This window comes from Papaver somniferum, chromosome 1 (assembly GCF_003573695.1).
Source record: "Papaver somniferum cultivar HN1 chromosome 1, ASM357369v1, whole genome shotgun sequence".
Taxonomy (NCBI): Eukaryota; Viridiplantae; Streptophyta; class Magnoliopsida; order Ranunculales; family Papaveraceae; genus Papaver; species Papaver somniferum.
Genome location: NC_039358.1, coordinates 89,078,997 through 89,151,085, shown reverse-complemented (window position 1 = coordinate 89,151,085; position 72,089 = coordinate 89,078,997). Strand labels below are relative to the sequence as shown.

Here is a 72,089-nt window from a genome sequence, read left to right as displayed (position 1 = left end):
TTTTGCTCAAACGAAGGAGTTTCATGAGATGAAGGAGGAAATAATAATAATAATAAAATAAGGGATTATAGGGTGTGGGACCGGCCACGTTTAGGGCATGACCATCCGTCTATTAGGCCCGGTCCCGTGAAACCCCTCCCTATTTTTTATTATTTTTCATCGTGTGAGGGAAATATGGAGAAACTAGGAGTTTTGCTCAAACGAGGAAGTTTGCTCAAACAAGAGAGTATTCATGAGATGAGGAAAGTAATAAAAAAAAAACGGGGAGAGGCGTGGACCGGCCACGGCGGCATGACTGGCCGACCGGCGGGCCCGGTCCCGCGCGCCTTTCTTTTATTTTTATTTTATTGTTATTTCTCTCTTGTTTCACATATGTTTCCTCGTTCGTCCAAAATTTTGAATGCTCGTTCATGCTTTTGGGTGCTCGTTTGTGCATTATTGTTAAGTACACTTGCACCATTTTCTCAGGAATTACTCGGTGATGGCCTTGATGCCCGAACATTGAATATCTATTACTAATTCATGGAATTCAGCCGGGAATAAGCCATGCAACGGAGTAATAAGATATAATAGATTATTGTTCTAGGAATTCGATTGATGAACGTTGCGCTAGAATTTAATCTATGAGTTGCTCTATAGTAGCATGCAACATGTCTAGGAGCGAGTTTATTTGACAATCGAGGTATGAGATGATAGAAGCATCATACTCGTTCTGAATATTGTAACTATATAGTCAGCGAACAATGTGGCATCCTGAAGACGTTAACGCTCTATACTAGCATTAAATATGTCTAGGAGCCATCCAATCGGTAAGAGATTCTATACATATGCGCTATACATATTCAGGGAACAATGTGGCATTCTGAAGACGTTAATGCTCTATTCTAGCATGCAATATGTCTAGGAGCCGTCCAATCATTTCGATTCTATATAGAGGTGCTGATGAAATATGCGAAGTGTTGAAAGGCTCAACTGAGAGGCTTTACGAATAACATATTCATACAGAACTCTGAGAGGACGAGCTTTCACGAATCCTAAAATATGAGTTTCACATACATTTCTGAAGCTATGTCAGAAACATGCGAGATCATGATATTACGATTTTAGCCTTTATTGAAAATTCACCATCAACAGGGTTGTATGCAGGATACCTAATGGGGTTGTAAAAGGCTTGAAAGTTATGAATATATTTTAATTTCCATATTTGTTGGATATGAAACCTGGTTTCCGGATTGACAGTTTTGACTATATTTTTGAATCTGAAACAATGGGAAAGTTTTCCACTGTTAATGCTACAATCACGATAAGCAGATATGGCCGATTCTTAGAGGAATGATTTTTTGAGTTAACTGGGTGGATTTAAGAGTTAACATAATGAAAGATGACATCTAATGTATATGTTATCATGATAGTTTATCATGATAGTTTATCATGATAGTTCGTCCATGCAGATGCCCAAAGCCAACAGTTTATCATGATAGTTCGTCCATACAGTTTATCATGATAGTTCGTCCATGCAGATGCCCAAAGCCAACAGTTGATGTTATAGGAGGACTTGTGATTGGAGGTGGTTTAGAGTTGGAAATGGTTAGTGATTTCTGCTAACTAGTAGTTATATGGATGTGTAACTAGTAGTTACACAAGATATATGGATATGTAACCAATAGTTACACAAGCTATATGGATGTCTAACTGCTAGTTACACATCCTGCTAGTTACACATCATAGGATATAAAGTTTATGTTCTATATATTGCAGGTTATTATGAAAAGGTATATCATGCATATTGGAATGACTAGATAACATTGGTTGGCAGTTGCTTTATGGCCAGCTTGTTCTCAGTAAAGGACCATCATTCGGTTTGGATGATGATCTAGCTAAAGAAACGAGTAAAGAAGGTCAATTCTTTATCCTAAAAATCTCTCCCTCGACTCTTCCATGAAAAGGAAAAACACTATTCAATGCACTCAAATTCTTTTTGAAGTTTTTCTTTGTGAGTAGCTTAGGCACAAAAGCAAAAGATAACATAAGAGGTTTCTTCGGTGCTTAATATTGGTGTTGATTTTAAAGTTTGTTTATTTTGTTTCAGATCGTAACAAAAGAAATATGAGAGAGTTTGGAATATAATACTTTTGAGTTTCCGTTCAGCTTTGAATAGATGGTAACTACATTGCGCGCTGGGGCAGAGTATGTTGGAGTTCCTGTACAGAACTGCGTGCTTATTGCTGGAGGCCAATCTGGAGTATCTGAATCTTAATGCATAGTCATGCCATGTATCGTTCTGGCATTTCTTTGCTTGCTGGTACACCTTTTTAGGTCCCTCTCTTTTTGTTTTTAGTTTCAAATTCTATGTCTAGACTGCGCATTTATTCACATTACACAAGTAGGATGCATGTGTAATTTCTAGTTACACATGTTATATGCTTGTGTAACTCCTACTTACACAAGTAGGATGCATGTGTAACTCTGAATTACACTAGATAGATGCATGAGTATCTTTTAATTACACATGCTAAATGAACAAACCTTGTAACCAAAAAATTACGCATACCAGTTACACAAGCTAATTGAATGTGTAATTGTGAGTTACACATGCTATGTGGATGTGTATCTGTTGCATATGCTTATACTTTGGTGTGTTTGATGAGCACTTGTTTTGAGTTTGCAAAAAATTTGAATTCTTGCAGCGAAGTTGTTTTTTAAGCTCTGGTTTTTAATTACTTGATTTCACATCTCCCTATGATAGAATGTGATTCGTGTAGATGAAACCACATTGTTGTATGTACTGTTCATTTTAATATTATAAACACTGATTGCTTGTTGTTATATTTCAGGTTTCAGATAATTTCATAACGGCTAATTGCTTAAATGTGATAATAGTCTCGCTGGAATTGGAGTTGACGCTGAATACACAAATCAGATGCATGTGTAACTCTCAATTACACTAGATAGATGCATATGTAACTCTCAATTACAATAGACAGAAGCGTGTGTAACTTCTAGTTACACATGCTAAGAAATTATTATAAATGAATATTAAAGTAATACATGTAATTTTTGTATGCGTTCTTTTTGATGTCTATTTTAATGATGTGTAACTTTGCATTACACATGACATAAGGATGTGTAACTTCTGTATACACATGCCATATGCATGTGTAACTTCTGTTTACACATTCACACTATACTTTAATAATATTGGGCCTATATTTAATAATTTTGGGCTTAAATTTAAATTTTATTTAATTTGGGACTTGACAATATATAAAAGAGCATGGATGTCTTTTAATAACTCGAGGCCTTGATTTAAACTTCTTTTAATTAAGGGCCTCATATTATGGGTTATCCATGGGTCGGGCCTTAACCTAATTTCCCCGACTAGATTTAGGGTTTGTAATTTCTGCATATCCTCACGGTTATTATTAAAGGGAAGGGGTAGGTTTATAAAAAGAAATCAAGTTTTTATCAAATTTTCTACTAACTAATTTTTAACCGTTTTTTCAACTACCTTGGGGTATCAATAGTGCTTTTTAGGGGTATATAAAAGAAGACCCTTAAAGATATACGAGAAATATTTCAAGAATTCACTGGATTAAATAGTGATCCTAACCAATTTAGTCAGACAGCTAAAGGAATAAAGATTTTGATTTTCGGGAAAGAGACATTGTGCATATATATGTACGACAATGAGACTTGCTTTAAAAAATATACAATATCGATCTTTCTTATTTGTACATTTATTACGATTCCATAAATGACAGATTGTTATCTGAACTCTGAAGACTAACATAAATCGTGGTTAAGTACTTTACCAAAGACTTTAAAATTGAAAAAGAATTAGAGAGATTATTATCTGAACTCCGAAGACTAATTTAAATCGTGGTTAAGTACTTTACCAAAAACTTTAAAACTGAAAAAAAATTACAATATTATTTGAGTTGATAAAATGCAAAATCAAGTCACCATTCAGCGTTGACATGAAGTATGAAGCTTTTTTACCCTGCTCAATGTAACCGGCTTATTAACCTAGCCTAGTCAGTTGTCTTCTGCAATTTCGCCAGCACGGCACGGTACCATTTAGCCAGCACGGCACAGTACCAGATGCTCAAGTTTGAATTATCTTAAGTTTGAGACGCGGGATAAAGTTGCACTAATATACAGTGGATAAAGAAATCAAATAATAGGCGGAGCGCAATTGTCTATTCAAAAGTTCGTTATGAACTTGGGCCGCATTATAACGGCTACTTTCAAGGGTTAAATTTTAGAATGCAACATAAATTTCCACTGCTGTTTATTTTCATCTCCTAGCATCTCTTCGAAAAAAATCTTCTCTTTTGTTTACATTATCAATCGTCGTTGCCCGTCGGCGAGGGGTTTGTTTCTATATTGTTCTTTCAAGGTCAGATCTATGTTGGTAACAATTCTTTATTTTTGAGCAAGAAATTGCGGTAAAACTTAGTTTTGGCAATTTTCTTTTGATTTTATCCTAGGTTTCGGAGCCATGACGCTGGATAAGCCCAAACACGCAGAAGGAGAAGAAAATGAAGAACACAAACCGGGGTTTTTAGGTAAAGTGAAGGGTTTCATACACGATGTTGGAGAAAAAATTGAAGAAAAGGTCGGATTTGGTAAGCCAACAGCCGATGTAAAAGCGATACACATCGATTCAATCGATTCAAAAAGAGCGGAGCTCCGTGTTGAAGTCCTCATCACAAACCCAAATCCGATACCTCTAGTTGATATAAACTACCTAATTGAGAGTGAAGGTCGAAAGCTTGTTTCAGGCTTAATCCCTGACAAGGGTACTATTCATTCCCATGGATCAGAAACAATTCAAATCCCATTAACTATAATTTACGACGACATCAAGAGCACCTATGACGACATTAACCCCGGCAGTATAATTCCTTACAAAGTTCATGTTGAGCTCATTGTAGATGTACCCGTTATAGGAAGAATCACACTGCCCATGGAGAAGACTGGAGAAATACCTGTACCTTATAAGCCAGAAGTTGAATTGGCGAAGATTAGGTTTGGCAAGTTTGCATTTGACGAAACAAGTGCAACTTTGCACATCAAATTGGATAACAAGAATGATTTTGATTTGTGCTTAAACGTATTGGAATATGAAGTATGGATCGGCGGCACAAATATTGGAGGTGCTCGTTTATCAAAATCTGCAAAAATAGAAAAGAAAGCGCAGGGGATTGTTGAGGTTCCAATTTTATTTAGACCAAAGGATTTTGGGTCTGCAATGTGGGAGATGATTAGAGGAAGAGGAACTGGATATTCAATCAAGGGAAATATTGATGTTGATACTGTATTTGGACCCATGAAATTACCTTTCGAGAGAGAAGGTGGTCGGACACGCCTTAGGAAGGAACATGATGATAAAGCTGATGACGAGGTATCTGTATATAATCCTTCAATGCTGCTTCATTTCCTAATGCTTATAAATTTCGTTTTCTGATCAAAATATCCAAATATCAAAGCTTCCTGTCTTGGCAACATTTTTATTTTTGTTCCTATGTAATGCAGGATTGAATGAGCTATAAATTTGTGGAACATGGAAGAAGAGAGAAAATACATTTATGTTGCATTTTGACATGCATTAGGTGCAGGTGCAGGTGCAAATGCAACTGGCAGGCTAGCAAGAACCATATTAGCAAGCAAAGAAATGTAAAACTAGAAATATAAATTTTGTGGTGTTTAAGATTGTACAAATATAACCTCCCCATTATAGTTGATCCAAATTCCCTTTTTTTTTTTTTTGAATTTTTGTTCTGTTCTTGATTATCTTCTGGTCCTTTTGTTTTTTCTGCTGTTTCTTTCTTTAGTTTATATGGATTTCACAGAGGACTCTGCCAACAAAAGTTGACTGTACAGTACTGTTCATTTACAGGTGGTAGACTGTGACTGGTGAAGACCATAAGTTTGACTAAACGGCTGGAAGAAAATAACCAACCACAACTCGACACGTATTGGAATCTGAATTAATGCATTTCCCTTGATTCTTAATCTTTAATTGATTCTGTAAACCCACTTCTACTGGTAAGCTGTAACGTAGGTAAAGAAGGTGAAGATCTAACATGAACTCAAAACAGCGTCTTCTCTTCAAATTATGGAGTCGACACACACAAATACACAATCATAATTATATAGTAAGTCTTCTTCACCTACGTTTACAAAGTCCCAAACAAGAATAAATTAAGGAAGGTGAAAAATGCAAAATCTTTTACAGTATTTTTTCCATAAGAAGCTCTTTAATTTCAGAGAGAAAAATACAGAAGAAAGTTACAGTGGTTTTCCCATTGAACAAACTACAGAAATTGAAAGAGAGAAGAAAGATTTCAAATTCTAGCAGAGATAACAGCATAAGAAATCAAAGCAACTATCTGTGCAATCATAACAGCATGAACAACTGCATCACAAGAACAAAACAAACATAAAAATCACATATAATCGTTCAAAGAAAGAAAAGAAGATAAACTTCACAGAGTTATAAGCAAATGGACATGGTATAATCGAAATCAAAAGGGTAATGAGTTATAGTAATACCATTCGTTGATGATCTTGTCTTGTTCATCTTCTCCTGCAGCAGATATATTCATCCCTTGAGTTCTTGGTGGTTCCATTTTCTCTCTTTGAGTGGAAGTAGTGATGGGTTTTGAGTGTTTTTGACCAAATGAGAAACGAGACACAACTAGGGGTCGGTCACTAGCTATATAGAGAAATTTAGTGGCTCAATAGGAAAAGGATAATGAGCACATATTTATAGTAGAAGTTGAAATGAAACGGAAACTTACTCACGTGATCCCTCCCACTTACTCCCACTGAAAAAAGCACCTTAAAGAAAAAAAAAAAAAAGAATTTCTTTTGTTTAATGCGATATCACAAACAAAGAAAAGAAATAGTTTGTTTAATTACCGGATACTTATATAAACCCCAAAAATACGAGCATTAGGCATCCGGAAAATGATAATTGTCCCCCGAACCTGCACCGACTTCAAACATAGGTAGAGGTTTGAGTCAACACTCACTTATCACTTGTATGCGTCTTTGAGATCATGTTTGGCTAAGCGGGATGAGAATTTGTTCACGTGAATCATACTTGCTCACCATCAAAAAAAAAAAAAAAAATCATACTTGCTCGGGTGAAGAATACAGAATATACTACTTAAATTGGTTTTGATTTCTATTATTTTGATTTTGTTTTTTCACAAAATTGGTTAAAAAGACCAAAATCAACAATTTCTGGGTGAAAAGGATATTTAGATTTTGATACTGTTTAAATGGAAAAATATGTAAAAATAGCTAGGATGTAAACACTTTCATCCTACCCATTTTCAAATACTTTTTTTTATTTTTAATTTACATCAGGATGCATCCACTTTCATCCTTGCTATTTTTTAAGTTTAAGTCATGATGAATCCAGTTTCATCCTTGCTATTTTTTTGTGTCAATTTCACCCATAATAATTTTTACTCCTCCATTTGAACCATGTTTTAAAAATATTTGGACAAACGACCCATTTTCCGTTTGTCTTTTCAGAGACATGCTTGTAGATCCGAAAACGGACTCTCTTTAATGTTGGAAAATAGACACTAACACAGGGTGAAGAAAAGAATGTTGTATTAGGGTTCAAGGCTCTAATGAAAGATTCTTTTCGACAATTATTCGACCCTTTCCCAATTGAATTGGCGAGTACAAACAGGTCAATGAATATCGCCGTCAGGATACTTGAAGCCCCACAACAGTTGTTGGATTCAAAGCTTGTACGACCTTGATCCAACCAAGAACACACTGGTTTTGATACTGATGATGCTTGTAAGAAAGAAAACAGAGAAAGTTGAGAGATGTGTTTTGAATGAAAACAAGTCTTCTATTTAAAGAGGAAATCACACCCTTTGGAGATGACTTTTCATCTCCACAGGCATCTTTTCATAGTGAACATGCGCGTCTCTTCCTTCAATGCTTCCATTGGTGAAACGAGTTTTATGTTCAGTTTTCTAACTGACAATAGGAACCCTAGAACAGAAAATTTCCAGCGAGACGCTGTCTCGCACTCTGCAGGGGGCCCCTTGCCCATAGACCCCAGCGACCTGACCGGACAGGTCGAACCCCGAGAGTAGCCTAAATGCCTTCGATTCAAGAATTTGTTGAAAATATCCAACATTTAATACCGACATTGTTTTATGGACTAGAGGTTACTTGATATATGCAATTTGCCAAATTGCTTTTTCTTTTGATTACTACTAATTAAGTTCCATGTTCAGAATTTAAATGTTTACAACAAATGAAAAAATGAAAAATGAAAATGGGAAACTTTAGTAAATGAGTTTGGAAACATTATCAAAAATCAGAAACTACAAAAGAGTAATGACGAACTAATATCTGGCATGACGTGTGAGCAACCAATTTGGGTTAATTTACAATCTTTTGTCAGTTTACATATTTGGAATATTGGGTGATAGCTGGATTTCTAGTTTTAACCACTAAGCAAACATATTCAATGAATCACCTCGACATACCATTTCCATTATTACCAAGTCTATCACCTAACCAAACTCATTGATTACTGGCCAACGCCAATCAATTCATATGAGTTCAGTGCTACGTTTGAACGTATGACTCGCTTGAGACCCTGATGGGCTATTGACATGTCATTTTTCTCGGTGCACACTATTCACTAGTTATTCAGTGGCCCATGACCATTTCAGCGCATGCACTGGCTCAATTCTGAGCGAAACTAAAATAAAGTACCATCATTTGGGACATACAATAAAATTTTGGGGCATACAGACTTATTGTGCCATCCAAAGATTCATGATATGGGGTGTCTAGTGATGCTTAAGTTACTGTAATACTCTTATATAGTTTAAATTACATCATTATCCTTCTTCTAAATTAAATTCTAATCCTAAAATCCTCTCACTAATTAACCATCCTCGAATTAACTGCCCTCCCACTAATTAAACATCCCATAATTAACTACCCTCCCACTAATTAACCGTTACTAATTAACCCATTTAATTCAAAACTTAAAACAAATTTATTCATCTTCTTCTTCTTCCCTCTTTTTCTTCTCCTTCTTCTCTCTTCTTCATTTTCTTCTCAAAAATCAGTAAAAAACGTTGAATCACCAAAAACAAATTCGATTAAACCCATAGACATTATGCCACCTCGTTATAAGCGAGTTGCTAGATCAGGTAAGTTGCTTGATCCAGGAGTTGTTTCTGCAGCAACTCAACCTAGGGTTTTTGATAAAGATGAAGTTGAAGAGGATAATGGATTTATTGGTGTTGGAGAGCGAGAAATAGACCTTGATTCCTTAAAATTGCACATAGAAAGGTATTTCCCACAACCCCATTGCTTGGTTTTTCGTATTTCATTAATTTGATGAATGTAATCGATGATTCATTGTGGTTTCAGTGGTTACAGTGTGTTGTTCGGCTGAACCTGTATTTTTTTTTCTACAGACGAAGAACAGTTCGGCTGATAGGTATGTTGTGTTTTAAATATCGAATCAGCCGAACCTACTTGTTCATCTCATCGTAATTTTGATGATAATCAGCTGAACTTCAGTACGTGTATATGTTATCTTAGATTGTTCGGCTCATTTTAATAAATATCGAATGCGCCGAACTTTACTCTATGTATGGCTAACATGTTTGGTATAAACTTGTGTATTTATAGGTGACTTATCATCTTGTTTAGTAGTAGAAACATATTTATTTTTTTAGGAAAATCAATTAAGGTGTATCATTTGTTTTAGTAACCATCCGGGAAAATTCAAAGAGAAGCCTAAGAGGAGAACAATGGAAGTGACTCCTTCTAATTCGAAAACTCCCAAACCTCGAGCTGGTGGTAGAAAGAACTTGCATGCAGGGAAAAGGGGAACTGACGAAAGTGTCTCATTTCCTGTAGAAGAGCAAGAGCCCGGCAATGATGAAGATAAGGATTGTGATGATGAAGAGGAAGAACCACAAGAAGAACTACAACAAGAAACCCAACAAAAACAAGATAAAGGAAAGAAGAAAGTTGTTACATCAAGGGAGACAGGTAAGCACATTCCTAGTGATGATAATGTCATACGTGCTCGCGAGAATGGTTTGCCCCATGGTCTTCTGAAAGATGGTGGAAGAGTGTTGGCTACAAGAAGTCATGGGCGAAGAGAATCTATGAGACTCCGGATTACAGGGATGCAGTCCGCGTACTTAGACACCAAAGTGCCGCATATTGGGATATTTTCAAAGAGGCACCTGAGGTGGTGGCTTTAGTACAAGGCTCTGTTTTATGGCCTGCTATTTTCTATGCACAAGAGGATTTTGATGCAGTTACAAACTCAGCCTTCAATGAGAGATTTTGTCTGGAGACTTACACATTTCATCTCCTCTTTGGCGAGATGACAGTTACTCCCGATGATGCACAAAAGATTAGTGGTCTTAGAATGAAGGGGGAAAATGTGAAATCTGAGGTTTATGAAATGACTTGGGATGCGTTGTATGTACTTGCCGAGGAAACTCTTGGTTGGCCAAAAGACAAGACAGAATTGGAGTTTGCCTGCGCTGCTAAAGAGGTGAAGTTTGTGGATTCTAGCACAAATAAGTTGAAGAAAATCAAGTTCACCGCTTTGAAAAAGTGTTTTGGAGATACAAATGAGAAAATTTTAAAAAGAGAGATGGTTATGGACGAAGTCACAGTTAGGCGCACTGCTACCGCGTATTTGTTGTATACTCTAGGAAGTGTAATATTTCCTGATAACAGTGGGAACAAGGTGAATGCTCAATATCTTCAATTGTTAAAGGATTTGAAAAGCTTCCACAAGTACTCTTGGGGAACCGCAACCCTTTCTTTCCTTTTCGATCAACTTGGAACCGCCTCTAGGTTATCAAGTACAAATATTGGAGGTTATTTCACTATGCTTCAGGTAAGTTTGCACACTATATTTAAATTTTAATCACTAAAATCGGCTTATAATTATATTTTATGTTTTTGCCGAACCTACTTTAACAAGGTTCGGCTTATGCGATATTTTTGAGCCGAACCTTTTTTGTTCGGCTCTTTGTTGATGTTTTTTATCAGCCGAACTTTACTCTGTTTCCTAAGTTAGCAGTCTCAATGATCCAATTTCATTGATCATGATAAATAGTATTATTTATATATATATATACATTCTTGATGTAGGTATGGATATATGACTATTTCCCGGAATTGAAATTGGGAAAGGAAGATGACAAATGGGTAGATACATTCCCTACCTCGGCGAAATGGATTTTTTATATATTCTTGATGTAGGTATGGATATATGACCATTTCCCGGAATTGAAATTGGCAAAGGAAGATGACAAATGGGTAGATACATTCCCTACCTCGACGAACTGGATTTTCAAGGAAAACAAGAAGAGGAATAAAAAGGAAATATTGATAGCTTTGAGAGAAAAGTTAGACTCTTTGACTGTTCAAGACGTTGTATTTCAACCATACCAGCAGGATGAAGATGAGGATGAAGTTGTTGAAGATGAAGATATGCCATTGGGGATGTACTACGGGCCTTTGTTTTATCCCGAAGGTTTTACATTGTTTGATCCTCGTCGAGTACTCCGTCAATATGGATTTATCCAAACGATTCCGCTACTAGAGGAATCAAAGTTCAAGTTGTTGCCCAAGGGTTCTAAGGGAACTAAGAGTACTGATAGTGCATGGAATGTCGAATATGATCCCGATCCTACCATTGAATGTTGGGATAAATTGGAAGAGAACAAATTAAGTAGGGTAAACTTAGAAGAGTTGCGTGAAGATCCTTGTGAAGTTGACCCCTCTTATATAGATTGGTATAACCAAATTTCACATCCCTTAATCATTAATAGGGAAAGTCAAGATTTGGTATATGCTAGGAGTGGAAATCAAAAACAAAAGGAAGTGGAGACGAAGACGAGGAAGAACTCCAAAGGCATTGAGGATGTTGCAAAGTCTTACCGAACTATGGTATATTGAGTGCATAATTTTAAAGTTGTTTTTAATTTTTTTGTGTATTGTTGCTTATTAGTTTGAACTACATTTTATTAGGTTGCTGGGATTAAAGACGTGTTGAAGATCATGAAGAAGAAACTTGATTGCAATGCAAAGATGGCGGTGGAAGAACAAGAATATCTTTACAACCATTGGGATGGAGTAATCAACAAAGGTGAAGGTGCTAGTGGAAGTGGTGGTAAAAAAGGTCGCGGTGGTGGAAAAAAGGGTGGTGGAGGTAGCAAACACGGTCGTGCTCAATGAATGAATATGTTCAAATTGAAGTACACTTGGTTTTTATTGTTTGGTTTTTAAGTAATGTTTGAATTTGGCACAATGTTATTTGCTTGGAAAAAACAATTTTATGCTTTCGATGTTTAAGTACAATGTTATGCTTTTATTTTTAAGTACAATGTTATGCTTTTATGTTTAAGTACAATGTTATGCTTTTAAGTAAAATGTTATGCTTTGAGTACCATGGTAAAACCTAAGTTACAGTGTAAGGTTCGGCTTATAAATAAGTAATGTGTATTAGCCGAACTTAATTGCTGACCATCCTTAATATGCTAAGTAAAAAAGGTCGGCTCTTAAATGTGTAGCCGTATCAGCCGAACCATGTTGGTGAATTCCCTAATATTCCTAGCAATAGGTTCGCGCAAATGTCCAATTTTATAATAAGTCGAACTATTTGGAAGTTATAAGAATATTCTAGAAATGAGTAAATTACTAAACTGCCCATAAGGTGATATAAAAGCAAAAAATTCCTCATTGGGGTAAAAGCATAAGAAACATCGAAGAACATATTTGATTCCTCTCCTCTTCTCTATCCGAACCAACTCGGAGAAAACGGTTACGTTCATATTTCGTCGCCGAAATTAATCGTCGATGCATAAAAGTTGATCGTCGATTAAACACAACTATAAAATGGCTCGTGGAAAACAAAAAGCAATGGGTAGGCGGTCCAAATCTTTTTCTAATCCGTCAAATGAAGACCAACAACCATTAGAAGGAGTTCAAACCGAAATTGACAAAGAAGTTCAATCAAGTAAAGAAGAAACCCAAGAAATGATGATTAGAAGGTATTTCTACAAACCCAACTATTTAATTTATTGCTAAATGCAGTATCATTGATTGTTAGATTAGATTTAATTAGAAAAACCTAGGAATTTTTTTACACAGAGAAAAGATCGGGTGAAAACATGTTATTTATTACAAGCCGAACTTATATTTAAGAACAGTTTGGCATATTCTGAACATTGCCGAACTTTGTATATATTTGGTTCGGCTGTTTCGACTGGGATACGTATAAGGCGAACTTGTCACTGTAATTTTTATTATTTAGGATGTGCCATGTATTCGGTAGGATTATACTTAATAATGGTATTCTACTATATATGGGAAACAAAAGGATAATTTATATTATTTAGGATGTGTTATGTATTCTGTAGGATTATACTTAATTATGGTTTTGTACTATGTATAGGAAAGAAAAGGGTAAAAGTAAAAACTTGGAAGAAGATGTGGAAGATCAACCTGATGTGGAAGTTCAACAAGAATCATCCCAAGAGAAGCAAGATGCTACACCACGTACTGTTGGGTTGCACATTCCTGATGATGATGATGTAATCGCTGCGCAAGAAGATGGTCTACCACACGGTCTTCCAGCCGACGGAGGCAAGGTGTTGATTGGTTACAGAGAGTCTTGGGATAAGAGGATATATGAAACTCCTGACCATTTTCATGCATTCAGAGTTTTAATACATCAAAGGGATGCACATTGGGATTTGTATAAGGAAGTTCCTGAGGTGATTGCTATAGTTAAAGCCTCTGGTTTATGGCATGCCATTAGATATGGTCATCAGGAATGTGATAGCGTGACATCCTCCGCCTTTACCGAGATATTCGCTCCGGAGACTTACACATTTCATCTCCCATTTGGCGAGATGACGATCACTCCCGATGACACAAATAAGATTACAGGCCTTAGTGTACGTAACCGGCGAAGGTGTGGATGTTGCATCCTATAATATGAGTTGGGATGAGTTGTATAAGTTGGCGGAGGAAACTCTTCATGCCACAATAAAAACAAGAAGTTTAAGTTGTGGAGGTTGAAAAACTATTTTTCGGATACAACGGAGAAGGTGAAAGATGGAAAGTTGGTGATGACTAAGGAGTTAGTAAAGCAAACTGCAACAGCATATATGTTGTACACTATTGGAAGAGATATCTTTCCCGACCTATCTGGGAACAAGGTGAGTGCTCAATATCTCAAATTTTTCAAGGATGTTCACTCCGTTAATAGTTATGCTTGGGGGACAGCGTCACTTACCTACCTACTCAATCAACTCGCACAAGCCTCTAGGTTGGCAGATACAAACATTGGAGGAAATTTCACTATGCTTCAGGTAATTATCTTCATGAAATATGAATTTTTCGTTCTTTCTAACTAAAATATTGGTAGTTCATTGAAAGGTTCGGCGCAAAATGAAACATAAAACACAAGCCGATCCTTGTACTTTCAAGGTTCGGCAAATATGTGAATTTTTATTGTGTGCTGAACCTTGACAGTTCAAGAATCGGCTTGTGTTGTAGGATTGGTTTTCTGCCGAACCTTGCACTGAACTACCACTTTTTTGGTTAACAGTAGGAATTCATTTTTTGAATTGTCTGAATTATTCATTAACAGTAGGAATTCATTTTCTTTGTTCGAGGATATATAGGTGTGGGCATATGATCATTTCCCAAAATTGAAATTGGCCAAAACACATGACAGTTGGGTTAATACAACGCCAACTGCGGCTCGATATGAGTTTGAGGAAAGCAAGATAAGGAATAAGAAAGAAGTGTTTATTAAGTTGAGAGAGACATTAGACTTTTTATATGGGAGTGACGTGGTATTTGATCCATATTTGAGAGATCTTCAAGAAGATTATGTTGTTCAAGATAATCGTGTGCCGATAGGTATGTACTACAAACATTTTTTTTATCCAGGTGGTTTTGTAATATATGATCCTCGTCGAGTACTACGTCAATTAGGATCTATCCAAACACTCCCAATGGTTGACGATAATTTCAAGTTGATGTCATTAGGTTCCAAGGGAACCAAAAGCACCGCTTCTTCGTGGTCTCCCAAATATAATCCAGAACCAACCTTAGAATACTGGAGAAAATTTGAAGCCAACAAGTTAAATACGTCTCACTTACAAATTTTGGATGAAGATCCTCGTGAAGTTGAGCCGGGCTACATGGATTGGTATAATGAAATTTCACATCCCCTGATTATTAATAGAGAAAGTCAAGTTGTCGCTGACAAGGAGAAGGCAAAGCTCGCCAAAAAGAAGTCCAAGACTGTTAACACTCAAAAGGCATACAAAATAATGGTAAACGATTTCTTCAATTTTTAGATGTTTAATTTTTACACGTTTAATTGTTAGTTCTTAAATATTAAAACTCTTGACTTTTCTATCCTCAGGTCGCGGCGGGTAAGGAGTTGTTGAAAAATTTGAAGAAATGACTTTCTTGCAAAATTGCGATGACGGTGGAGGAGCAAGAGGATTGGTACAACAAGTGGGATGCAGTTATAAATAAAGGGAAAGGACCAGATAAACCCGCAAAAAGGCTGACGAGCAAGAGACCACGGCAAGAAGGTGAAGGCGACGATAATGTCCGTCCAAAAGGGAAAAGAGGTCGTGGTCATTGAACTATAAGTTTTGGATGTGTAAACTGCCTTGAATGTCCGTATTTTCTTTGTTAAATACATTGTCTTTGTTATTAGTCATTAAGTACTCTTACTTTGTTATGGTTTGTTAAATACACTTGTTTGGTTAAGTACCTTGTTTGGGTTTATATGTTAAGTACCTTGGGTTCGGCTCAAACGAGTATTTTCGTAATAGCCGAACCTGTTGCTCATATGGTTCGACTGATAAGTAAATTGTTCATATGAGCCGAACCGTACACTGATGGATGTACTGTACAATAGCTAGTTTTTTTTCCCAAAAAATATATCCGTTGATACCTTTTCTATATATAGTATTCTATTTATCGTATTGGCTCTGTGTAACTTATTTGGCTCTGCGTATTTTACTTTTCCTTCTGTATTCATTCATGGAACCATTCACCGTAGAAGATGATAAAATGCTTGTTCGAGCTTTCATCCGCACTTATCGTGTTTATGGTGAACGTTCCGATGTGCATTATTCAATGTTTTGGAAAAGAGTAAAAGAATTTCATTTTCGGTTAGATGGAAATCTGAAACAGCGTAAGCGGCCGAAATTAGAAAGATTCCAGCAAATCCGTTATACGATGAAAATTACATCAGAGTATTAGGATGGGTTAATCAATATCATCGCAGCGCAACTAATGAAGAAAAAGTGAGTAATCCAGAAGCTTTATGTTGAAATATGTAATTTTATTTTCTTTTTGTATAACTAACTTTTCATTCCTTTATAATTAGGAAGCAAGAATTCAAAGCCTTTGGAAAATACGCCATGGAGGAAGATACGAGCTCAGAGTATGTTACAGATAGCTGAAGATAAGAATTCCGAGATTTATAAGAGACCTTTGTGACGAGATACACTAGATGGTCGAGTATTTGTCAGGTTCGGCTTATAAAATAAAAGTCGAGTCTGCCGAACCCTGTAGTTTTTTCAAATTTTGAAAAACTAGTCGTTGGACTTTAAAAAAATAGTCGTTACAAATAGTAAAAATTATCAAACATATATATATACCCACGTATGGTATCTCATTATCAAAACAAAAAATGGCAACCTCTAGTCCTAAGTATACTATAGAGGAAGATTTGTCTCTTTGCAAACATAATGTAACGTACTATCCGGAGAAGGGTGCTGAGCGACGGGTAAATGGGCTCATGAGTATGTACTACTTGGTCAGAATTCATGAAGCATTCACCAACGAAACAGGTAATTCTAACAACCGGGATAGCGCATCATTGTTTTGTCGAATTGAAACAATTAAAAATAAAGTTAAGGACTTCATAGCCATGGTTCGGATCGTCAACCGGTATCGGCTTAAAGGTAAAACAAATGATGAGATTGTTGTTCGAGCTCTAGAGGAATGGAGAAAATGGAAAGGAAAAAATTTCAAATATGAACCTCACTACATCATCCTTCGGAAGTTTCTCATAACTCGTTTAGGTTATAAGAAGCTTGTAATGGTTACTTTGTAATGATTAGTTTGTAATGGTGATTTTATGATTTTATGATTTCAAACGGGTTTCGTAATAAAATCTCAGTAATAAGTTCCGCTATTTTCATAAATATAACATATAAGCTGAACCTTCATACTTGAACAAAAGTTTTTTGTTCATCTTACATGGTTCGGCTTGTAGAGCAAATAACTAAATCAGCCGAACATTATACTGTATGTTCATGTATATTTTCATAAACATAGTTCGGCAAACAAATAACCACATCCGCGAGCCGAACTATCACACTTGGAAATATTCAGTCTAGACTTCAAGGTTCGGCTTATCATTGAATATAACTTTTGAGCCGAACATTACACTCTATGTTAGGTAAGTGTGCATGACGCTAGTTCGACTCAAATTATTTTATACGTGATAGCCGAACCTGAAACTCATAGTTCACTTCCTTTGCACCAACAAACATAGTTCTTAAAAACGGCAAAATATTTTATCCGTAATCAACGTTTAAGGATACATACCATAAAATATATTCAATTCATAAAATGCGCTTGAGGATACATTATATAGCATTCCTAATCTCATATCATCCTCGGCATCCAATGAAAACAAAATGCAAAAACAAAATATATCCACCCGATGTATTAGATTAAGTATTAGGGTGATCCTAACCTTACAACATCTTCTTCATCATCTTCAAAAACCTCTTCATCATCTTCATCCTCATCATCCCTTAGATTTATTAGTCCGCATTGTAGCGGTGGATACAAACTTCTCCAAAGTTCCATTTTCGTCCCATAATTTGCACACCAATCCATCGAGTAATTTTCTTGAAGAAGAGGCCAAAAGGCTAATGGACACAATGGAGGTATTGGGCAACCGGGTCTAAGCTTAAGACCGATATAATGGCAGCCTTGAACAAATGCAATAACAAGTCTTCTATCTTTCACATCCTCATGGCAAGGTTTTGTTGGCGGAGCGTAGGTGAAACAACTTCCAGCACCCCCAAAAGAATGAACAACGCAATTGAAGGTCTCCGCAATTAAAAACCCACACATCAGCATTTGCATCCAATGGTCACTTGTGATGACGATATCCCCATGTAAACGCCGTTCAAAACTAATAAACATTTGTGTGACCCCATGGTCTCCGCCACCTCTCATCATTGACTTGTATAAGTCCTTGTTTCGGCGTAGTTTTTATAACAATATTTCCGTTATATAATTTACTTCGTACCCTTGCTCCACCAGATGGTTTCCATCTTTAAAAAGTTCCTAGTTTTTCCACGGTGACATGGAAACCACAATTGCCATCCCCTCCGACATCTTCCATAGATATGATATACTCGTGAATGGCTTCGGGTAGGTTGAGCAAGTAGTTTTTGTAAATCATATTAGTAGGTCGCAAATACTTTCCCAACTATCTCTTTTAGGACCTTTCATTTTACCACCCGCATATATGATTTTTTTCTCCTTTTGCTTGGACACCGGAGTACACTTTGTTGTTTCCATTTGTTGAGATGGAAACATCTTACCCTTAAGCTTGACGTCTTCTTGCAACGGGGGAGGACATAGAGGACCACTATTGTTAACTTCTTTGTTACTTGTTTTACCTTTATCCTTGCTTGGTCGACCACGTTTCTTTGAAAGTTTCACTTCATCCATCTTGTATATCTTCTCTATTACCTTCTTATCTTCTTTGTACTTTGCAACGTGGTACTCGACCCTGATTGGATCCCTTCCGATAGGACCCTTTTTTTTTCCAAGTACATTCGCTTTTGCTCTTTGCTCTTTTCGGGTTTCTTTGGAGGGTGGCCTACCTTTTTGTGGCCCCTTTTCCGGTTCTAGTATACCTTGTTGTGTGTGAGGATATAGGATTGGCATCATGTTGTGCCATAAGATTTGTTTTTGAGCTCGGAACATCCCACGGTACATCTCGGCCAACCTTTTCCCATAAGGTGTGTCCCAAATCTCTACATCATCGTCATCGTCGGGGATAGGGTCAAAACTCAATTGTTTCCAATGAGGATCAATATCCTCAAAAGGTACCATAAAATCCTTGTACTGAAGTAGATCATGCCGACACAGAAGTCCCATGCTTTGCCTCATTTTAGAAACACACTCTTCTGGGAGTTAGCATCCATTGTGTCCATCAAATCCACTTCCTTCATTATAAGTTCAAGGCATAAATGAGAGACCCAATGGATTAGTCCCCGGATCCACTTATCATCCAAAAAATCATCATGCTTCATCATTAGACTTTTCTCGAATAACGTTTTAATTCTTGTAACATCACTCATGAAATAGTATTCTATTGCGTCAAATACCATGACGAACGTGTCCACGCACCCAAATAGATTCCTCTTCAAACGATAGTGAGCCGACTCTACCATACTTGTAGCTTGGTTGTCGAAGTGCTTGTGGTGGTTTTTAAATGCCCTTACAAATCTATGTTTGTTGGTATCCAAAAATTGCTTGCGTAAATATATGATGATTTCCGGGTATTTGACGCTCCAATTCTTAATGAGTTTTGCAACAATTTCTTCATACACTTCTTCGGTGATTGACCATACCAAAGCATCCCAATCGTTGGAGAAACATTCCCACATCCTTTCATTAGCCTCATATTCTTTCTTGAATTGTTTCTTCTTCACTTCTCGTTCTCCATCCATTAATTTAGCAATCTTCTCTAGCTCTTTCAACTTAAGTGGTTTAATTATCGGTTGACATTTTTTCCTAACATTATTCCATATATGAAAGGTACAAAAAAAGTTCTGCGCGTTTGGAAATACCTTCCTTATAGCAAACAACAATGTCGCCTCTTGGTCGGTTACCATGATCTTTGGAAGAGCATCCTCCCGGAAGACTAACTTCACTTGTTCCAATGCCCAAACATAGCTTTCTTTCAACTCATTTTTCAAAAAACAAAAAGCAACGGTGAAAGGTGACTTGGTTGACGTATGACCAACAACGTTCATCAAGGGCATTTCATACTTATTGGTCTTGTAAGTGCAATCCAATATGAGAACTTGTGGGAAGCATAACACCAACTTTACGCATTCCGGATGGGCAATAAAAAGGTGTGTCACATGGCCGAATTCATGCAATTTCTTTTGGAAAGCATAGTTATTCTTTTGCGCCAACCACAATAATTGTTGCATCACCAACCTACCTTGCAAATCCTTCCTTCTCAAAGTACTTCTAGCGTTATAGATTTGTTGCAACGTAGTCTTGTTATTCTTATCATCCTCCTTCAATTTACTAAGAACTTTAGAGGGTGCCATACGTGGTCGTGTCATTTTATCTACCTCCGCATATTCATGAGCTTTGAGTCTTTCGACTCTATAATGTCCATGAAGATCCTTTGGACGTGGATGGTTATGACGGCAATCCATATCCTTATTCAAGGTGAAAACCCTTTCATTTGAGTTCCAATTGAAGACGATTTTGAAGGGACAATTTATCTTCCTTGATTTAGTCTTATACTTTTCCCGGTATTCCCAACATACACCTCACCCTTTTTATTCTTGCTTACTTTCTTCCCACCTCTCTCACAAACCATATCAACCCGCTCCTTTCGGCTTTGTCTTCCTTGAACTAGGACACAATTGATTTTCCAACCATGTTCCTCAGCCCATTTAACAACTTCATCTTTAGTTTTCCACGTCTACATATCCACAAGTACAAAAATTAAGTTTTCTTATTGATTTTGAATACAACATACTTGAAAATTAATAAAAACGTAAATTACGTTACCTACCAAGTCAGTTTGGAAGTGATCTTTAGTATCTTCATAAATGACATCAACCGGCGGTGGTTGATCCTACATAGTTTCCATTTCAGGAACAATCTACAACAATATCACATACGTTCAGGGTAAGGTTCGGTTGATTCGTAAAAATACTTGAAAGCCAATCTTACGGTTAAGCTAATTCAAGTTAGAATTACTAAGACGAACTAGTAAACATATAAGGGTCTGGCTCATTGGGGACTAATATTATAAGCCGAACCAGCACACTTGAGATTTATCAAACCAATAAAACTATGTTCGGCTGGAATACGTGACAGCCGAACACGATATTGTAATTCAGAAATATTTTAGTACTGGGTTCGACTTATAATGGAACAACATTCTAAGATGAACCAAGTAAATTAATTGGCGCGAAAAAAAAATTCAAGGACAGTTCGGCTTATATAGAATTCAATCGTATAAAACGAATTGTTCTTATATTTCAAGGTTCGGCATCCAAATTATTTGCCGAACCTAACCCTGTTGCGCCGAACTAAGTTCAAAAATCCAAACTGGTGGTGGATTCAAGCTACAAAATGGATACTAAACAACGTCTACAACCATACCTGTGTATTATTAGCATTGGTTTCCTCATCAATGTACTCATCTTATGGATTTGGCTCCACAAAGGAATCATCTTGAGCTTGAGAAAAAAGTTGAGTTTGAGATTGAGTTTATCCAAAAAATAAGCCATCTCCGTATCTCCATCGTAATTGATATGTATTTTCTTAGATTTACGTGATGAAGATTCACCTTCCTCACACGAATTTGGATCACACATGTTTCAACAATCACAAATATCACAAAAGAAAAAAAAAAGTATTTTTTTTCTCTACTCCTCCTCCTCTTCTTCTTCTTCTTCTTCTTCTTCTATAATAACTCATTCAATCTCTTTAAAAAGATAATTATTATCCTAAATTAACACTAATACAAACTTTAATCATTAACAACTAATCATTAAAATTAACACTAATTAAACACTAATCATCTAAGGGTATTTTAGCATTTTTTTAAAGTTGCTATATAAGGGATAGCCTAAAAACACTATTTCCAACCATGTTTTTATCTTATTCAATATGCCCCAGAATTTTATTGTATGCCCCAAATGATGGTACGGAATAAAAGATGACGGTAAACATATGGGCCATATTTCAGTCGATGGCTTGATGCAGCGACTTAAGAGTGAGATTAGTGCATCACATTGTTAAAGTCGGAACAAGGATTAAACTGATTTAACAAAAGGTGAAACTTATAAAAAAAAAAGTTTTTAAAAAAAACCATAAGAAGTAGATAGGGAAAATGACCGACCTATGCACGTCAAAATCAAGATGTTAACAAGGGATTAAGAACATATCTGGTGAGCAATAGAACCCCAGTAGAGTTGTCTTTGATCGTAAACATAAAAGGATGGTCTGCAACAAAATCCACGGACGGATTAGGAGGTTCTCTACACCCACATAACGTAAGCACAACAATAGCAACAGCTGCTTCAGTTCCTTCTTCGTCAACTTCGACAAAACACTTGTGAATAACAGAAGTAACTGAAAAATTTGAGTTTACCATTCCAGTCAATTGAGCTTAGGGTCCGAAAGGCAAAACTAATCCCAGTTCTTTGAGAACTCTTTCAGCGTCAAAATCAAATGTTATCTTAAACTTTGAAATCCTGAAATATCTTGTTTGTACCGACGGTGGATCCACCGAAAGATATTGATTAAAAAAACTAGCTGAATCAGCACTTGCCATCTCTATCTATTCGCCAAGTCCATTGCGTTCATCTGGTAAAACTATATACATTGAAAATTGTTGACTACTAGTACTAACCGTTGCTTGTGCTTGTAATTTGTACGGGAGTTTGAGTACTTTGAAGCCGTCGTGACACAATATATATTGGTTTTCCTTTCCGCTAAACATAAATGGGACTTCAACAGAGGAATGCCCATCAAGTAAATAAAAACCCGAGTTCCTGGTTAAGCCTTTATCAAACTGATCCGGACACCATGATCCTTTGAAATAGAGTGCATTCACCAGCACAATCTTTGTGTCACTATCTACTAATCCTTCTGGAATTAGATCTTTGATTAACCCGCTAGTTTTCTGTTCGACCCATTGGTTCACAATCAGTCTCACTTCATTAGCCTTAAATCTAAAATCCACAGCTCGTGCTTCTGCTTTAAATATTGAGTTGGCAACCTCTTTGAATTTTGGATTTAGGACACATGATTTCTCAACCAAAACACTATTAACACATGACAACTCGAGTCCTCCATAGTTGCCCCATATTAGTTTGTTTACCAAAATACTATTCAATGAATTCATAAACTGAGAACAAAAACTATGAAGACATTCAAGATTTTCAGATTTTAAAAACCATAATAACTGATTTAGTGTCTCACCTTTCGCTCCAGAAGCTAATAGTCCTAAAGCAACATATATTGATAATGGAGAATATGTTAAATTCTTTCCATTACCTTCTTCCAAAAAGAGATTCTTCATAGTTGGCATAGATAATGAAGAACCTATCAAACTCTTTTCGTTAGCCATGGGTGGGATATTTTGTTTTTGTGTGTTGATTAGGATATCAGAGGAGCGAGATGAGTTTCATAGTGATACTTGAATACTAGTATGCGATCGGAGATTACTTTTATAGATTTTGTTTCTTGATAACTAAGGAACAAGAAACCGTGTATATATAGTCAGAGGGTATACCTTCCTGTATTAGGACTAGGGCCTAGGGTTGGCCGGTTGGGGTTCCTTACAAACAAGCAGTATTACCAATCTAGGAATTAATGTTTAGTTCTAAAAACCCAAGACCGGTTAATGTGTATTCCACCCCAGAACAAAATTATCCACTGGTCCAAAAACATGTTTTTGGACCAGAACTTTTATTCTCTAGTCCAGCCACGTGCGGTTGACACAAGACCTACTTTCCAATATTCCAAACATACCCTTCTGCAACTGTATATCACGAACAAATCAGTTTCAAACTTTTATTTCCTCTTTTTTTCATCTCAGATCCAGTCTCTCGTTTTCTCTGCTGCTGCGTTTTGGTTCATCTCAGTTTATGTTAGTGTCTTTCAATTAGGTTCATCTCAGCTTCGAATTAGGTTCATCTGAGCTTCGAATTAGGTTCATCTGAGTTTCGAACCAAGGTATTTATCTTTTTAATCATCCTCCTCTGCTGTTGTTCTTGAAATCTTGATGAATAATTAGGTTTAGTCTGATCCATTTCTATCAGAATAACAGTCTATGATGTACATTGTTATCTTTCTTTTATGATTTCAGTTTATGATGATTTACAATGTTGAATTCAGTTTCCGTTCGATTTTTTAAGTAATTTTTGTGATTTTTGTGTGTTCAATTAGATATCTCAGATTCGAATTAGGTTTATCTCAGATTTGAACAAGGTATGTTACTGTAATCACCTTTTTTTGCTGCTGTTATGTTTAGTTTCTTTGTAATCTGATTTTTGTATTTTTTGATATAGGTTTGTTTCATTAGACAGATCGTGTAGTAATGTTGTTTTCTCTTTTTGATATAACTACAGTTCATTAGCATGCTTTTTTGTTGATATGATCATGATTCTCAAAATATATGGAACATATTTATTCATAGGCACGGTACATATTGATATGTTGTAAAATGTATGTTATTTATCCTACATGTTACATACCAATACGTACTGCAAATATCATGCTCTCTTTTCATCCTACAGTAGATGCCAATACATATCAATATGAGACAGTACATGTCAATACGTAATGCATAGACATGTCAATACATATCGAAATGATACAACACATACCCATACAGAGACTCTTTTTTAGACTCACTACATATCAATACGTATGATATCAATATGTATATTACCAATAGTTAATTTTTGGATCATTTTTTATAGGGTTAACATGTCTGACGTTTCCCCCGAATCAAATTTCGCTTGTTATTCTCATGTATACCATAAACAATACCGTTTTGCATATTTGGTTACATCGTCTTCTACTTTAGAGGATTTGAAAATTTTCATCTGTAATATGTGGAGATGGTTGACTCCATCGAGTATTCTGGTTAACTATTTCCAGAATCAAGCGATAGTTCCTATTCTTGCTGACGTAACGCTCCAGAGCATCGCTGCATTACATTCTGCAAATAAATTGGATTTATTTGATTTGCAGGTGGATGTAATTTCATCTAGCGCATCTAGTTCTTCTAGGTGTATGGAAGCTGACAGTAACGCGGACTTAGTTGTCAGTGCAAACAACAATTATCTGAAAGATGGTAAAGAGGTTCCAAATGTGTTTTTTCAGATGGTTGGGAGAAGATTTTTGATGATACAGAAAAATTATTCTATGGTGGTGTTGATGTCGTACGTATAGCATGCCAAAAATACTGCATGAGAACTGGATATGAGGTAATTAAGAAGAAGAATGATCTTGAGAGATTCACCGCCGTATGCAGCGTCAAAGGTTGTTCATGGAGTCTTCATGCAACTGCGATTGGTATTTCAATTGATGTTTCTAAGATAAAGGAATATGAGGGAAGGCACACCTGTGGTGGAGGTTATATGTTGAAGAATCCAAAAGTTATGAGAAAACTCATGAACAATTTAATTCATGAGCGTGTCAGGCACAACTCTCGCATAAAGCCAGCAGAGATGATAGATTATATTAAAGTTGCTGGCGGGATTGACATCCAGTATAACCATGCATATCATGCACTTGAGTTGTCACATAAACACATTTTTGGTAATGATGTCAAGTCTTACACTGATCTTGCTTGGTGGGTGAATGTTGTTAGGGAAACAAACCCCGGGTCATTTATTGATTTCGACTTTAACGATGCTACAAAGAGATTCAATAAACTTTTTATTTGCTTTGGAGCTTGTAGAGAGGGCTATAAACTCTGTCGTCCAATGATATTCTGTGATTGTACATTTCTTACTGGGACTTTTAGAGGAGGTCTCATGGCGGTATCATGTCTTAATGGCAATCAAGGTAACTGTTTTTTTTTTTTTTGATATGTAGTGTCTTGTAGTTAGATCACTCATTTTACTACAATACTGAAAATGAGGATACTACTACATATTGACCTTACTGAGTATGAGGTAAACCATACTGCATGTCAATATGTAGTGTCAGATTTTCACATATCAACAAAGAGGTAAACCATACTACATATTAACCTTACTGAGTATGAGGTAACCCATACTACATGTCAATATGTAGTGTCAGCAGTTGGTTATTATTTTCCTTTTAGCAGAAAAAATACTACATATCAACATGTACTGGTTGTTTTCCTTTTAGCAGTTTCTTAACATAACTAATAATTCCTTTTGTAGGTTTCTATCCCCTCGCATATGCATTAGTATCTGGTGAAACTATTGACAACTGGGAATGGTTTTTGAAGAATCTGAAGGATGCTTTGGATGATGATCGCCCAATCACTTTTATGACTGACCGAGGTGAAGGGTTGGTTAAATATATTCCCAAAGTATTCCCTGATTCTCATCAAAGCTATTGTTACTTCCACTTGGACAAAAACTTACCTATTGCAAAGTCTGACGAAAAGTATAAAGAAGTGTCTGATTCTTTCCGAAAGGCGACATATGCGCTTTCTCCTGCAACATACGAGGAAGCTCTTCAAGAAATGGTAAATTTGGGAAGGCCTTGGGTTGCTGACTACTGTCGCAACATTCCAAGGGAAAAGTGGTCCAGTGCGTTCTTTAAGGGTTGTAGGTATGGTCAGACTTCTTCAAGCGTTGTTGAATCGTTCAATAACTGGATTAACCGCATGAAGAAGTTACCCACGTGAGCGTTCGTCGACTTGATCAGGTTTGTATCAGTTTCCTTAGCCACAGTACAAGCTTATATGTAGTTTTAATTTTATTAGTTTTCTTTTATGTAATAGTATTAGCATGCATGTTCTGTTAATCTACGTATAATGTAGTATAAATACTTGATGTTACCTTGTCGTGTAGGCTACATATGATGGAAATGATTTCAGAACATCACGAACAGAGTGTCTTGATAAATCCAGAACTGCTAACCCTTGTGTATCAAGCCTTGCTTTAACTACACATTCAAATTGGCCGTCCCTGGAAAGTTAGACAGTCAGATGCTAACCGTTATGAAGTGAATTCTCCAAGGTTAGCATTTACCCCTAATCTTTATCATCTGAATTTTAGTTATTTTCTCTTTTTTGTAAGTAGCATGCTCTGTGATGTGATATCCACCAAACTAGTATCTTAGGTGTACTGAAGATAACATATGAATATGTACTGTGTATATATTCAGTAAATAATATGGTGTGTTTTGTGTGTGCAGGTCTCATATGGTAGATCTAGAGAAAAAAACTTGTACTTGCCAACGATGGCGCGTTTATGGTTTTCCATGCTCGCACCCTACTGCAGCTATTACTAAATCTGGAAGAAGGATGCTTGATCACGTCGACGATTACTTCAAAGTTACCTGTTTTCTTGAGCTATATTCAATAGCTATTAGACATGTTTCTAACTACGACATGTATGTGTCTTTAAACAGTACATTATGATATTGTTTTTGAGGAACAATATACTGTCTACATATTCATATGTAGTTATGATACTGTATTTTTCTCACAGGCCTGATGAGTATCACGTAGACGATACCGTTCTCCTATCAGAAGTAATTAGGGCCCCACCAGGCAGGAAAAATGGAAAGCGTATTAAAATCACATGGGAGAGTAGTAGAAAATCTGTCAAGTGTTCAAACTGTAATTTGAAAACTCATCACAACAAGGAAACATGTACTCTTATCCGTCAGTATGAACTTTCTGAAGAATGATTTGTGTCAGGTATGTGTTTCAATCACTACATATTAAAGATATGTCTTGGGGTAGGATGATACAATACAATGTATTTTTAAGTAAGTAGTGTTTTGTTTTCTCTTTTTCTTTTATCACAGGCTTCAACGTGCAACAGAATGTGATACCGATGATGTTGCCATTCTTTCCACCAGTTATCAACATGTAGTCCTTGTTCTATTCTACTGTTTTCTTTTGATTCGTCAGTACCAACTGAATTTGGTTAATAACTGTTTCTTTTACAGTACATACATTATAAGTGTAATGAAATTACTGTTTTTGTTGTTTCTTAGAACATCTTTTGGTTTTCAAACATTATAAGTCTATCAAAATGTAGTTATATTGATCTTTCGAAAATGAAATATGTCGTTAAGTGTCGTTAAGTGTCGAATAATGAAATATGTTGTTAGTTTATTATTAACCATATAATGAAATAGTGATGTTGATCTTACATGTCAGTATCTATCACCAGTAGTGTAGTATTACATACTGATATATTACATGTCAGTATTGCAGCGTAAGCATCTTCCACTACATACTGATATGTACTGATTGTAGTGTAATCATACTGATATTGTAACAAGAATATAACCAGTGCTTACTGATATGTACTGATTATGGTATAACCATCTTCCACTACATACTGACATTTGCATCACTTAAAGTAAATTTAAACCATTCCATAAGATTAGTTTAAACTTTGTGGTTTTCCAGCTGATTCACCATCTACTGGGGTCGAGGGGGCAGCGCCCCCTCGTATCAACAACACAAAATCACTAATAAGTTAGACTACATAACAAAGTAAGACAATTGAAATATCAATACATTAAACTTAACCCAAGTCCAAATTAAAAATCACTAATAAAATCAAAGTTTAAGATATGTTTTTGAACATTCTTGAATTCATGAAATGTAACCAAGAATAAAAGGAAAATATTGTAACAAGAATATAACCAGTACTTACTGATATGTACTGATTTTGGTGTAACCATATTCCATTACATACTGACATTTGCATCACTTAAAGCAAATTTAAACCATACCATAAGATTAGTTTAAACTTTGTGGTTTACCAGCTGACTCACCATCTACGGGGGTCGAGGGGGCAGAGCCCCCTCGTATCAATAACACAAAATCACTAATAAGTTAGACTACATAACAAAGTAACACAATGGAAATATCACTACATTAAACTTTACCCAAGTCCAAATTAAAAATCACTAATAAAAACAAAGTTTAAGATATGTTTTTGAACATTCTTGAACTCATGAAATGTAACCAAGAATAAAAGGAAAATAGGTAAATATTAATATGTGCTGTCAGACTATTTTTAGCAATTAGGATTTATTGTGTCGGTTTTCCAACTGATTTCTGGTGGAGATGCTGTCAACAATTTGCATGCTAACGCGACCCTTTTGTTACGAATCTTCAATTACACTTCAACATCATATCCCAAAGGTACCCCCACAAATTTTCTTTTCGACTTCATCTTCATAAAATGCATCACAAATAGTAGGCAGTCTGGTGATTTTCCTTGTTGAGGTGCTTCACATTCATTGACTATTACATTCTTCAATGTTTGTTTATTATTCTCCATCAAGTACAGGTTGATAGGTTTGAACATGTAATCTTCCATTTTTGTGGCGTTTGGATAACATATTCCTCCCCATTTAGCCTTAGAATAATTGTAGTGGTTGAACACCATTTTATCGCAGTCATACTCAAGTAGCATCCAATGAAGATTGTTATGGCACATTGGTATAAGAATCTTCTTGATACTTTTATCCATCGCCAATATTGGTTTGTAAAACAGATTCTTCTGCTCCTCCTTTGAGCTTATCCGGGAACTCGACATTGTACTGAAAACATGGATGTAGTTGAATAGTTATATATAATTATGTCTTATGCAATATAGATATGTACTGAACCTATTCCTACATAAAAATCAATATAGATATGTAGTGTACCTATGCAATATACCTATTCCTACATACTTTTAATATGAATATGTACCATGTAGATATGCACTGTAAGATAACAACTTACCCAAGCGGACGAATCTAGATGCAAAACATGTAATTATTTTATGTCTATTTCGCACATCGGCTGGTCTTCCCGAGTCTTCTTGTTAAGCTTGTATTGTTCGTAGTTGAGAATATCTTGCTCTAAAGAATCGTTATGTACCAAGTCCTCAACTGTAGATGGACTAACGCAAAGACCACCTTCTCCCGTTTTCCAAGCAATTGAGCTGGAAAATAACGACGTAAAGGTTAGTATTCTTGTGTAACAGAACATATTGATATGTTCCAAAGCATAATATACATATCAATATCCAAAGTACATATCAATATCAATAGTACATATCAATATGTAGTAGACATGGATATCAATTATTTTTTTGTATTGCTCACTACGAATATAACAATACTTATCAAAAGTACATATCAATATGTATTGCTCACTACGAATATAACAGTACACGGAAATTACTAATCTATGGATAAATTTTGTATATGCAGATGTTCCAAATAATAGTGCCAATTAAAAACTCACCTAATCAAGTCTGCATTATCGAAGAATGTGGAAAGGATAGTCTTTTGATCATCCTTCAAGTCATTATAGAATGGCGATTTATGCAGTTTCAGGAACACCTTGCGACACAATTTAAGCTTTTTGTTCTTCTTAAGTGGTATTGCTTATGTTCCTCCAGCTTTTGGATTCTTAGGTTCTTTATATGATGCAGAGAACTTACTTCCACTTTCGTAAAGATTATCTACCTTCTTTGCATGATGGGAACGAGTAACGGGTCTGCTAGGTGTTCGCTGCTGCTTTTCGGGATTTGTGACGAGCTTTTTGTTCACTGCTACCTTTTTTTGTTTCTGGCTTGGGGTAATTGGTTCCTGCATTTATTAAGAAACTATTTTCTAAGAAAGAAAAGAAAATATCTTTTTTTTAGCTGATGATTAATATTTAAGTAGACGAAGTATGCACAAAATAACATTTAGTACATATCGTTCACCTATGATGGAACCTCCAAAACATCTTGTGATGGAACTTCCAAAGTATCTTGCGATGAAACCTCCAAAGTACCTTGTGATTGAACTTCCAAAGCACCTTGTGATGGAACCTCCAAAGTAACTTCACCTGTAAATTCACCTGCATATCAATATGTAAAAACACAACATATCAGTATGTAGTTTTGTGATTGAACTTCCAAGGTAACTTCACCTATAAATTCACCTGCATCTTTCGGTTCACTGGGTTTTTGTTTCTCAGTTGTGTGTTGGATAAATTCTACGTTTTGCAAATCTCTTCCAATTAAATTATCAAAATGTTGTCATAAGTCAATGCCAAAAAGACCAAGGTTTTGATCAGCACCACCATCTGGAAGGAGGTCTGCATACTCTTCGACGTAAACTCCAATGCCGGAGTTTTCCATGTCTATATAGTCTCCCATAGAGAGCTTTTCGATGTGTTCCAAACTCGACATCTCAGTAAAAAAAGGTACATCCATCAAATGAAACTCTTGCGCCGCCAATCCAGCACTATAGTCTGCAGATTTTTGCGAACTAACTACAACTGAAGCCTTTGTTTCTAGCATACTTGTAAGCAACTCCTTTGCTGCTACCTGCCTAACTTCAAGTTCATCAGCCTGCAAAAAGCAATTGAAACTGTCAACATAAACCACTACAAGAATGTAAGTATCTACCACTACATATTGATATGTAACTGTACATAGCAATATGTAATGGTATCAAGAATGTAACAGTACATAGAAATATGTAATGGTAGATACCACTACAAGAATGTAAGTATCTACCACTACATATTGATATGTAACAGTACATATCAATATGTAAGATATGCTACATACTGATATTCTACATGCTGGTATCAAGATTGTAAGATATGCTACATACTGAGCAACAAGAACCCAGTGAAACGAAAGACTACATACTGATATGCTACTTAGACTACGTACTGGTATGCTACTTACCTGTGTGTTTTCTTCGCTTTTTTTCTCTTGTATCTCTTTGACGTTTTTATCCAAACTAGATTTAGCCCAGTTTCTAACCTCAGAACGCTGAACTTCAACATCATGGAACTTTAATACTGCAGGTGTTGTTGACAATTCAACTTCAGAGGTGGCATTAGCATGAGTTTGATCTTTCGGTGTTGACAAACCAACTTCAGCAGAGTTGACATTAACATTTGTTTGTTCTTCCGGAGAAACTTACATTTCGACCTCAACTGTTGGGTCCACATTCAAATCTTCATTGGGGTTGATTTGAGTAGGTGTACATCCCAAGATAACATAATCATTCAATCTTCATGGCTGGCTTCTCTCTGCAAAGGGAAAGCTTTCAAGTAAATTTCATGCAACATGAACTCAAGCTTTAAAGCGTCAACCTTTTCGCCGTCTTGCTGCATTGTGTTGACTTCACTCCATTTGGCAGATATTGTACTCCTCAAATCATCTTGTCCCCCAAATACTGAGTCATCTTCTTCTTTCTCTGCTTCCGTTGGACATCCATTTTCTTCTTCTTTCTCTTCTTCCGATTCAGAATTGTCATCTTTTTCACTGGAAAATTCAGTATTTTCTTCCTCTTGAATCCTTATTGAGATACGATTAAGGATTTATTTTTCTTGGTTTGTGATCTCGTCTTTGAAATCAACTTGGAACTGGTACAAATCAAAGAATGTACAAAGCAACTACATTTAAGATATTACCAAAAAAATTATCTTTCTTTCTTTATTAGATACCTATTGATATGTATCACCGCATATTCAATGCTAATAGCTAGATATTGATATGGTAATAACTACATATTGATATGTATCCACATATTGATATACTAATAACTATATACTGGCACAACATATTGATATGCTAATAACTATATATTGATATGTATCACCACATATTGATATGTATCACCAAATAACTACATGCTGGCACAGTAAAGTAACACGATGCAAATATCACTACATATGAATATGTCGAACTACATGTACTTATCAATATATATATTTTTTTCGATAAAATATGTACTGCAAGTTTACCTCATACTCAGAAAGATCAATATCCTTTAGGAACTCAGTACATATCTTTGTATGATTCCACCTACCCACTCTTGGCACATACATTCCTTCAGGTTCTGTCACTATAGGCTCTGGCTGCACCAAATGGGTATGCTCCGCAAACCATGGCTGCAAGCATTGATATGCAGTGTTAGATATACTATCAAAATGTATAAAACACACAAAAAAAAATATTTTTAAAGTAGAGAAAATCTTACCAACAAATAAACAACACAACCATTAGTGTGTTATACGCTTTCCTCGTTTTCATTCAGCTCTCGCTCTAAATGAGAATGAATGAGGTCAGGCCATGAAATATTCTTGGCCTTTTCAAGATCAAGAACGAAACCAATATATTTTTCAGTCAAAGCGTTTGCATAACTTGTTGTGAAAAATAATAAAGTGCACATAAATAGGCAGATAAGCCTAACAAGATCTTCGACATCTTCCTCGTCTTCCTCAGATTCTTCAGAATCTTCATTTGATTGATTACCCACGCTTTGCAGAGACTCTTTATCAGATTTTACATTAATTGGTGATCTTTTAAGGATTTTCAAGATTGCATTCACAATCATTGGCCTAGTCACTTTATCACAACCTTTCATCCCAACAGGGAAAGTCCTTTTGAAGAATTCAGTTTCACGCATCCACTTTTTTTATTGACAAGTGTAAGCCTTAAATCATGATATTCTCTATTTGGAATTCTTGGCATCCCATAAACAAGTGCCATTTCTTCTGGTGTGGATACCATCTCATGCGGTGAGCCATGCCTTACAAAGCAAAATGTAAGCTTGTTTGGATATTGATTTCTCATATAACAGCGTAACATTTTGGTCATTGCCTTCAAGCTTCCACCAATGTTCTAACTCAAATTTGATGTACTAGAACATTAGGAACGGGTTCCCATATGATACTTCAGAAATCAGCTTCAGCTGCAACTTAGTCAACCTAAGTTTTTCTTTGGTCTTAATAGTCTCCACAAGCCCCCACAAGCCCCTGAAACCGGCTCGGTATAAACTTCGTGGTTTTCCAGCTCCTTTCTTACGCTTATTACCACCTACACAATAGCAAGAATCTAAAACCATTACACAACATATCAATATACCATATCAACATGTAGTTATAACATCAATATGTAGTTATAATATCTACATATTATTAGCAGTACATATCAATATGTAATGGTAGATACCACTACAAGAATATACGTATCTACCACTACATATTATTAGCAGTTTATATCAATATGTAATGGTAGATACCACTACAAGAATATAAGTATCTACCTCTACATATTGCTACGTAACTGTACATAAGTATCTACCTCTACATATTTTCATATGCCATATGTATCTACTTTGATACAGTAAAAAGTGAACATTAAAATCACCCTATTTCATATGTTTCACCAGTTACAGCTTCCCCCTCGTTATTAAGAATTAATTTGGTTTTAACACTACAAACACTACATATTATTGATACGCTTTTTGTAATATGTTCACTTTTAACACTACAAAACACTACATACCTTCTTTCAGGGGTACATTTTCTTTCCCCCTTTTTACTTTCCCCTTTGCTTTTGGTGAAGGAGTAGCAGCTCTCAGGACAAGTGCTTTGTTCCCCTTTGCTTGCGGTGAAGGAGTAGCAGCCTTTGTCGCCTTTTTTCCTTTTGCTTTAGTAGTTGTCGTTGCTGCTTTTCTTTTGCTTTTTGCTTTAGGAGTAGCTGCTGCTTTCTTTGTTTTGGTTTTTGCTGTTGTAAACCAAAAACAACATCAAAACAAATATCCTACATATTGATATGTAGTGTCCAACAATATCAAAATATAAAAGGGTTTTTTATATCAGTTTTACCACATGCAAATCTAAAAAAAACTACATACTGGTATGTAGTACCATCTTGTGTCAACAATTTGTCTAATAGTAACACTACAGACTGGTATGTATTCAACAAATTTGTCTTAAAGATTCAATACATACCACAAGTTTGCACATGTAGATTGGTATCAGTATATTACAGACTGATATGTATTCAACAATTTGTCTAAAAGTATCAATACATAATTGAATATTTACCTTTTTTCAGGACTACATTTGATTCTTTTGCTGCTGGTGAAGGAGTACCGTCGTTTTCATTCGTTTTTGTTGACGGAGGAGTGACAAATTGAGAAGATTTTGACATACTTCCTGTTGTTGGTGAGTTTGGAGCGTTTTTTTCCTTGATTTTTGTTGTTGGTGAATCACCGACAGTTTTCTTTCTTGTTTTTGCCGGTGAAGGAGATTCTTCTACAATTACTTCTCTAATTGTTCGTTTAATTTCTCTTTTCGTAACCATTTTTTTCAGATTAAAATTTTCTGAAACGAATTAGGGTTACTGAAAATGGATCTAGTTTAACACTGAAAAAGATTTGATTGCAGTTTTTGGTTCTTGATCGTTTTTAAAGATGATTAAGCATAGGGTTTAGTTTGATTTTGTTGTTGGTGTTGTTGATTGAGAAGAATGAAAGGAGTTGCAGTCGGTTTTTATGAAGAAGGAAGAAGAAGAAGAAGAAGTAGTGGGAGGAGACAGTTTTAATTCCACGCGTGAATGGTGAGGATAGGCTAGTAATTTGTAGGCTTTTAAACCTTTTGGACTACCAGATAAAAACTATATCCCGCTGGACTAGCCATTAACCCGGATCGGATTTAGTGGACTAAACAACAAATTTCTCATTACCAATTTGTTAAGAATCTGACGACGAGTAACGTGGCCAGAGATTCAGTGACAAATTGACAATGTGTCACCTACGAGTTAGGGCTGAGCAGTGAATTGAATGGATTTGGGTCTCCTCTACTCGGCCATTATTGTGAAAGACCCTTCTATCAAGCTCCAGCAAGTTTGTGCACCAGACCTCGCACCACCCTGCGTGCATAAGGCAAAATGTGTAGTACAGGCGCCATTATTGTGAAAGACCCTCCTATTAAGCTCCAGCAAGATTGTGCCATTCAGATACAGAATATCAAATTTCAGCAATGCAGTATATTTTTTAGGCCGAACTGTTCAGCCTCCGCTAATAATATCCAGATGATAAGAAATATTCAAAATGAAAATGCTATAATCCAAATGAGACTTAAACTACCATGATTATGGGCAGAAGTAAAATGAGCATAAGAGAAACCGTTTTCTTTTCTTTTACAACAGAAACAAAATTGTACACTTTGTTTTCATTATTTGAAAACCAAGTTATAAAAACAACAAATCATCTACAAAACTGAAGAAAAACAAGCATTTTTCTGGGGGGAAAAAAACGAAAAAAAGGAAGAAAAAAAATTTGTCGACAAAGTAACTGTGATCTTTGTTTTGAATACTGATACATCATATACTAACTTAGGAATTATTGAGAGAATCTGATAGTTGCAAAGATGATTAACAAGCTCCAACAGGGAACTGCATGCTGCTCTTAGAAGTAAACCGAATGAGTTTACTGCTCATTATCATCACTCTAATTGCGCAGCAGAACTGGTTAGTGGTTTCCCACGCCCCATAGTGAAACCCCGTGTACCATCCGGCATCCTTGGTCCTCGTGGTGCCTGCTTATTGGTACTAATTGATGCTTCACACTGGACTAAGCAGCTTGATTGTGGGGATGAAGCAATTAGACCACGGCCAGAATTATTCTGAGAACGTCCGCGAGATTTTCCACGGCCTCGAGCCCACCCTTTATTTGATCCAGTAGTATTATCTTCAATCTAGCAACAACAAACAATCATGGTCCCAAATCTCTACTGCTCTGGAATGTTTCAACTAACAGGAATATTGTTCTATGATGGGATTATTACATAAGATCTCAAAAATGTTCTCCTAAATCTTAGTCACGAAACTGATGAATATTCCATGGAATGCACCACTTACATTGCTTTCACTCTGTACTTCCACGTTATTAGGCTGCGACGATTCATCCGCTGATACAGGGGATGCAGTCTCATCTTCCGAGACACCTTCAAAATGGTCATAGACCTTCACCTTCATAACAGATCTTGGCTGGACATTACCAACAGAAACATGAACACAGAAACATAACATAACACCTGAAATTCGTAGTGAATAGGAAAACTGAACGGTTAAGAGTCAAATTCCATACCGAGCGTCTAAGCAGCAATCTTACACGAAGGCCTTTTCTCCAGTTCCTTTCATCATTTAACTTTTCAACCTAATCAAATTGAAGACCAATTAACAGCAAAACAAAGAAAATACATGAACAATTAAAGATGAGAACTGAACTTAAGTTTATCAAGAACATACTGCTTTCTCTGCTTGGACGACAGTTTCGTATTCCACTAGAGCGTGGAGCTTGAAAGCCAATAAAACACGGTTTTATGAGAAACGATGATTAAGGGATAATTTTCTTAGATATAATACCATATCAGCTGAAACAAAGATGAGTCTAATATGTTTGAGCTAACTACCTTGTTACTAATAAGTACATCTCCTTTAGGACGAGAAACATTGGATTCCTGCGGATGGCATATCCGAACTGTCTTCACACTGTTCATTGTATTTAGATGAAAAAGTTAGGATTTTGGCATTGGAATTGTGGGATATTAACATCATGTATTAGTTTTAAGAAAATCCAACCTTCCAACCACGCCGAAGATTTTTTCAAGATTTTGATGAGTGTAATCCTCGGGTAAATTTTCTGCTACAACAGTACGCGCCTGAAATTATAACAATTGTTACATAAAACAAGTGTTTTTGGAAAAGGAAGTTTTTATCTTAGGAACTAGTTGGTAATTGTTTGCAATCACCTGCAAATCCTCTTTGTCTCTGTCTGTGAAAAGGTGTTTACGCTTAACCTTCTTGCCATCATCACTAACAACCTTCATTCAATACCAGAGCCAAACAAGCAAAAGCAATAAGAAAAGGGAATTGAGAGCATACTGTGTTTAGTCACTAGTCCATGTATAAAAAAAAGAGTTAGTCATCAACTTACAAGTTTAGAGGATGTTCGAAGTGCTTGGATGAGCAAATGACTGTTACTAACGAGGGATTTAATCTTCTTTGAAGAGGCAATAACAGATAACGGAACTGCGTCGCCAATATAAATGTGAAACACATGAAATCTTTTGGTTTAAGATGATCAACTTCTTTATCAATGTCTAGCTAGAAAAAACATTGAATTGGAATGTAATTTCTTACCGTAACCTTCAGGATCTTTACTAATATGTTTCATCAAGGTATCACTTGCAAATAAACTCATGTCACTGAACTGGTATTCCACCTGTTACAGAACATTTCACATTTGAATAGGGCATGGGAAGTAAGGTATGCACATAATGCACACGAAACCAACGATGTTTCAGAAGGATATTATCATATAATACATACTATCGAAGTATTTGGAATCCATTGATTCCAGCATAGATCAAGTTTATACAAAATACCACCAAAAAATCAACCTTATATGGTTTTCAGGATCTCAGCATGGAAAGATTCAATACAAGCAATCATCATCAGTTTCTTTCTTCAAGAAAGGAAATCTTAAGCTGTAAATGTTCATTGATACTCGTGTTTTTTTCAGAGTAAAATTAGAGGCTATAGCATCATGATCATTCAATCAAACCTCGAATTCTTCGTTTAAGAAGATCTAATGTTACAATGGTAGTGAGATTATAGTTCGAGTAAATTCAATCTTTGAGCACATACAACTTCGTTTCAAACAGAAATTCATCAAGAATACAGGATCTTGGAGGATCTAAGCCCCAAATTTCACATTATGTTATCCGCCAGGAAACAATACAAATTCAACAACATACATGTAATGCAAGAAACAAAGAACAAGAAACACACATGAAAGAGATATAAGTACCTGTTTAATGATCTTATGTCGAATATCTTCAGTGAGGAAATTTTTCGAATGCCTTTGTGTTATGTTGGAAGAATTAGGAATTAACTGAATTGTTTCTTGATCTGCAACATAATACCAATCAGATCCATTACTAGTAGAACCAAGAAAATGAATACATGGATAAATATATCCAGATATTGGCATTTGGGTTTGTTGTTGTTGTGGTTGTGGTTGTGTCCTTGGAACAAATTCAGGTGCATGTACATTGAATTTGAAATTATTCATCTCCATTTTTGCTGTTGTTGTTTCATTTTTATTTTCTTCTTGTATTTCAGAAGACATATCTCTGTTTATGGTAGATTGATTCTAAGAATTATACAATTTTGTGTTTCTTTGTTTCTGTAATGGTGGTGATGGTGATGATGATCAAGATTGAAAGAGCGTTGTTTTTGATTGTGTAACAAACTTTCTAATTCCACATTTCCCGCCTAAATATGGACATCATTTCTTCTCTCACTCTCTGCTTTTCATTACACTTGCCCGTTCAATGTGGTGAGGTTTGACCCGGATTTCTTAAGGTTAGATTTTGGCAAGGGTTTTTCGTTATTTTTAGTTAAATGGTTGGTCAAAGATTCACAATAACTCTGCCATGGACAAGCTTTTAGCAAGGCTTTTTTTCTTTTCTTTTTTGTTTCCTTCTTTTATGAGAAAGAAATTCAGGTGTCACCCCACTCAGGCATATTCATACGCACATGGCAAACATCAGATTTTGTCATATATGCACCCATTATGGGTATACCAAAGTGTCAAACATATATGACTATATGTCAATTATAACATATAGGCATACATGATAGATTTTTCAGTGAGCGATAGAGTTTCCATCGCTAGATAGTCTAAATATCGCTCGCTGGTCAGTCCAGCGCCGACACTATGTCACTCGCTGATTTGAACATCGTTCATCAGTTTCCCATCCAACGGCTACTATTACCCTTATAAATACCCATCTCAACTTCAAATTCATTTCAACATTCCTAGTGCTCGCATAAACGAAGTTGATTTCACTCGAGAAGAAAATGTTTCTCTAATTCGATGTTTGGATTCAGTTGCAAGCGATAGAGATTTCAATTTAGAGACTTTTAACTTATGGGATACTGTATTTCAATGGTTTATGACATTAAGTCACGTAAATTCAAGAAGAACAAATGAGTGTCTTCAAAATCGATATTGTTTCATCAATAACGATGTGCGAAAGTATCAACAAATTATGAAGGTTGATAAAAGGGGATGCTCCTGGGTTATCAACTGAAGAACTAAAAAATTAGAGCTCATACCAAATTTGTTGAAGACAACAAAAGATGGTTTAGTCACGACGAATGTTATGAAATTTACAAGGTTCACGTGCAGGGATTCAATTTTTAAGTATTGTGTTATGCAATGAAGGTTAATTTTTGATGAAATGTAAAACTAGTTTTTATTTGAATATTTAATCTAAAACATAGTTTCCATTATTAAAAATAAAAAGATTGCATTTGAAATATTTAAATTAAATTATTTCCATAAATATTTAAACTAGTTACTACTCATAAACTACTACTCATTTCCTTGGCCATTTCCTTCCTGACCAAATACCTAATTGCCCGCGTTTTCTGGATCAAGAGTGTTGTTCAACTATCAGTTAGCGATCCGGTTTGCGACTCGCTTGGTACTTTAAGTCTCATCAGAATCACCATAACCTTGTTAAATAATGAGTTCAGGACGCAAGGGAACATGATAAAATTCTTGAAATGCGTGTTGTTGATATACTGGAGGAGTTTGCTGAAATGTTTACTGAAATGGTTGAAATGATGATGAGCTTGAAGCAATTGGGTTATACAGAATCGATTGCCTAATTGCATCCATGTTCACACCACCACCAGGAGTCATTATGTCATTTGGCATTTGCTTAAACAGACGTGCATGAGTTGTATCCAAGCCAACGTTTTCATCACCTTCACGTACTACTTGAGTATCTAACACTTCATTTGGAGTAGAACTTTCTGGTACCTCCTGCATAGAAAACGAAGTCTCAAACTTCTTACACTTCCACGACTTTGCTGACTTGATTGACTGGACTCATGCCTACCACTGTGACTCAAATGAGTCATTCCTCTACCACTTGATCGCTGGCTTCTTTCACTTTCATAGACGTGGAGAAGCAATTACCACTAGGTTTTTTCACATGGGAAGGATCTTAACATCCAGTTTGGATACCACTTAGAGCATCCGTAGTATTATTGCGAAAAACCAAATTTGGTGAAAAATAGGGTTGCTAAACTTGTTAAATTGCTGAATTGCTAGATTTCTATGTCAAATGTAGCAATTGAATTTGGAAATTGCCAAATATGGTTAGACGCTATTACAAGATATGTGCCGTCTGGACTCATTCGTAAACATCGTATGAAATCATTCCCGTTTTTAAGTAGCGTTCAATATTGTGACATATTTATTAAGTCTATTACCTCTAAACGCTTTTAATATGTTTGTTTCTTCATACATTCTCATTACAATCATTCCATTCCAGATATGATTATCATTTGTGTTTTTATAAAACATGAGTAAATAGAAGTGAGTATTACATGGGTCTGTATTACAAACGGTGTTATAAAAGATGTTTAGCTTCACACGCTACTTACAACCACATCTACATCAGACGGGGATATAATCAAGGTTTCGTGTACATGGTTTGATAATCAACATTTCTCATGAAACAAATTTAATATTATCGTCTGATTTTAAGATGCAACTATTAATAGCATTTGATTTTAGCAACTCCTCCACCACTACGCCTGAAACGAAAAAGCTGAAAAGAAGCCAAATATAGTTTATTTGGCAATTTAGAAACTTATGACTGCAGATTCTATTAAGAAGTTGTTTTTCGGCTTTTGGAAGCAAATGTGTCACAAGTTAGTTTGGGTACACAGTTCGGAATTCCTTTTAAAAGCAAAAAAGTTAACTTTTTTATGAACTTCTGAATTGACAGCACAAGAGCTTTTGCTTCCGTTACAAAAACACCCTATCACATGTCCGTAATTTGATGCCTTATTATAGGGATATAACATCCGTTTGGAAAAAATAATCAAACGAATAAACTTTTACCACATCGAAATAACAAATACCGAGTGATTAAATCTGGTGTTTATCATTGTGCTTGAAAGATATTATATTAAATTAAGAAACTTATATTTGAAAGAGCAGGTATTTTTCGCCTTAAGGTTGGATAACACCGATTGTCTAAATTTAATATCCATAATATTGATACAAAGATTAGTGGTCACATATTAAATGACTATTTTTGCTACTAAATTTTTTAATGAATTAGATGTTCTTGGTAAAAACCAATATTTGTGTGAGGTGGACTTGATTTCTAATATGTAAGGTAATATTTTTGATAAAATTGGTTTCAATCACAACAATAAATATGTGAATCTTCCACGTTAATAATTTTTAGGTCAATTACTGAAACCACTTGTATACACAAGATTTATCTTCATAATGAACTCCTTGAACAATCAAGAGTTATGTTCAAAGATGAACTACGTACTTCCTGATCTATAAAATTAAATTATGCAAATATTTTGTACTTGGTTCAAGACTCGTTCACCGTACAACCTCTATAAAGCTTTAAACTTCTTACACTAAGTGAAGATTCAAATCCAAAGGGTAACTTTCGTTCATGTATAAGCAAGATTTATGTATATATGAAAAAGCGGGGGTCTAACAACCTCACCCAATATTTCGCTTAACAATCTGTATGGAATAACTCCAATACTTTTAAGAGAATCAATTAGATAGTCAGACTCAATCTTAATAAGAAGTATATCAAAGAGTTATATCTCAATTTCTCGATTCAATCCTCACTCAAGCAGATAGAAATCTACGAACCTGATTGAATACAAGAGAAATAACTTGAATGGTACCAAAGACCAATGTTCAAGGATCGATCAATTTCAATCAAAAACCAAAGGTTGGATTTACCAATTGATCGATTCAACACACAACCTGTGATATTTCAATTATATAACAAAATATAATGCGGAAAAGAAATAGCACAGACACCAGAAGTTTTGTTAACGAGGAAACCCTAAATGCAGAAAAACCCCGGGACCTAGTTCAGATTGAACACACACTGTATTAAGCCGCTACAGACACTAGCATACTACAAACTAACTTCGGTCTGGACTGTAGTTGAACCCCAATTAATCTCACACTAATCCAAGGTACAGTTGTGCTTCTTACGTCTCTGATCCCAGCAGGATACTACGCACTTGATTCCCTTAGTTGATCTCGCCCACAACTAAGAGTTACTACGACCCAAAGTTGAAGACTTTAATAAACAAATCTGTCTCACACAGAAAAATCTACTAGATAAATCTGTCTCCCACAGAAATACCTACGAGTTTTGTTCCATCCTTTGATAAATCAAGGTGAACAGGAACCAATTGATATACCAAACTTATATTCCCGAAGAACAGCCTAGAAATATCAATCATCTCACAATAATCTTAATCGACTAGAGAAACAAGATATTATGGATCACAAACGATGAGACGAAGGTGATATAAATCTCAAGCCAATCTTACGATTGCACTCAATCACGATAAAAACAACAAGATCATATCATGCAACTACAAAGCAAATAGTCGGATCTGGCTTCACAATCCCAATGAAGTCTTTAAGTCGTTAACCTACAAGGTCTCGAGAGAAACCTAAGGTTAAAGGAGAATCGACTCTAGGTTACACAACTAGTATCACACATGAGGTGTGGGGATTAGGTTTCCCAGTTGCTAGAGATCTTCTTTATATAGTCTCCAAATAAGGGTTTGCAATCTAAGTTACCTTGGTAACAAAGCATTCAATATTCACCGTTAGATGAAAACCTGATTAGATTCAAGATAATATCTTTCAACCGTTAGATCGAATCTTAGCTAGTTATACACAACTGAAATATACTTCATTTAGGTTTGAGTAACCGTACCTAAATGTGTACACTTAGTTGGTTCAACATTAGTTAACCAATGGTTAGCCATATGAGCACTTTCATATCAACCTTATTCATCTTCATCATAACTAGTTCAAATGACTCAAATGAACTAGTTAGAGAGTTGTTCAATTGCTTAGATTTCGTAGAAGTATACAAGACACAATCGAAGCAAAATCGGTTTTGATTCACTCGAATCGATTCATGAACATTATAGCCACGGTTTCAAAGATAACATTTCTTAATATATATATAAATGTTTTAGTTCATGAACAAACTGATTTTAGAAAGTAACCTACCTAAGTATGCGAACAGGTACACATACTTAAGTAACCGGATTGAGTTTGGTTTTATTTTCAAACTCCAGCAGAAATTCACGGACGTGAACTTTCCGCCAGTACGCCTACGGGTACGCATATTGTCCCGGATTTCCAACAACCACCAGTATGCATACGTGTACGCATATTTTGGGTTCCCGGTTTTGGAATTTTACACAAATTTGAAAATACACTATGTTTATATCCAAAGATGGTTACATTTTCTAAACTCTTTATTTCAATCATTGAAACATTCTTCAAAGATGTTATATTGTTGTTATTCACAAACTATTTTTCATCAAAGAAATTTTCAAGATATTGAAACAATCAACATGACTTTCGTCACGAGTAAAGATGAACTTGTCCAAAGCGAAATCTTACCAACACATATTTCGAGAAATAGATAAGCGAGATAAACTCGGCTCGAAATAGATAAAACTTTGAGTGATAGATAAGTTCAAGTCTCCACATACCTTTTTGTCGATGAAGTTCCACCAGTTCCTTGAGTATTTCTTCGTCTTTGTATGATGAACGTCATGGAGTCTAGAGCTCAACTACACTTACTATCCTAGTCCGAGACTTAGCTATAAGTAGACTAAAAAGCAAGACTTATAGTTTTGGCAACTAAACTTGACAAACAAGATTGAGATAGCAACGCTTCTGAGTTCGACCGAGCAGTGCTCTAACAATATATGACGGCTCCTTGATCTATCAAGAGTTACGTACAAAACTGATCTCTTTGACCAATCAAGATTTGAAAAAACGGGGGTCTAACAACCTCACCCAATATTTCGTTTAGGAAATCTGTATGGACAAACTCCAATATAATTCCAAGAGAATCAACTAGACATTCAGACTCAATCAATGAAAATATAACCAAGAGTTGTATCTCTATTTCACAATGTAATCAGCAAATCAAATAGATATAAATCTGCGAGCCTGATTATTATGTGAAACAACTTGAATGGTACGAAACACCAATGTTCAAGTGTCAATTAATTTATATCAACAACCAAAGGTTGGATTATCTAATTGATTGAACGACGCACAACCTGTGATATTTCAATATATAGAAAAGGCTAATGCTATCCCACACGGCTTAAGCTAGCGGGTTCTTAGCCGTCCGATGTAGCAGATTTTTCGTTTTTTGTTTTGTTTTTTCGTCAAAGTTACAACTGTCAGTAGTTATAAAATGATATAAACTTACAATAGATACTCACACTTATTTCATATTTACTGATTAATCCTTGCTTTAGCCAGACGAATAACACATTCAATAAGATGTCTAAGCTGAGTTTTTTTCAAAATTTCTACTACTGGTTTGGTTTTATTGTGAAATTTCATGGAAAACTGGACTTATAGTTCCTCCTCTAAGAACAGTTTCCATTGTTGCTTGGCAAATTTGCCAAGGTCCTGTCATAATAACCCAACATCTCCATTAACAGGATTAAGAAAAAAATATCAGGAAAACAATAGGATCAAATTTTGTAAGCACTTCGACCGAGTTGATCGACAACAAGAATATGCAAGTTTTTCTAAATTTCTCCTCCACCATTAAAGGAGCAGAACTCCATCTTCTTCAATTTAAAAACTCACAATGTTACGAAAAAGGTCTTGTAATGAAATATAGATATATGTGGGGATGGTTTTAATTTTTCTTAATTAAATTTTAGGGATTTCTTACAATTAATGCTATAGAAAGCTGTACATTTTTCATCAACGGCCAAAAATTGTCATGTCTTATCATCCAATGGCTAAGAACCTGCTAGCTTAAAACTTAGTTATAAGTAGTCGCGTGGGATAGCACGACCCTATAGAAAATATAATGCGGAAAAGAAAAAACACGAACACCATAAGTTTTGTTAACGAGGAAACCGCAAATATAGAAAAACCCCAGGACCTAGTCCAGATTTGAACACCATACTGTATCAAGCCGCTACAGACACTAGCATACTACAAGTTAACTTTGGAGTTTAGCCCTAACCAATCTCACACTGATTAAGGTACAGTCGCGTTCCTTATGCCTCTGAATCCCAGCATGACTCTATGCACTTGATTACCGTAGCTGATCTCACCCACAACTAAGAGTTGTTACGACCCAAAGTCGAAGAATTTGATAAACCAATCTGTCTCACACAAAAAGTCTATTGAATAGATAAATCTGTCTCCCACAGAAATACCTATGAGTTTTGTTCCGTCTCTTGATAAATCAAGGTGAACATGAACTAATTGATACACCAGACTTATTCCCGAAGAACAACCTAGTAATATCAATCACCTCATAATAATATTAACCGTATGGTAGTGAAGCAAGATATTGGGGAATCACAAACGATGAGACGAAGATGTTTGTGACTACTTTTTATCTTGCCTATCAGAGATTAAATCTCAAGCAAATCTTAGAGAAGATATTACTCAATATGATAGAATAAATCAAGATCAGAACACGCGACTACAGAGAAAATAGTTGGGTCTGGCTTCACAATCCCAATGAAGTCTTTAAGTCGTTAACCTAATGGTTTTAGAAAAACCTAGGTTAAAGGAGAATTGACTCTAGTCGCAACTAGTATCACACATAAGGTGTGGGGATTATGTTTCCCAGTTGCTAGAGTTCTCCCTTATATAGTCTTCAAATCAGGGTTTACAATCAATGTTACCTTGGTAATGAAGCATTCAATATTCACCATTAGATGAAAACCTGATTAGAATCAAGCTAATATCTTTAAACCGTTAGATCAAACTTAGCTTGTTACACACAAATGAAAGTGAATTCATTTAGATATAGGTAACCGTACCTAAACGTGTACACCTTGTTGGCTCAACAATAATTAACCAAAGTAGCCATATGAACACTTTCCTATCAACCTTGTTCATTTTAACACAACTAGTTCAAATGATTCAAATGAAACTAGTTATAAAGATGTCCAATTGTCTATATTTTCATAGAAGTATACAAGACACAATTGAAGCAATATTGATTTTGATTCACTCGAATCAATTCATGAACATTATAGCCACGGTTTCCAAAAGATTGCATTCCTTAATTTATAAATGTATTAGTTCATGAATAAACCAATGTTAGAACATAACCTACTCAAGTATGCAAACAGGTACGCATACCTAAGTGGCCAGACTTGGTCTGGGTTCGCAAATATGCGAACGGGTACGCATACTATCGTATACCACCAAACTCAGTTGGATTCCCGGATTTGAACTTACGCAGGTACGCATACGGGAATGCATACTAAGTTCCCAGACTTTTAACTAACCAACCAGTACGCATTCGGGTATGCATACTATGTTTCCCGGACTTGGAATAACTTGCAACAGTCATACAAGTACGTATACTGTGCTATATCCAATCATGGTTAATTGTTCTAAACTCTCATTTCAATCATTGAAACATTATTAGAATACAACAATAGTTGTCTCACACAAACTATTAGCTTCAAAGAAATTTTCAAATGATCGATAAATCAATACGAAACATTCATAGTCTACATCAAATGGTTGTCTCACACGAACCATGTAAGATGTTACCAGGCGATTTTCACATTATCATCTTTTGTCTTTCGTCAAGAATATAATATGAACTTGGTTAAAGCGAAATCTTACCAACACATATTTCGAGAAATATGTAAGCGAGTTAAACTCAGCTCAAAATATCAAATGTGTATAATCCAAGTCTATATAGCTATACGACTTTTTTCTCAAATAGAAAGCTCCCCTTAGTAGTTCTTCGTCTTCAATCGATGAACGCCGTGAAGTATAAAACTCAACTACACTTTCTATCCTAATCCGAGACTTAGCTATAAGTAAACTGGAAATCAAGACTTATAGTTTTGACAACTTAACTTGACAAACAAGCTTGAGATAGAAACGCTTGCGAGTTCGACCGAGCAGTGCTCTAACAAGATTTATTTTTAAAGATGAACTAGTTTATTCCATATCCCTGAGCTTAAATTGTGTGTAAATTATAGTTTTATCATAAAGACTACCTGGTTTAAGATTCCTTAACCACAGGATCTTGACAATGCTTTGAATTTCTTACACTAAGTGATCTCTATGATGATACTTATCCTCAACTTTGCTTGAACTACGTTATCTTCATCCCATCAGGTACATAGGTAGTCACTTGAGTGATGTTGTCACTTCAGTTTTATGAGTTTTTATTTTTTTGGTTTTTGAATTTAATGGGAGAATGTTGGATATTTCAACATTCCAATCACATAGAAAATAAAAAGGTTTCTGTGTTTGGTTTGCTGCTACGATGGTGAGCATCTCGTGTCAAATTGACATATCATTGTTAAAACCCTGATATAAAAAGTACTCTTAGTTAGAACAGGCATAACCATCCTCATTAGATATCACGAATGTCTGTTGGAGATGAGAATATATCTCCAATAGGTGTGATGGTTCATATAAGACCTAACCAATCCCCTTATACACCATGTATATCTATTGAAAATGACGCATCTCCAATGGGTATGATCCCCAATAAGTAGTGATGATTGAGTCTCATTGTAAGAGAATAAGTTGTCAGTTTACTTTTTTCTCTAACTAAAGTATCACCTAAAAAATATTTTAGTATGTGCTTGGTCGAATCAAATTTGTACAAGTCTTGAATTCGAGAACGTTGTTAATATGATTTCATTGTATATTGAAGCCAATATTCAATTACCCAATTATACATGCGAATTATATTAAGAAAAGTTAAATATTATGTTTACAATAATTGAACAAGAGACTTAAAGTCAGAAGAACAACAATTCTATATTAACGTTTTCACTCTCCTTTTTGGGCCAAATTTTCCATCACCACTATCTCTCCATTGCATTCATAAATTTTGATCCACAAAGTATTAGAAAATAGTAACTTGCATATTTGGTTAAGCATTAAAAAAGAGGTTGTGCTAGCCACATCAGAGTATGTTCATTGTTTTCGTTATTCCAATGTTATATCAACGACGAAAGAAACTATTTTACTTTGGGTGACATGCCGTCATCAAACGGTTACAACATATATGTGAGGTTGATGATTTCTTAAAGAAAGTTTCTAACTCGTCTTGGTTTAAATAAGTTTTGTCCAAGAAATTGTAGATTGTTCTCCTCTTCTTAATTTTTTCTTCTTTTTCTTGTTTTGGTTTTTGATGATCAAGTATTACGGGAATCGCATACATAAACGAAGATCATTCTTACAATGTAGTAGAGAATTAAAGGAACATTATACTAAACTTGTCTTATTGTCTTATCAGTAAGGAATATTTTTCAACCATCTATTTTACTCACTACGTACCACCAGGTCATGATGGATTTATACTCATGATCCGTATAAACAAAGAATCTTAGCCTCCAAGCTAGGTCAGATCTTAATGAATAGAAACCCCTTTCTGTTTTCTTATACTACATTCATATTTTTTCATGTTCGAATGTGTTGTCATCTAAATAAAGTAAATACAAAGTGAACATATTGCTTGAGCATGGCGTTGCTCGATTCGAGATGCCAAAATTAATTTTGTTAATAAGAAAGCTATAAAACTCACTAATTTTTATTTCAATTACAAAATTTAAGGTCATTGTAAAATAAATAATTCTCTTTCATTTTTGCTTGCTTCCTCGACATCTCAAATAATTCATTATTTTGGACTAATAAATATTGTAGACGAGTGGTAAATTATTAACCATGAAAATATTGGAAGACTAATATTGGAAGCGTACAACTAAACTTTCAATTGAGCTATTATGTTGGCTTACAGTGACAATTATTAAACCGAATTATATTTGTCATTGAAATTTTTTAATGACCAAGTATTTCATCACCAAGTCGCTGTTTTAGCGAGAACATTTTCTTTTAGTTGAAAAACATGTTTACTGTAAAAATAAATGTGTCAAAAATATATTTTTAGTATCACTAATTTTATCTCTAAACAATGCTATCTGGAACCAAAACGATAGTCTCTGGACGGTAACTTTTATTTATCGTTTTTTAGCAATGACAAAACTTTTCCTTAGAAGAGTGTTTTGAAATAAAAAAATTTCCTCTTCGATAATTCTTATTTTTACCTCTACAAAATCATTTTATCGTTAATGGTTGTTTTGGTCATCCAAAAGAAATTCCAAAGAGTGACGAACACCACTCATAATTACTCTGTATAATCCATCGCTTTTGAAGAAGTACAACCGCCACATCAATGTGTAGATTTGTTCAAGTGTGAAATCTATCAAGTATTTATACAAATATCTTTGGAAAGAGGTAGATTTGTTCAAGTGAAATAAACCAAAAATTACTTGTAAAGGTAATCTTACCTTGGTAAGATTGATTTGCGATAACCAGGATGATAATTCTCATCATTCATTTGATGCACGAATTTAAGGATCCCTAATTAATATCTCGCATTTACCAACAATCAAAGTGACAGAATTTAGAAAAAATGTGTACACACTTACTTGTTGTAAACCTTCGTATAAAAATCGCGCTCCCATTATGATATTGGAGCTGATACTCAAAAGAAACTCAGGCTTTGTGTTTACGACACCAGTTTCTTTACAAGTCTCACTATCAAACAAGGTTAGTGATTAAGTTATCCACTTTAATAGAAGTAAGAGAGGACAAATAATCAAAATACAGTTCACTACATACCTGCTAAAAAGACCAACTTTAAATAGTCTCCTGACAGCACCAGGATCATTGCAAGTGGATGCCCAAAATTTTTGAAATTAAATAATATAATCGATTTCATATGAGTGTAATTAAATACTCCCTCCATTTTAGGAAAAGTGATACTTTCATTTTTTTCTTCAGTTTGGCATATTTTTAGGAAAATATGAAAAAGTGAAAGTATCACTTTTTCTGAAATGGAGGTGGTATTGAATTCGAAAAACATAAATGAATTGGAAGCACATCTACAAAGTGCTAAGATATATCACACATATAAAAAAGTACAGTAAGCTTAACCAAAGAAGCAAGGAATATGAAAAATATAACTAATATTACAAAAAAGAAAAGAAAAAAGCTAATATGGACAGAGATATCCTTAAAGAATAATAAACACATTACCATTGACTTTGCTCCTAGTTAGAAAAGACTTTGCCCCTACTTTAATCTGTTTTTAGTTGGGGTAAGTTACCCCTAGAAGAATAAACGCCTTATCATAAAGGAAAAATAGACAACTTCTTTTTTAATTGGTAAGGCTAGATTTTTTTTTCTTTTTTTTTGAGAAAGAAATTCATGTGTCACCCCACTTAGCACTAGGTTTGCTCGCATGAGAAGGAACCTCATAGCCAGTTTGGATACCACTTAGATCATCCGCAATATTGTTGCTAAAAACCAGGTTGCAAAAATTGTTAAATTGCTGAATTCCTAGATTGCTATGTCAAATGTGGAAATTACCAAATACGGCTAAACGCTTTTATAAGATAGTGCACGTTTAGAAGCATTTGTAAATATTATATGAAATCGATACCATTTTAAAAGTGGTGTCTTATAGTGGGACATATTTATTAAGTCTGTCGCCTTTAAATGCTTTTAATTAGTATGTTTCTTCAAACAATGCCATTAAAAACATTTCATTCTAGATATGATTATTATTTGTGTTTTTATGAAATACGAGTAAATAGACGTGGGTATTACCAGCGTTCGTATAACAAACAGTGTTATGAAATATGTTTCGCTTCACACGCTACTTACAAACGCATCTACAGTCAGATGGGGTTATAATCAATGTTTCGTGTACATGGTTTTATAATCAACTTTTCTCATGAAACAAATTTAATATTATCGTCTGATTATCTGACGCATCTATTAATAGCGTTTGATTTTAGCAACTCCGTGATTGAAGACAAAGCTTTTGGGAAAAAAATTTATCGTTAGAGTTTGTTGTGCATGGAGATTGGATTAAGCTAGCTAATTAGGTACACAAGTATCCTAGTTGATATTATTAACATCAAATTTCATATTGGATTTTTTATTGGAAAAACCGTAAACATGAAATTTCCGTTGCGTTCCTAATCGATTCATAACATTAACTTTTTTCGAGGACATGCTAAAGGTAGGTTATGATACCTTTTTTACGTACAGAGAAGTGGCGCGGTATCTTGCTTTGTTAGAAAGTGATACTGCAATCCACAATACGCTTCTTGAAGCAATAAAAGTGCAAGTTCTTTTGTCTTTGAGAAGACTTTTCTGCATGTTGTTACCCTTATGTAGCCCTACATGAGTTCGTGAATTATGGTATGAATTTCTTCAACACATGATTGAAGATCATCTTCGTTCCAACACAAAACAAGGTGCTATCGATCTTCTGCTACAAGAACTTAGTTCTACTCTTGGTCCAGATTTAATGAAGAGATACGAACACCCAACCATCACAGAAGATGTAGGTTCTTCAGGAAAAATGATTTGTCTGTGGAAGGAAAATCTATTCCAGTTCATCCAGAAGATTTGTCATCTATTGGCAGGATACACAAAAACCAGAGGCATGCATTTGACAAGTGAATTGTCGTTACCAGTCATTTTGAGTTATATTTGTTCCTAGTTGAGTTCTGTTATGTTGTTTGGGTTTTTTTTTTTGATGGAATGGATATAATCAGTTGAAATGACACAATTTGAAGTTATTGAATAAACTTTACTGAGCTCTATTCGCCACCAGCCAGTCATTTTGGTTTTAGTAGCAATCTGAAAAGTTGTGGTGGTAATGTTCAGTCGACAAATAACATAAAAACATAGGTTAAATACCAACATATTTTAGCGACACTATACATATTAAGATTCAAGGTAGATATATATGGCTATATAATCAACATTTAGTAAGAGTGTCTTGAGTGTCGATTCTACATACGGTCACTTGAAATGCTACAATAGACAAATTCCAATAAACTGACTTCTGAATAAGTAAAGTTTTATTAGGATATCGCCTCATTACCTTTTGTTTTTCCGAATAATATTTGCGAATATTATTTTTCGTTTATGTTAGATTCACCACCAATAATAGATTTTATGTTGTCCAGTTTGATTGCCAACTATAACATCTCGATTCTTCGTGAGCATGAAGTCTTCTCCAGATACCTTTACCATAACCCGTTAAATATTTTTGTCAGTTAATAGTCAATACTTCAACAAATATTTCGTCAGTTGCATATCGCTTACATGTTTGTTTGTTTTTTATTGTAGTTGATACACAAATGACTTGATATTTATTCTTCGTTGGATCAAATCTAAATTCTATTGTTTATTAAAACTTAGTGAATTGCAAATTAGTGAATTACTACATAGAATCTAACTTTATGTCGCAAATCTAAAAGTGGTGGTGATAGTTTTAGCGATTAAAGAGATCAAATTTTAGTATGTTGTCATCTCCATTTTTGTTTTGTTGTGGAATTCATGTTTTAATCTCATGGATAAGGATCAATAATCATTTGGATTTGTTGTGCTGTTGTGGCAACAACCCTATGTTGTTACACTACTTTCTTGCAACACATATCCATGTGGAAGATTCAAGAGGTGGTGGTAGTGTTTGTTTGATGATGAATATGAAGTATTACAATCAAAAGATGGATAAATGAATGACATCTTAGAATTTATAAACATTCCTAGAAATGATATTAAAATTAGCATGTAGACATGTGTTCATTAAGAGTGAGGCGGAGGTTTTTATTTATGGTATTTGATTCTCATTTTTGCAGGGTAGTGAATCCCACTACTCTTCGCGACAGTTTTATATTCATTATCGATGGCAGGGCCGTTCCTGAGAAGTTTTTGCTCTGAATCAAAAATAATTTTTGTGCCCCCAAATATTATCTTTGCTATAACTCTAATAATAAAAAGTAAGTAATTATTTTTTTACTTCAAAAAAGCACCAAAATCAACGAATTGAACACCCTCAACAAGACATAAATAATTTTTGAATTAACCATGGTAATAAAGGAGGACCTTTTTACATTTTTGTTATCACATTATCTCATACATTATACGCCATTTTTGGGGAATAAAATCTAAACGATAACAGATTTGAAGCTAATATTTTAGGAATATGTTCGTCTTACAAAGCGTATAACTCCACCATCTACTACTTTGAAAATCGACATTCTCAAATTAACAAATTCTCAACCGCTAAATTGAGATTAGTATATGGTGAGATTCAGTATTTAGGATTGTGCTCAATTTTTATGGGTACGTAGAGAGCATCATAGGACGAGAAATATCCCCAATATTTGGTTCAAATACATTACCGTCTAATTTTTATTGAGAAAAATGTCTACCAAAATGTGAGGTAGTATGAATTTATAAGTATAAAGGGATCTTGCTCACGTTAAAATTATAAAAATGGAGAAATGAAAGGGATTATCAAGTTACATCTTTCGATCAATAATCCCAGACTCAAAGAATACAAGAGGATTTGGTGGTTATCTAGAACACCTTTCTAGGTTTAAAACTTCTTTAAATAATTTAAAGAGTAGAACACATTTTTCAATCAATAGTAAAAGTTGAAACGAGAAAAAATCTTCGGTCAAAGAAAAGACCGGAGAGAAATTAACGAGTTTATAGAATATTCGAAAATAAACCCCCCAATATTTGTAGTTTCATCAGTAAGTCCCTACTGTATTTTATTTGTAAGAATACACCTAATATAAAACTGGGCTGTTGCTGCCCCAAAGTGGGCCTTTCCCTGATTACCCTATGGGTCCGGCCCTGTTGATGGTCTAAGTGGTATAGGGAAAACTTTTATGTATAGGATGATGTTGGCCTATCTGAAAAATGAAGGACATATTACAACTGCAACAGAGACATCAAGGATTGCTGCAACCATGATGGCAGGTGGGTGTAATGCTCAATCAAGATGATTTGACATATCTTATTCCTGCACTAGAAGACTCAACAACTACATGCAACATAAGTATGAAAGATGATTTGATAGATCTCATTCAGAAGGATAGCTTGATTATTTGGGACGAATCAATGGAAAACCTTTATGCATTTGAATCTTTGGATCGGACATTAAGAGACCTAACTAAATTCGAGATACTATTCAGAGTTAAAATTTTGGTTTTAGGTGGTGATTTCCGTTAAGTGTTGCCTATGGTTGAACGTGGCACACGAGCACAGACAATAGGTGCATGCTTCACTAATGCAAAATTATTGAAAGATGTCAATGTATTTCATCTCAAAGAAGACATGCGTTCAAGGTTGAACTTTGATTTCTTAGAATTCTTGCTACAAATTGGAGATTGAGTTAAGCCTTATGTTACAGACGAAATGGTGAAACTTCCATATAATATTGTATTGGAATGAGACGAAGAGTAGTCTGTTAGAAGATTGATTGACGATTTTTTCCATGACTTGAAAAAATGCATATGATAAAGTTTATATGAGTCAGAGGACATTCCAAAGAATGATGTTGTCAAAAAGCTAAATCAGAAAGTTATTGAAATCTTTTCGGGAGCCGAGGTAGTCTATAACTCCTTTGACACAGTTGAAAATGATCATAAGAATTTGTGGACGAAAACTTTTCTCAATAGTGTTGCTCCAGGTGGATTACCTAATCACAAGATTATACTAGATAGGTGCTCCGATTATTCACTTGAGGAACCTTGATCTAGAGTATGGCCTTTGTAACGATACAAGGTTACTGTGTCGAACACTATTCACAAATTTCATTGATACATAAATTGGCACATGTAGCTACTCAGAGATGAGAGTGTTGATTCCAAGGATACCCCTAGAACCCCCAATGGAGTTGAAACTGCCTTTTAAGTTTACATGAAAGTAGTTCAAGTTCGTGCAATTTTTGCTCTTACGATAAAAAAGTCTCAGGGGAAAACCATACCACATACTGGTCTCTGCCTACAAGAACACGTGTTTAGTCATGGACAATTATATGTTGCTTTGTCCAGGGGAGTCCCAAAAACCCAACAAAAGTATTATTCAAGAATTGGTATTTCTCATATATTGCTGGAACATGTACCAGAAATGTTGTTTTTCAAGATTCCTTGAAATCATGTGATAGTGTTGAGTGATGTATTTTTGATTGGTTTAATTCTAAACCAAAAAAAGAAAAAATTTATTTACTGTTGGTATGCGTTGAGAAACATTTGATGGCAGCGTCATATTTTTCCGAACATGGTATATGTGTATAAAATAGCATATTGTTTGTCGACGTGCAACTCACGTGCACTCCACTTGTATTACGTAATATTAACATAGTTAACAAAAGCTTACAATCCAAAACCATGCAAACTAATGTTATTAAACCAAAGGGCTCATTATGTATTTCAAGAAGTATAGAAAAACTGAGTTTCAGAATGCTATGACGGTTGCTACAGAAATTGTTGTTGGAATGGGCATTGATCTTTGGTTTTATGTCACGCGACGACAAGTTTGTCGAAGGAGACACTTTGATAAGAGTGGCTCCGAAGATGAACTAGTATGATTGTCTAAAGAAAAATTAGAACTGTATGTTTTATTTATGTTGCCGATCAATACAAAACATACGACATTTTTATTGAATTTTTGTTTAGCTCGAAGAACTTGAATTCAATGGATGATGACCGTTTGAAAGCATGATGTACTTATCTTGAAACCATTCTTAAGAGTGGAATGATATCTGATCTCGGGCGCAAGTTATTTTCCGAATTGGAAATCATTACAGAGATTTTGCCAACAGACACAAATGATGCTATCAATATCTTAAATTTTCTTGAAGAGACATGATTGTTCTCCGTTCACTTCCGTTGCTTATATAATATTGTTAATTATTCCTTTTATAGTGCATCGACGGAAGAAAATTTTCTGAAATTTAAATTATTGATGAAGTCAAATTTGAGATTTGTGGGATCTATTGGGAGTAGGTTTTAGGTATAGTTGATCTTCGAAAGCTGATTAATGAGTTTGCTAATAAGAGTGCGAGGAAATCGAGGTTCAAATAGCGATGCTGGTCCTTTCGTTGGACCGACACAATCACTTTTTCAAAAAAAAATTGGCTTTTTTTTTGTAGTTAGACTTTTGCAAGCTCAATTTTATTTGAGATATATAAGTTTTATAAGAGAGACAAATTATGTGGTTGGCGTATATTTTTTTTATTTCATTATTAGATTTTATTAAAAACAAAATACTTGGAATCAATGAGTACATGAATTTTTTGTTGCATTAAAAAAACGCTCCAAGTTTTCCTCGTTCATGCTCATCAAAATTTCAGGACCCTACTTATATGTCCTCAGAGTCGCTGAAATATATCATGCAAACATGGCCAAATAGACAATAGACTTTTATGATGCACCGATGTCTATTGATCTGTCTGACTTTTAATTGACTCAAAATACTAGATTTTCTTTTCCGGGTGAGCCATTCCTTCCCGCCTTAGTCCACAGAAAAACTTATACCTCGACTTCTTCTTACCAAAAAGAAAGCCAAAAACACTAAAGTGAGACGATAGATAGGACAATGAATCCAAACCATAAATCTAAAAATAAACAAACCGAAAACACTAAAGGTGAGAAGATAAGAGACGAGACAAATATGTGACAAGGAATCCAGACCTTAAATATAATAATGAGCTAATGGTGGGTTTGGATGGAATTTTAAAGGTGGAATTTATTTTGTCCAGAGAATTCGGTGGAATTACGTTTTCCCTACACATTTGGTTGCCCAAATTCCCTGGAATCATGTTTCCGGTGGAAATCATTTTTCCAACTAATTCTCCATATGGAGTCCGGTCATTTCCCCCTAAAATTTGGAGAAACTTATCAAGGAATTTGTAGATCCACATTTTTAATCCTAAAATTCGATAAATATACAATATTAATATTTGTAGTATAATGTAAACAGTACATGAAACTTAACATAAGGAAACTTTATGAGTCCCATATATCTAACTGAATTACCAAACATGCGAGGAATTTATATGAATAGAAGGATTTTTGATTTATGGAATTATAAATTTTTCGAAATTGTCTCTAACCAAACCTACCATACAAATTTTAACTGATTTTTTAGATTGTTCCACAGGAATCCACACTAGTCCCATAATTATCCCACATTGTCCCGCCTAGGGCTGCACAAAACCGACTCAACCCACCAACCCAACCCACTACCGCCTGAAATTATCTGCACCCGAGCCAACCCATCTAGGAGTGGGTCGACTACGGGTCACAGCATCAAAACCCATCGTATGGTGGGTCGACTGTGGGTGAAAGCTTCCCTCACCCGACCCAGCCCACCCACCCACCTAAATATTTCTATGTTAATGCTAACCCTTAGATTACCTATCCTAGATGAACCACAACCGTTGAAGTAATGATATATAACGCCAAACCTAATCATCGCTAACTTCTCTTCATTGAAGTTAGCATCCTAGCTTTACCACTTTGCATGCAGTTTGCAACTTTGCACCAACTTCTTACTTTTCTGGATTTTAATTGTCTACACTCGATTTGGGGTCAGCTTTTTAATAAAAGCTATTACATCCAATTTGTAAGAGTCTTCGTTATTTGGATACAGGTAAGTTCAACAGTAAGATTATAAGTCTGTATAACTGTAATGTAATGTTCATTGTATTTTATGGTGGGTAACCCACCACCCACCGTAATATGGGTCGGGTGAAAACCGACCCATTGTAATGGTGGGTTGGTTGTGGGTGACAACTTCTGTTACCCACCAGCAGTGGGTTGGGTGGCGGGTGAGACCAAAACCGACCCAGACCGACCCATGTTCAGCCCTAGTCCCGCCTCCGGTAAGATTGTGAATATGCAGCTGACAAAGCTTTTATCGGGAACTATCCGATATGTACTTGCTTCCGTGTCTACCCAATAGTTCCGTTTTTTTATTGAAGTAAAAAACGGGAACATCAGTAAATAAACACTCAGATTCAGAACAGAAGAAGTTAATGAAAGTTAGATCAAACCACCAAAGCCATTACTGATTTATGCAAAGACACTAGTGAAACAGAACTGAATACTAGAATTTGAGTGAGGGACATCTAGTAGTGAAATGGCAAATGCTTGGAAAAGAGATAAACAATCACAAATTTTCTCAAACAGAAATCTTCTATTGTTTTTTCCGATCTCACTTTTCCTCATCTTTTTCTTCTTCTTATCTTCATCTAGAACTTCAAATCCAAACCCTAGTTTCATAAATCAGTTCTCCACACAAACCCTTAGTATATTTAGTTCTTTCAATCCATATGATTGTTTAAAATCACCTCAATCTTACCCAGTTATTGCTAATGTTGTTGAAGGTGTGCGTTACCCATTTCTATACTCAATAGCTGATCTAGGTTCATTACCAGATAAACCACATAAAAACATTGTTAGAATGATGAAAGGGAAACCCTTTAGGAAACCCGATATTTCTGTAACAATTCAAGAAGTTTTGGAGAAAGTGAAGAGTAAAGATGATGGGTATGTTGTTGATGTTGGAGCTAATGTGGGTATGGCTACTTTTGCTGCCTCTGCTATGGGTTTTAAAGTTTTAGCATTTGAACCTGTTTTTGAGAATTTGCAAAGGATTTGTGATGGGATCTTTTTTAATAGAGTTGGTGATAAGGTTACTGTCTTTGATGCTGCTGCTTCCGATCTACATGGAAATATTACTTTTCATAAGGTAAATTGGGATTTGAGTTGTATTCACTTCTTGGTATTGTTTTGAATCCGCCATAAAGGTTTTATTTTTATGATTCTGTTGATTCTGTTAAAATGTACAGATCACTTGCCATTTGAGCATTGTTACAATGAAGTTTAGGGGTTTCGGTGATTCAGATCTTCTTACGAACAACTACTTGTTAGGACTGAATTTTGTGACTTGTAATTAGCTCATGGCCGAAAAGAATGAATTTCCAATTTCCAGAGGGAAGAAATAACAAATGGACACAATTTATATAGCACTTAATGAAATTATGCAATGTGAGATTAGAAGCCACCAAGTTTATGCCTTCACTTAGGTTTTGGAACTTACTGTTACGTGCTCGTGTGTACTTGTAAAAGATTCGAGTGTACCCATAAGAGACACACACCAAAAATCCAGAACTTCACTAGGATATAGTGCCCTTGAGTTGGATAATAACATTGCGTGGGAAGATATAATCTATGGTTCTATTTTTATTTATCTTGCTGTTCATTGGGTAATAATGACATGATCTATATGGAAATAGTTGTGCACGAGTAAGACGGAGTCGATAGACTTCTTTAGTGGATCTCTGATTTCAATGATAAGTGAAATGAGGCAGTATAGGGGAGACTTGCTGGAAGCAAAGAGACCTAGATCCTTTCCCCTGATTGATAATGCAATTTCTCCTTTTAATGAAATAATTATTATCTACGGATCTACCTTGAGACGACGAGGTTGCTAAGTTTTGGGAGTAGTACATCTAATTGCTGGCCAGTATTCTGAGTTTTGCTATTTAAGATTTGAATTAGGACCAAGTACCTGAGACACAAGATATGCGTAACCACCATCTTCATACCACATCTAGTCAATGCAACTGGTTTATCCTATCATCTCTCTGTATCACAATTCAATTATCCACTAATTTTATGCACGTGTTTTGAATTTATATAAGCATTTGAATTAGCTGGTGGAAGGAATGCAGAAATAATTTGATCTAGTTTTGATGTTCACTACTCATTCTTGTTGCTTATCTTACCAGTTGGTCGGTCGGCTAGACAACAGTGCTGTTTCTGCTGTTGGTGCAAAGCTGGCATTCAAGTCGAATGAAGAAATTGAACTTCAAGTTAGGTCCCTCCCTTTGAATGAAGTTATCCCAGATTCAATTCGTGTGCATTTGATCAAGATTGATGTTCAAGGCTGGGAGTACCACGTATTGAAAGGAGCATCGAAGATATTATCTAGAAAGGGTGGTGAAGCACCGTATCTAATCTACGAAGAAGATGAACGATTGCTTCAGGCCAGTAACAGTAGTGCCAAAGAGATCCGAGATTATTTAAGCAGTATGGGTTACAAGCATTGTTCTCAGCATGGTACAGATGCCCATTGCACCAAGGAGAGCTAGAGTTTAGCATACGTGATTCTAATTAATGCATTCTCCATTCACCAATTTCCATTCCTGAGAAGTGAAAGATTGTCAATGAAGATGTTGCTCCAGTTGTTGGGTATCGTCCATTCTCAGGACAAGATTTTCTTCGAAATAGGTGACTGTTGTGTGTGGGATCTTAATTCATCAACTCGGTCAGGTATGTGATGCCACCATTGTAACATTAAAGTGTGAATACCTTTGATTATTTGGCCATTTGAAATTCAAAAGGACTAATTTTGTAAATTTAGTCTTTTCTTGAAGAATGATAAACAGAATGGTGGGTCGCTATCTACATATTAGGGTTCAAAAAAGCTACACATTAGTGTGCAGAAGCTGTTAGGCGAAGTACTTGAGTCTGATAGAATGTTGTTTGTATGCCTTGGTAATACGAGTCTGGTGAGTGGATCTACATGTCAGTTTTTTGGCAAGCTGATTCTTTGCATATTGATAGTTCTGATTGTGTAATCTGCTATGTGCCTTTCTCGCCTTCTATATGCTTAAATTTGTTGAAAATTGAAACCTTCTGGTTCTTTGCACTCCATCCTTTTTGCAGCAACTTGTTTTGACTAATGAATTCAAGTATTCAGTTCGCGAAAAGTGTGACTAGTTTTTAGCTGGATTTTCTGAATCTGACTAGGATCCTAGTAAGATTCTGGTGACCCCCTCTCAAGATGTACCACATGTTAAAACTTTGATAGTTGTTCTAGATTTGCCTTTCAAGCTGCAGGGGATGGTGATCAGATGTAATGTTGAGGAAAAAGTAAAGACAGAATTCATTTCTCTTAGTCCACCCAGGGGTTTTGTTAAAGCTGTCGAAATAGGAACCCAAAATACTACATATCAGCTACAGTTGGAGCTTGTTTCCATACTACCTATGGATTCTGCAACAGCTCACCCTTGCATGTTTATGATCATAATCCCCATGGCAGCTGGTCATTCATCCCCATCACCTCTGAGTTAACACAAGAAGAGACTTATGAATCCATGAATGGCACTCACAAGTGGTGAATCACCACAGAAATTGACATCTACCACCAAAGTTTTTTGTAGTGTATATGGGCACTCTGTCATGACTGTGTGCACTAGCAAAACTGGCTGTGTTTCTTCTCATTGACTTTTCATAATAATTGCGCCCAGAGGCGGATCCAATAATTAGCAATGACAATTTTTTTTTTCTCGTGGTTGAAACTATGCGATTTTGTAAAGAGGCTTTGGAACAGGTTAGCAACCAAGAATTGCCACTCCCACTTATCCATATTTGACGCCACCATTTATTGTACTGTGCTTGGTGCCACACTATCTGCAGTATCGACCTCGAGAAACAAGATCGAAGTAGTCAAACACATAGGAAAAAGTCAGTTTCCTAACACCGGATGGTATTGGTTTCTATACTCCGATGAGTCCGATATCCTATATTACACGGTTTCTCAATTCTTGTTCAATTATATAACTCTTAAAACTAAAGCTACGCTGAGTATAACCTACATATAGAATTTCCAAAATCTATATAAACCCCTCCATGAGATTCAGAATCACCATTCCTCTCTTTTCTTTCTTCTCTGGATTCCAAGTATAATTACTCGAGTCAGTCGAAGAAAGATTTATCATCAATGGAAATAATGAAGAAAGTTAGTTCAGAAGAGGCTAAGGGAAAGAATTTAGTGTATTCCCCGTTGTCAATCTATTCTGCTCTAGGATTATTAACTTTTGGAGCAAAAGGTGAAACACTAAACCAGTTATTAAGGTTTTTAAAATCTGAAAATCTTGATGATCTTAATGCGTTTTGTTCTGAAGTTACCAAATCATTGAATGAGACCCAGACATGCAGCAATAGTCAAGGATTCAAATTGTCTTGTGTTAATAGTGTTTGGGTCGAGCAATCTTGTGTCCTAAATCCAAGATACAGAGAGTTGGCGAGTTCAAGCAGTCGTTGAAGCTATGGATTTCATATTTAAGGTAAATTTCTGTCTTTCGTAATTGTAAAGATTCGACACAGTATATATTTTCAATTAGTATAAATTACCGACCATGTATTTGGTTTTCTGTTTGTGAAGGCTAATGAAGCGAGACTGGAGGTGAACAAATGGGTGGAACAGAAAACCAACGGATTAATCAAAGATCTGATTCCGGAAGGATTAGTCGACAGTAGCACAAAGATTATATTGGTGAATGCACTCTATTTCAAAGGATCATGGTGTCCAGGTCAGTTTGATAAAGACTTAACCAGGAACTCAGAATTCTATTCACTTGATGGACGTTCTTGTTTTCAAATCCCATTTATGCACAGCAGAGAGAGATACCAATATATATCATGTCACAATGGCTTCAAAGTTCTCAAACTCCCATACCAAGTGCAAGCACAAGCAAAGACCAAGATTTCTATGTATATAATTTTACCTGATAGACGCGATGGACTTGGCGACTTGGTACAAAAGGCAACTACTGATTCAGCTAGCTTTTTGAATCAATGTGTTTTAGAAGATCCACCATCGGTACGAACAGGACAGTTCAAGATTCCAAAGTTTAAGATAACGTTTGATTTTGACGCGAAAACAGTTCTCCAAGAAATGGGGTTAGTGTTGCCTTTCGGTTTCCAAGCTGAATTGACTGGAATGGAAAACTCAGATTGTTTAGTTAAATCTGTTATTCACAAGTGTTTTGTTGAAGTTGACGAAGAACGAACTGAAGCTGCTGCTTCTACTGCTGTTATTTGTGCTACTTTTGGATCTTGTGGTCCAGTTTATTCACCTCCTACTGTGGATTTTGTTGCAGATCATCCATTCATGTTTATGATCGAAGACAGCTATACTGGAGTGGTATTGTTCACCGGATATGTTCTTAATCCTCTGTTAACCTCTTGATTTTATTCTTCTTTGACACTGATTTTATTGATGTTCATTTAATCGGGTGTTTGATCGAAACTATGTTTGATTTCAATAATAGGGTGAAATCTATCTTCTGTTGGCGAACGTGACCAAAACTAAATGTATTTTGGCATTTGGACGTTTTTGCCCTTACCTTTTTATTTTATGACATGTTTTTCCCTGTCCGTATCCAACTTCTGATTTTTTTATTATTATATTCTTTTACAGTTACTGGTTATTATTTGACTGTGGCTTACGTGGGTGTTGGGATAGCACATCCAAACACCGTATAAATGTCGAGAGGATAGGCATAAGGGATAGCTATCAGAGTCCCGACATCAACTTTTGTGGACTCCTGACACTGCATATTTGGATCTCATTATACGTTTGCTAAACGTGATTATCAAAAAATTATACAATCATTGGTGAAATAGTTATCATTAATCAGCCTCGATGTCTAGATGTTGTTACTCAAATCTTTTATTTCTCGTCGTACTCTTCATTTCTATTTCTTCAAAAACCAGCTCTCCAAAGAGCTAATTTTTCTTGTTCCACAGAACATACACCACACCCATCTTCTTCTTCTTCTTCCTGTTCCTATTCATGTTCTTCTTCTGGTTCTTGTTATTTCCTTTTCTGGTCATGTTCACCTTGTCCTCTTGTCAGTTTCAATCATCATACAATGTCTTCAATAGAGATACCAGAGTTTTTCTCTAAGACTGAACAAGAGAGCCAAAACGCAAAGAAATCGAAGTCTAAACTCATCTATAAGTTCATTTAATTATAAGTTCCACTGATCTGTAATCTCAGGTATGAAAAATCAGTCTTCCTAAAATCTTGATGTAAACCCTAGAAATTGGATTTCTAATCTTTTTCCCCATTTTGACTTCCACGTCTGGATATAGATTGAAAATTAGGCTAGGGTTTTGATGTTTTATATGTTTATGCATCTTTTATGTTATTTTTTTGGGTTCAATTTCATCTTTGATGATAACGTTAAACTGGATAGAAATTTTGATTTTGATTTCAAGAAATAGGTTTGAAAGAGGGTTTAATAGGCAGTTTCTTAGTGTTAGATTAAAATTTTGATTACGAAATTATGCCACTGTTTGATTTTGGTTGTTAGGGTATTTATATGTTTATGCATCTTTGATGTTTTCTTTTTGCGTTCAATTTCATCTTTGATGATAATGTTAAACTAGATAGAAATTTTGATTTTGATTTCATGGGTTTAATATGCAATTTCTTATTGTTAGATTCGAATTTTGATTACAAAATTATGCCATTGTTTGATTTTGGCTGTTCGGATTTTAAAGAGGAATTTAAGCAAACATCTGATATGGCTGTACATATCAATAACAAACTAGCATGTTTGTACATGCTAGGGTACTTCTCTCATACTGTAACTGTGTTGAATTTTTAATATTTTGATGATACTATGTTGAATTTTTGGTGTTTGATGAACACTCATTTTTGATAGAACAATTTCTAGAGATGTATGAGCTGGTTTAGTGTTGCTCATACAGAGCTCCTGTCTCTCTAGTAGTGTTGGTGAAGCAAGACTCTCTTGAACTATAAAATCACTGTTATTAATTTTCTTGCTCATGTTACAACTGATGATAGAAATGCTTATTTATAGGCTACAACAACACTTTATAGTCGTGTTACATTTGTTAGAAACTCATCTCCTTTAAAGTTTAACCCTTGAGCTATGTAGCGCGGGACAACTCCTAGTTATCTTTGCCGATGTAATTTACATATAATATTGAGGGCATATTCAGTTGTCATTTTTTCACAATGCAGGGGATATCATCAGGTGGTACCACAACTTCGCCGCTGCTAAGGCATTTATGAGAGCTGCGCAAGCGTACACTATGGATGGTTATCGTAGGGCTATGTTAGAAGTCAAAAAGTATAAGGCAGTTTTTTCCTACTGTCTTTCCTACGAGGATTTTCTGCCTTAAGAGTTGTGAAGCAACTAGTCAACTTCCACGGAGCAAAGTGATCATCTGCGACAGATCACCTTTACTTGCATCTGTCACGTTGTACTCTTTTCCCTTCATCAAGGTTTTATCCCACTGAGTTTTCCTTGTAAAGGTTTTAATGAGGCAACATATTCAAGTCCAACTATGTTCTAAGTTTGCTTAATATTGTACTCCTTTTCTTTAGTTCAGGTTTTATCCCTCTGGGTTTTCCTGGCGAAGTATTAACGAGACAATTAACTTAGGCTCTCCGGTCTTTGAAAACCGTATTGCATGTGATGAACTACATGTACAGTACAAGATAACATGTGAAGTACTACATGTGAAGAGTTGTACCAAGATTTTATCCCACTGGGGATTTCCTTGTCAAAGTTTTAGTGAGGCAATTTATTTCGGCACAAGTCATCAAGGAGAGGACGATGTTTGAAGAAATATATTCAAACATTTAAGATATCCAATATTTAAAAGCTAATTACAAGGGAATAAATATTGGTGTTGTGATAGATAATATGCCCAACATATATGTAAGCTGATAACTTCAAATTCTAAAGCTCTTTATTGTTCCTTGATATCAAAAATATGTTCATGAATTTCTTCAAATCCAGGTTTCCTAGATCCTCAAAACCAAACTCCAGGTTACCTTTAAGTGTCCAAATGGATTCGTGTCTACCACTGGTCAAGCACGTCTGGAAAAATGAAGCGAAAAAACAAAAGTTTGCATTTTCTCCATTTTCAATTTATGTTGCTCTTGGTTTACTAACTTTTGGATCGCAGGGTGCAACCTTAAAACAGTTGTTGGCATTCCTCAAGTCTGATAGCCTTGATCATCTTAATTCAGTTAGTTCTCAACTGATTGATTCTTTTGATCAATCCCGGATTGATGGAGGACCCAAAATATCGATTGCCAATGGTGTTTGGGTGGAGAACACTTGCTCTTCAAAACCTTCTTTCAAGGAAGTTGCTAGTTCGGTCTATAGGGCAGGAGCTGAGGCCGTGGATTTCCAAAATAAGGTGACATAATAACACCAAAAATTTATTCATCCACATTTTCAATAGTTTTCATACCGGTTTCTAAGCAATGGCTTCCAACATCTCATATCTTTGTTTAAGCAAATACTAGCGCGTCATGGAAATGTTGTTTGTTTTTCTATGAAAATGAGCAATTAGTTTCGTCTTTTTATGCAGGCCAAAGAAATTACGGATATGGTGAATAAATGGGTTGAAAATGAAACAAATGGACTCATTCAAAATCTCATCCCTGGTGATGCGATCAGAGAAGATACATCCCTTGTACTTGTAAATGCACTCTACTTCAAAGGATCTTGGAAGAAAAAATTTGATCCATCAAAAACAATTCACTCTAACTTTTATCTCAGCTATAAAATCTCTTCATCGGTTATGGTCCCTTTCATGACGGACAACAAAGAAATCATTTTGTTTCTTGTTATCCCGGTTTCAAAGTACTTAAACTCCCATACAATCATTTTGTTTCTTGTTATAAAAAAAAGAAAGGCGTATGCAAAAAGAATGTTGAAAGTGCAAGCACCTCATCCTATGATCCCGCCATTCCACATGATATTGAATCCCATAACAGGTTTCATGGAGTCGGAGAAGATGAACGAGAGGTAGGAATTTCCCAGCTAGTTTCTGAAGATCCAAAGGTTAGCATCGCAAAGCCGTCTTCATCAAAGCCAATTGTAGGAATTGGTATGAAATTGGGTATGAAACCCAATGGTACAGGTATGGGAACTCTCTCAAGTTTAAAAAAGAAAAAACACGTAAATCTAAAGTTGCTAACAAAGTATCGGCAAATAAACTAGTGGAGTTTGATTCTTCATGGGACTTAGAATTCCCACCTCTAAAAGCTAATCGTGAAGAAATGGTTAGCGATCTTGCAAAAAATCACGTTGATCCAGTTATAGAAGATGTCGACGAGCATGTTATGCAGCGGTCTTTACCGTTTCTTCAATAGGCAGTGGTCTTTGTTGTTGTTTGCAGCTTTATTTTAGCTTTTTCTATTCTTTTTGATCGATAAAAAAATGTTAATAAAAGTACCACAAATACCTAGTAAAATATGAATTCATTGTCAAAATAAATCTCACTATTGCCTTATGCTTAAGTTTTCAACTCGTCCCATATTTTATTATCTATGCTATCTCTCCACTAATTAGCATTTTTTCGTTGTAAATGGCCCGCTTTTTCGTCTTCAGCTAAAACAAGAAAAGAGAAAAAAATTCACAACTCACAAAAACAAATATTTCCCAAATTTTCAAGTCTCCCAAAATATTACCTCTTAGGGAGAGATTTCTATCATGCATATTTTCTAAAAAAAAAGTCTCTTCAAATCTCTAAAAATAACAAATCAATGACTTTCAATTCTCTTTTGAATAACAGGAGTGTTGGAGTGGCTCTTATGAAATCTTAATCCAATAACATGGAGTTTCAGAGAATTTAAATTACTTAAAAAAAAATTCTACCCAATAACAAAAGACATTAGGAGACTCTGCAAAAATCACTATGAACTAATAGTAGATTTGGGAACTCCCTAGAAGTCACTTGAAATCATTTGACTACTCCCGTTAGAATTTCACAAAAAAAATGATTTTAACTTTTTCATTGAAGGAGGATCTCATCTTATTTCATTTGTCATGTAAGCCCAGCAAATCATTCCAGCTCACTGTAAACGTAAGCTGTGAGACGGAAGTTTCCAATTGAATGATATTTCGATTGGTAATAAATAAAAATAACAAAATCGGGACACTTCACAATTAGTAGTCAACTGTCTTGGAGAGACGTGGAGAGAGAATAGGGAGTATGGCAACAGTGAGCTGTGACCCGAGTCCGTCATCACTTTAAAGGTATCTCATTTGATAATCCACCAAAGTCTTTTTTCTAAAATTATAAAATCCACCTATAGGCTATAGATTAGCCTATATACTCTTTGTTTTCTATCTCTTTTAGTCTTAGCTAGTATATACTCGTAGTCGTGGATTTCAATTCTAGGTTACCGCTAAGCGTCCAAATGGATTCATGTCTTCAGCTCGTCAACCACGTCTGGCTAAACGAAGCAAAAGATCAGAATTTTGTATTTTCACCCTTTTCGATTTATGTTAGTCTTGGTTTATTGACTTCTGGATCAAACGGTGCAACCTTAAAACAGTTATTGGAGTTCCTCAAGTCTGACAGCCTCGATCATCTCAATTCGGTAAGTTCTCGCCTGATTAAATCTGTAGATCAAGCCCGTGTCTGCAGTGGAAGTGATGGAGGAACCAAATTGTCTTTTGTCAACGGTGTTTGGGTGGATAATTCATGTACTCTAAAACCTGCTTTCAAAGAAGTTGCTAATTCAATCTATGGAGCTGATGCTGAGGCTGTGGATTTCAAAAATAAGGTAAGACTTAATTTCTAATATAAACTGAGTAATTAACTGAAGGATCTTCTTCTGTATTGCTAATCAATCAAACCCGAAATGTTAAGCAGGCAAAAGAAGTTACAGAGAAGGTGAACAAATGGGTTGAAAAGGAGACAAATGGACTCATTCAAGATCTCATCCCTGATGATGCAATCAACGAAAACTCAATGCTTGTACTGGTGAACGCACTCTACTTCAAAGGATCTTGGGAACAAAAATTTGATCCATCAAAAACAATCCACTCAAAGATGAAACCTCGTCACCGGTTACGGTCCCTTTCATGACCGACAGCTACGAAGATCATTTTGTTTCTTGTTATCCCGGATTCAAAGTACTTCAACTCCCATACAAACAATTCAATTCTATCAATGTAAGTAACCAGCCAAATGATCAACAAGACAACTTTGCTATGTACATATTTTTACCTGACAGACGAGATGGACTAGGCAATATGATTGAGCAAGTTAGTTCGGATTCGGGTTTCATAGACCGTCATCTCCCAACTAGACGTGTTGAAGTCAGACATCTTAAAATTCCTAAATTTAAGATATCATTTGGGTTCGACGTGACGAGAGTTTTTAAAGAAAACATGGATCTAGATTTGATTTTTGATTCTCGTCGAGCAGAGCTGACTGAGATGGTGATGCGCACTAGTCCAAAATCCGAAGATGGATCCAGTATTAACCTTGCTGTTTCCGGAGTTTATCACAAGTGCTTTGTTGAGGTTGATGAAGAAGGAACTGAAGCTGCTGCCGCAACTGCTATTGTTTGTATGCTATTGTCATTAAACGTATCAGAACCTATAGACTTCATTGCTGATCATCCATTCATGTTTATTATAAGAGACAATGCTAATGGGGTGGTTTTGTTCATGGGTCATGTTCTTAATCCCCGGTTGGCTTGATTTCATGATCAATGTGCAGCCCGATCACTTTAATTTGGTAGATGATGGGGTGCACAAGTTTATGCGTTGGACTCATGTAGTGTTGCTCTTGAGCTACTCAGTTTTGAGCTTGAGCGTGCTTTTCTTGGATTTTATGTTCTTTTTCCTTTCTTGTTGTTGCCTTGTGCCTAAGCCTTCTCGACATTTCCGTGGATGTAATTTGTTTTAATCCGGAAAGAAACTCTTCACTTATATGTAGAACCTGTAATGATTAATATATAATTTGTCTCTTAACTATCCAGTTCAACTATAGTTTGGTAAGTGTTAGTAACTCTAGTTCAACACAAGAGGGTAGATCCACCTGCGCACCAAATTGTCCATTAACATAATAGTTCACGGGTACTTCTCAAAAATGAATGATGATATCCCCAATAATGGAGATGTGTTAAGGGTAGAACTGGTCGATATAGATTTTATAAGAACAATACAACCTACCCTGCTTCGAACTCAACAACAAGGGTTATAAAGTGAAATAAAAACGCGAAGTGCACAAAAAAAGCGATAAGAGGGGAAAGAGCTAGTAAAAGTAGTTGCTTCAAAAAAAAATAATAGTAAAAGTAGCTTCCTCTGATATATTTTGTTAAAAAAACGGGCACCTATCTTAGCTGGTCATCTCCGTTTCCCAAAGTTTTATGTGCTCCAAGAGGTCACAGGTTCCGCCCCCAATGGCGTAATATTGTAGGAATTAACATGGAAGGTAGAGTTAGCTTGCCCCCTTGTGACACAATCTCATCCTCATCCGCTTCGGCTCCCTTGGCTAGGTTACCCATAAGGCTCGCTGATAGGCTAGCACGGCAACCTGTTTGATTCATGTAGTAATACGTTGTTGGAACTTAACTTGTTTGGCTTCCAACTTCTAGTTAATGTAATATTCTTTATAAGCAATAAAACAAAACTAGATTTGTGCCCGTGCTATGCACTGGGCACTTTTTTCTTTCTAACTTGAGATGCGCGGGGCTTCGCCCCACCCCATGGCGTTGTGTTTTTTATTTAGTTTGCGCGGGAATTCGCCCCGCCCAGTGGTGATTCATTTTTGATTTGGTGGGCGTTGGTCTTTAATTTTCCTTGTGGCGATGCATTTTTTATTCAGTGTTGTGGGTGCATATGTTTTTTATTTGCGACGTACCAGACATTTTTTCTTTCTTTCAATTTAGTGAGTGCGGGACTTCGCCCTGCCCCGTGACGGTGTATTACTGATTTGGTGAGCATGAGGCTTCGCCTCACCCCGCAGCTATGCATTTTTGATATGGTCTTGCGGGGTGAATACATTAAATATTAAATATGTAGATGAAAGAAACGATATATGTCTTTATTTGGTTATATTTAACCATAATCAAATCTAGGTAGGCCTATGGTCGTGCTTCAAGAGGAGATTTTATTTTCTTTATTTCCTCGAGATCCGTCATCTTCTTACCATCAAACCCGGGCTCCAACTCCTTCTCCATCATAGATTTTTGCTCGAGCTTCGTCATGGTGACCGTCAAACCTGGGATAGATGGCACAAACTCGCCAATACCTAGAACCGGACTTACTTGAAGCAACTCACGTTCTTGGAGGATGCAAGTTAGCAGATAGTTGGGCTCCAACTGTCCAATTATCCTTTGAGATGACTAATTAAGATCCTTCACATATGCATCATTAATTTGTCATCCATTCACCCATGCGTCTTAGTTAACGGATAACCTTCACTTGATTTAGTCCGGCTATTGATGAACTTGTAAAACTTGGGATTTATTGAACCTAATATTCTAGGATTAATTGCTAAGTAAACAACGTTGTACCTCTAGTGGCACTTCATCCTCTTCTCTTCTTTTAGTTCGTTCTAATA

General features: G+C 35.6%; 7 protein-coding genes and 1 long non-coding RNA gene across 8 annotated transcripts; 5 read left to right on the top strand and 3 right to left on the bottom strand.

The window, feature by feature from the left end:
• Window positions 1-4,272: 4,272 nt before the first annotated feature.
• On the top strand, window positions 4,273-5,772 carry LOC113294033. The gene is made up of 3 exons (XM_026542463.1): window positions 4,273-4,399; window positions 4,491-5,407; window positions 5,539-5,772. The coding sequence occupies exons 2-3, from the start codon at window positions 4,502-4,504 to the stop codon at window positions 5,542-5,544; spliced, it is 912 nt and encodes a 303-aa protein (XP_026398248.1). The 5' UTR covers window positions 4,273-4,399; window positions 4,491-4,501; the 3' UTR covers window positions 5,545-5,772.
• A 369-nt stretch (window positions 5,773-6,141) lies between these two features.
• On the bottom strand, window positions 6,142-6,754 carry LOC113294040. The gene is made up of 2 exons (XR_003332647.1): window positions 6,559-6,754; window positions 6,142-6,421 (listed from the first exon to the last, which is right to left on the bottom strand). It is a non-coding gene; the product is annotated as an uncharacterized LOC113294040 (long non-coding RNA).
• Window positions 6,755-22,711: 15,957 nt separating this feature from the next.
• LOC113347296 (serpin-Z2B-like) lies at window positions 22,712-23,503 on the bottom strand. Its single transcript, XM_026590923.1, has one exon. It carries the CDS (start codon window positions 23,501-23,503, stop codon window positions 22,712-22,714), a length of 792 nt encoding a protein of 263 aa, XP_026446708.1.
• A 12,685-nt stretch (window positions 23,504-36,188) lies between these two features.
• On the bottom strand, window positions 36,189-39,239 carry LOC113331087 (la-related protein 6C-like). Its single transcript, XM_026577866.1, has 10 exons — window positions 38,725-39,239; window positions 38,055-38,136; window positions 37,849-37,943; window positions 37,664-37,735; window positions 37,494-37,573; window positions 37,325-37,403; window positions 37,161-37,208; window positions 37,000-37,068; window positions 36,771-36,899; window positions 36,189-36,607 (listed from the first exon to the last, which is right to left on the bottom strand). Exons 1-10 carry the CDS (start codon window positions 39,043-39,045, stop codon window positions 36,356-36,358), a joined length of 1,227 nt encoding a protein of 408 aa, XP_026433651.1. The 5' UTR covers window positions 39,046-39,239; the 3' UTR covers window positions 36,189-36,355.
• A 19,634-nt stretch (window positions 39,240-58,873) lies between these two features.
• LOC113294025 lies at window positions 58,874-62,551 on the top strand. The gene is made up of 2 exons (XM_026542456.1): window positions 58,874-59,631; window positions 60,674-62,551. Exons 1-2 carry the CDS (start codon window positions 59,020-59,022, stop codon window positions 61,034-61,036), a joined length of 975 nt encoding a protein of 324 aa, XP_026398241.1. The 5' UTR covers window positions 58,874-59,019; the 3' UTR covers window positions 61,037-62,551.
• A 142-nt stretch (window positions 62,552-62,693) lies between these two features.
• Window positions 62,694-64,078, top strand: LOC113331080 (serpin-ZXA-like). Its single transcript, XM_026577864.1, has 2 exons — window positions 62,694-63,016; window positions 63,115-64,078. Exons 1-2 carry the CDS (start codon window positions 62,999-63,001, stop codon window positions 63,919-63,921), a joined length of 825 nt encoding a protein of 274 aa, XP_026433649.1. The 5' UTR covers window positions 62,694-62,998; the 3' UTR covers window positions 63,922-64,078.
• A 1,125-nt stretch (window positions 64,079-65,203) lies between these two features.
• Window positions 65,204-67,878, top strand: LOC113347286 (serpin-Z7-like). Its single transcript, XM_026590913.1, has 6 exons — window positions 65,204-65,294; window positions 65,728-65,843; window positions 66,681-66,917; window positions 67,092-67,366; window positions 67,501-67,646; window positions 67,754-67,878. The coding sequence occupies exons 1-6, from the start codon at window positions 65,204-65,206 to the stop codon at window positions 67,876-67,878; spliced, it is 990 nt and encodes a 329-aa protein (XP_026446698.1).
• Window positions 67,879-68,781: 903 nt separating this feature from the next.
• On the top strand, window positions 68,782-70,356 carry LOC113331075 (serpin-ZXA-like). Its single transcript, XM_026577860.1, has 2 exons — window positions 68,782-69,297; window positions 69,387-70,356. The coding sequence occupies exon 2, from the start codon at window positions 69,599-69,601 to the stop codon at window positions 70,220-70,222; it is 624 nt and encodes a 207-aa protein (XP_026433645.1). The 5' UTR covers window positions 68,782-69,297; window positions 69,387-69,598; the 3' UTR covers window positions 70,223-70,356.
• Window positions 70,357-72,089: the final 1,733 nt, after the last annotated feature.

Bases quoted from the DNA above. Each gene is read 5' to 3' on its own strand.
- LOC113294033 (XM_026542463.1), top strand. From the start codon at position 4,502: ATGACGCTGGATAAGCCCAAACACGCAGAAGGAGAAGAAAATGAAGAA.
- LOC113347296 (XM_026590923.1), bottom strand. From the start codon at position 23,503: ATGGCTAACGAAAAGAGTTTGATAGGTTCTTCATTATCTATGCCAACT.
- LOC113331087 (XM_026577866.1), bottom strand. From the start codon at position 39,045: ATGTCTTCTGAAATACAAGAAGAAAATAAAAATGAAACAACAACAGCA. The intron at 37,574-37,663 runs GTGATTGCAAAC...TTATAATTTCAG, and splicing joins GAGACAAAGAGGATTTGCAG to GCGCGTACTGTTGTAGCAGA. The intron at 36,900-36,999 runs GTATGGAATTTG...GGTAATGTCCAG, and splicing joins GATTGCTGCTTAGACGCTCG to CCAAGATCTGTTATGAAGGT.
- LOC113294025 (XM_026542456.1), top strand. From the start codon at position 59,020: ATGGCAAATGCTTGGAAAAGAGATAAACAATCACAAATTTTCTCAAAC. The intron at 59,632-60,673 runs GTAAATTGGGAT...TTATCTTACCAG, and splicing joins GAAATATTACTTTTCATAAG to TTGGTCGGTCGGCTAGACAA.
- LOC113347286 (XM_026590913.1), top strand. From the start codon at position 65,204: ATGCCATTGTTTGATTTTGGCTGTTCGGATTTTAAAGAGGAATTTAAG. The intron at 66,918-67,091 runs GTGACATAATAA...CTTTTTATGCAG, and splicing joins CCGTGGATTTCCAAAATAAG to GCCAAAGAAATTACGGATAT. The intron at 67,647-67,753 runs GTATGGGAACTC...CATGGGACTTAG, and splicing joins TATGAAACCCAATGGTACAG to AATTCCCACCTCTAAAAGCT.
- LOC113331075 (XM_026577860.1), top strand. From the start codon at position 69,599: ATGACCGACAGCTACGAAGATCATTTTGTTTCTTGTTATCCCGGATTC.